Below are 72,089 nucleotides of genomic sequence, written 5' to 3'. Positions count from 1 at the left end.
CGTCATCAAGACGAAACCGAGGGACGCACCGTGAATATGCTTGACACAGGAAACTAGCCGTGCGATAGCCACGCTAGTGGCGATAGCCTTTACTGACGCAATAGCAGCGTTGCAGCGTCATCGGATCGGCTTCACTTTTCCTAATCGAGTCCTGCTCCTGTTCCTGCTGCTGCTGCTGATGCTGCTGCTGCTGGACTGCACTGTTGGGCCGGGTTGAAAGTGTAAGTGAATATTCATCATCCCGTCGGCAGATTTTTTCTCTCCTCTGGTTTTTTTTTTTGGTTTACTGTCAACTGCGCGCCCACATTTTCGTCCTAACTGTTTCGGTAATTAGCTCTCTGGTCGCTTTCTGGGCTGCACCTCATTGGCAAGTCGGTTTATGTAACCACTCGTGCACTCTTGCGATCTACTCTTGTAATAGGTTTCCATTTTCGGATCGGATTGCCCTTAATATACCAAATTTTCGTCTCTGTCGTTGCCTGGACCATACAGGTGTGTTTGGTTTGATTTTGATACCGGAAAATGGAACTGTTTTGTAGCGAATGTGGGGCAGCAGTAGTTTGTGTCCAAACTTTCGTTTGTGCTGCACGTTGGGTGCAACATGCTTTGTGATTTCTAATGACAATCCATGGGGCTACGCAGTACGGCTTTACGTCACCGTCACTTGCCTTAACGGGGGGTGCTTTGGTTAAAATACGGGTCAACAAAAAGGCTCATTTTTGACGATTTATTGTGTACAAACCGTTCAATTTAAGTTTTTCAAGTGAATGCCATTTTAAACTACAACTTTTCAAGAATATTTGGTTCTATTTTGGGGAAGATTTGATCAAAACTACGTTCATGTCATCTAATCTAGAAAGGCAAGTTTGCAAAAATGTACTTTTTGCGGTGCCCATCGTAGCCACGTGCTGGGTCATCAGAAATACTCAAATGAATATTTTTTTGTTAGATTAAAAGTTTATCCAGCTGACCCCGTCGAGTTTTTGTTAAATTTTCCATTTTCCGAATTTTGGCAGATTTTTGAAGTTAAAAAAGTGTTACTTTTTCGATATTGCCTCAAAAAACGACACTTACATAATTAAAAAAATTATTTAAAAAAAAGTATCAACAATTTTTGCAAAATCTCGACGGGGTTACCTGGCAAATAGTGTACAGATTATATGTTTAAAATTTCAAATCGATCGGTCCTGTAGTTTTCATGCTACGATGGGCCGACCGACTTTGAAAACGTTGGTTTTTGGGAAAACGCGATTTAAAGTCGCGAAATGCTTTGAGCCTTGTATGAAAGGCGGATTTTCAAAAATCCATATCTTTGTCAGTTTTGCTTCGATTGATCCCAAAATTTCACACAATACTCTTGAAAGGATAAGCAGTAATAAAAAAATGTAAAAGTAAATGCGAGGATTAAAATTAAATACCGAAGCCCCCCTTAAAGTCGCGAGTTGCTTTGGGCCTTGTATGAAAGGCGGATTTTCAAAAATCAATATCTTTGTCAGTTTGGCTTGGATTGATCCCAAAATTTTACACAGTAATCTTGGAAAGATAAGCAATCGTAAAAAATTGTAAAAAGTAAATGCGAAAAAACGAAATAAAATACCGAAACCCCTCCCCCCATTGAATGCATTCCTTTCGTTCACATGCATCGCTAGCCGGGGACACCACCGTCTATGTACTCATGGAATTTGGGACCTGGGACTCAAGAATCGTCATCGTTTGATATCGTCAACATGTGCGAGCATGGAACTGGTACTGGATGCTTACCCGGGGTGACGGTTTGCATCGTTTACATCACACAGCGAGCCATTTTGCAAAAAGGGCAAAAACAAAACCACAAAACACCAACGGGCAGTGCTTCCGGCTGTGAATGCGTGGAAGCGAAGCGCCACACGCCGACGCGAATTCGACGGCCATTTCGGCCATCGGTTCCGCAGGCCCCAAAATCAGGCACCAAAGGCCCGTCGATTAGGACATTCCATTCGCTCCGCTCTGCTGCTGCTGCCGTTGTTGCATGTCACCTGCTCTCGATGCTAATCAGCCGAAAACGGATTTTTTGGGAACGGAACGGGGAACTCGGTGGGGACGATTTGCGCTGCGCTGCGCTGACGTTATAGGCCGCGAAAGGTGGCATGGATGGTGCAATGAGCACCGCCTGGAGTGGGTTTGGGGTTTGCCCAACACACAGCCAACACAGCCCGAAACGAATTCTCGAATTTGCCGAAAGTAGGTCTCCAAATGGGCCGTCGTTGTGTCGTTAGCGCTGGAACTAAATTGCAGCCTCAGCCCGTAACCAGCGTGAGCCTCCGCGGGGAGGGGGGACACACACCCAGGAGAGTGTCAGTGACTGACCAACGCACACACACACACACGCACACATACGCGAGCGCGCGCGCGCATGTTTAGTTGATGGTTATGATTCGAGCAGCGCCTGCGAGTTGGTGTTTTAATCGTTGGAAGTGATTCGATCGAGCCTGCGCTTGATCCAGCGCTCTAGTTATGAGAATGACTACCCCTCTCCCTCCCCCCTGCTTCAGTTGGATTGGTGAAAGTGGAAAAAAAATCCTGACGAAAGAATATTCTTCTTTATTACATAATATTATCCTTTATTACATGAGAATAATATTATCCTTTAGTACATGAGAACGAAAAGAACTCTCATCTCATCTCATCTCTCACCACACGAGTGAGATGTGATCAGAGATGATGAGAAGACAGATATGGCAGGTGGTGCAAGGTTCCTGGCCCTACTGCCCAGGTTTGCCCCCCGGCTTTCGGGAGCTTTTAAATTCGGGACTTCGGGACTTCGGGACGCGTAATAATAATTAGTTAATGACCCACGCCTTCCACATCTCACCACCGAGATGACGAGGCCACTCCATGGAAACGTCAATCCTTTCGCCTCCGTTTTAAGGTCCCGACATCCCGCTTAATATCTGCGGAGAAGGAGAGGCTGATTGCTTGCGGCCTTGCGGCTATGGTGGAAACGCTGAAATTATCTTGTCACCTCGCATGAATGTAAATCCAGTGAAGTGAGTAGGGCATGAGTGCAGTGGAGGGCGTGCTCACTGCTCACTGTGTGGGCGCGTCCCCCGTCTGAGGCGAAATAATAAAACATGCCTTGTCATGAATAGCGATCGCACGGTGGCCCCACGTCGCCTTTCCAAACGCTTCCACCACCGAAAAAGGATCCGGTGGGCAAGCCTTTCTTTAATCTTTCGGCTGTTCCGGCTCGCAGCGCGCAGCCTCGCAAAAACGCTTGCCGCTTCGGTAACTCAATTACTGGATTGGCGCGAGAAGAAGAAAAAAAAAAGGCTTTTCCTTTCGAGAAGATGCGGAAGGCGGGGGGAGGGAGCCCAGAGAAGCGAGAAGCAGCTGTCAGATGAGGCGTTCGTTCGGCGGACGGCGGGGTTTGTTGATTTTTCGCCACAAATTTCCACCCGCGCAATATTCGCTGGGTGCTGTGTATTTGCGTTCCGTGGCTTTGGCCGGCCTCTATTCCCGCCGGATGACGAGCGCATTTGCGGCGCATTTTGTGTTTCGGTCCGGCGTCCGGCGTCCGGTCTGTTAGCACACGACGATGGTGGTCTTTCACCTTCTTGCAAAGGTAGCATGGCCTTGTCATGGCGGCCGGATCCGGATCTTGGAATGCCGATTTTTTTTTTGCCTACACGCGGCCACGAGGTCGCGTAATTTGGCAAATAGTTTGGCGCCTGGCTTGGACCTGGATCGGAATCTTTGCAGCAGGAAATGGAGGAGAAAAAGGACGAGGACGATGAGGGCACATTTTCCACATTTTCGCCTCACGTCGCGCGCTATTATTATTTGCTCGTATTTCAACCGTGGAGTGCCGTGGATGGAGTGGCTCGCACGATGGCAGTCGCACCCCCTCGCCCCATCGCCCACCCTCACACCCTATTGTTTTTTTTTTTGTGTCCCTTCATAATGACTCTCTAATTATGAAGTTCTTCGCGCGCTCTAGACCGGAGAGTTCTACCGGACGGTTCGCTGTCGGTTCGGTGCCAAGCCAAGCCAAGGGGAACGGGAAAAAAGCAAGGGGAGGGGGATGGAGAAGGGATCCCGGAACCTAGCCCGGGCATTCCATCGCGGCGGGCATTCCCGGGGATAAATCAAAGTGAATTTTAAATTAGTTTTCGCTCGATGGAAATTCGATAACTCGATGGAGATTCGTAATTACCGGAATGTAAGGTGAAAAGGGAAGGGGGGGGGGGAGGGATTAGTGGTGCATGAAGGCGTAAGGAGGCGAGGGACAGCTCAACCAGAAAGATTTTATCCCTTTTATCGGGAGCGTTTTCAGCCTCGCTTTAAATTCCGCTTGCTAGTTTCTTTTACATGACATTCGAGAGAAAGAAAGAGAGAGAGAGAGAAAGAGAGAGAGAGAGAGAGAGAGAGAGAAAGAAAGAGAGAGAGAGAGAGAGGGTCGCGCTATCTTCTGGAAAACGCCAATTAATCGCTGCGTCATAAGTCATCTGTCGATAAGGACACCTATCTTGCTATATGATGCATTCCTGCGCAACTTCTGCTGCAATCCTGGGCGCATCTGCTGCATAGGTGTAAATGTGTGTCGGCGTGTGTGTGTGCCGAGAAAGTCACTGCCAGCACGGAAAGCGAAGCGGGACGGCACGTACGTTGGAAGAAAACTCCACCACAAAGCACCACACCGCACACTGTCAGGTTCTAGAATTTATTTCAGATTTATTTTCCCCGGAACCTGTTAAAGGGGGAGCTTGCTCCTCCCACCACACCACCTCTCACCACTACACCATTACCCAGCGCATACAATCGATTCGAGCTACGCCGGGAAGGCACCTTTCGCTGGAGACGCTAGATAGTACGAAGTATGAAGCAAACAAACCTTACCGGGGATAGAATATGGCGCGTTGACATCGCTGCTGCTGACACTGTTGGCTGCTTTCCCCGTCTTCCCGTCTATTAACGCTTTGTACGTATCGGTGTGTGTGTGTGTGTGCGCACACGTCCGTTTTGTTGGTATCGCGTCGTCAGTAATCAGCCAAATGAGTGCCGTTTGTACCGTTTTCAGATAGCTTCTAAAATGAATTAAACGTTGCGTGCGATTGTGCAACCGACCGGGATGGGAGGGAGGGTGGCATGGACCCACTCCCCCTCCCCCTGGTGGTGCTCTAGATCGAGCGAGCGAGCCCGGCATGGGGCACAAGACGGGGACCATAATTTACCAGTGCGCTCTACCTAAAGATCGTCGTTAATCCATTTTAAGATCCGACGACGTGCCTGCAGAGGAGCGTCAGCAGCGATAACGATCATGCCACCAACACACAACAACAAAGCACGTCCAAAACCACCCTCCTCCCCCCCTGGGGGGCGGTCACCGAACGACACGTACCCGCGGGTACTTCGTGTCCCTCCTCAAAAATCCCCATTTCCCCGTAAATGCCACCGCAAATGGATCTGCTCTCGTGGTTGCCAACCAACATTAGAAAACAGAGAAGAAAGAGAGAGAGAGAGAGGGAGAGAAAAAGAAAGAGAGAGAGAGAAAAAAAGAGTACAAATTGTAGACTAGCAAGAAGAGAAATTAAACGAGATCCCAAAAAAAGGAAAAACCAATTAACCTCCATTCCGGGGCTCTGGACATCTTCTCCTCTGCCGTCGTCCATCTTTGACGAAACAGATGATCACGAAGAAGAAGAAGAAGAAGAAGAAGAAGAAGAAGAAGAAGAAGAAGAAGAAGAAGAAGTAGAAGAAGTAGAAGAAAAAGATGATGATGATGATGAAAAAGAAACAGATGATCACGAAAAAGAAGAAAAACGAGAAGAAAAAGAAGATGATAATGATGATGAAACAGTCAGCGAAAGAGAGGAAAAAAAGGGAAAGTAGAAGCGACATGCGACAGACCTTATATACTGCTAGCATAATTGTGGACACCTTGCCCCCGGGTCCCTTTCCGCGCATAGAGCTGAAGGTCTTTGGCGTCCACAAAACTGGGTTTATCGTTGGAACCCCCCTTCCGTGGCGAGTTGCGAAAGTCAAGGTAAGGGGCCGTCGTCGTCGTCGTCGTCGTCGTCGTCGTCGGTATCATCTCAAATCATACACATCATCGCCGGTACAGCCGGTGCCTGGTGCCAGGTGACGCAAGGTCCGGTCCGGAACCTCCGGATGCCGATTCCGCATACATACATGTGGGCAGCAGTGGGCGAACCTCTTATCGGGAAGCGAGCGCGACTTCCGTGCCAGTGCATCAACGCTGTTGATTGGTGCAGCCCTGCACCGGACGCACACACTTTCGTGTCGAAACGGGGGTCACAGTACACGCACACACCGTTCTCCCCGTCGTGGTGGTGGTGGACAATTAGCCGATTGGCTAGCGGCCCGGTGTGCTGCCGAGCATATTCGGCTGGTGGTCGCCCCCCGGGGCCTAATGAGGAGCACTGCACCGCACCGGACACAGGTCGTAAGCCACCACCGGCATTTACTGCGCGTTATTGCCCCCTGCTACTGCCTCTGTCTCTGCCTCTGGGATTAGATAATGCGGTGCCCCAAAATGTGGGCCACCATCGCGCTCTCGGTGACGATCAGAGGTCAGGTCAGGATCCCGGTCCCCACGACCGTTATGACCGACCATCATCTCGCGGACGATGATGGACCCACCGCCTCGCTCGTCGTTGTCGTCGTCGTCGTCGTCCCGAAATAAAGGACGCGGATGGCAACATGGCAACAAACTTCCTCACCGCCTTCCCCTCTCCTACATTGCGGCAGGGGGCAGTGTGCAAACAGTGCAAATGTGGAGATACATCCCAGCAGCGAAGCATAAATATGCTTTTTTTGTTTTGTTTTCTTCCCTTTTTCGTTTTCAACTTTTGTTTAAACATAACCACAAACGTTTGACAGAGCCGCACAGACAGACTCGCCGGCTCGGTCTGCGCTTATGCTCCCCTTCCCCTCCCCCTTTTCCATGCCGCAACCCCCCGGAGCCGGGCTGTAAAATCTGGTCATCCGCCGGGGCCGGGGTGGTGGTGGAAGGCGGGTTTGAGGGTGAGTTGGACCGTACTACTACACTCCGTCCAGTTACTATAAGACCACCATCAGTTTGTTCCAGAAAATCTTCAAGGATCACAATTTCAAATCGAGACTTTTTATTACTATTCTCTACTCTAAAAATAAATTATTAAACACTAATAGGGATGGATAAAATCACAGGTTGAATTTTGGCGGCAAATTAACAAAAAATGAAGTGTCCAGTTAGTATAAGACCACCTTGATTTATTTTTTTTTCTCAGCGAAAAGAAGTAACCAAATCATCTAAATCCCGAAAATAACTATTCGTTATCAAATCTTAATGGTTTCAAATGTGTAAAACGGGATTTGGCATGCTCTTTATAAACTTTGGTTAATTTTAGAAGCAAAGACTCTCATATGTCTCTCAAAACCGTTAAAATCATCACTTAAAGCTAACGAAACGAAGAATACTGCTTTCCCCCAGCATCCCATTTACTAATTCGAGCTCAGAAGATGTTTTCCAACGGATTTTATGCTATACTGCGAGCAGATATGGCCAACAAATCAATTTTCTGATCTTTATTCGAAGCCGTAATCTTCTTTCTCAAGTTAATAAAAGCATTATTTCACTAATATGTTAACTTTTCCACACACGTTTTTGATCAATAACGATAGCAGAGACTCTCCTTGAAACGTAGATGTGCTTTGTTAAATGGAAAAAATACAATCTTGAGCCTACCGGCTGTATAAAGTTTCACCCAAACTATGCAGGAATTCCCATTAAACCAACAGGTGCTGAAAGAGGCTCTGAAATTCCAAAATCACGACATAAATATATGAATTCGAGAGGAAACATGTTGATTAAACGTCTATTCACCCTTGTAAATAACCAGGAATGGTTAAATAAACCAAAAAACCATTATTTTGCGTCTATTGTTTTATTGGGAATTCCTGCATAGTTTGGGTGAAACTTTATACAGCCGGTAGGCTCAAGATTGTATTTTTTCCATTTAACAAAGCACATCTACGTTTCAAGGAGAATCTCTGCTATCGTTATTGATCAAAAACGGTGTGGAAAAGTTAACATATTAGTGAAATAATGCTTTTATTAACTTGAGAATGAAGATTACGGCTTCGAATAAAGATCAGAAAATTGATTTGTTGGCCATATCTGCTCGCAGTATAGCATAAAATCCGTTGGAAAACATCTTCTGAGCTCGAATTAGTAAATGGGATGCTGGGGGAAAGCAGTATTCTTCGTTTCGTTAGCTTTAAGTGATGATTTTAACGGTTTTGAGAGACATATGAGAGTCTTTGCTTCTAAAATTAACCAAAGTTTATAAAGAGCATGCCAAATCCCGTTTTACACATTTGAAACCATTAAGATTTGATAACGAATAGTTATTTTCGGGATTTAGATGATTTGGTTACTTCTTTTCGCTGAGAAAAAAAAATAAATCAAGGAGGTCTTATACTAACTGGACACTTCATTTTTTGTTAATTTGCCGCCAAAATTCAACCTGTGATTTTATCCATCCCTATTAGTGTTTAATAATTTATTTTTAGAGTAGAGAATAGTAATAAAAAGTCTCGATTTGAAATTGTGATCCTTGAAGATTTTCTGGAACAAACTGATGGTGGTCTTATAGTAACTGGACGGAGTGTACCAGGAGAGATGCGTGTAAATAATGGGGGCGGGGAGGGGGGTTGAAGTAACGAACAAATAAAACTGTTAAAAATCAAGTGTAGGAAAAAAAAAAACAAAGACACATGAAATGGACTCTACAGTGCGTTTCATAATGTTGTGCGTGTACGTTTGGGGTCGTTGTCGATGGATGAGCTGCTGATGGTGGCTCTAATCTACCGCTCGGAATCTCGGAAATGGGAACGCACGAATCCACCCCTCCCTTTTTAAGAAGAGATTTGGTTCTTTTTTTGGGGAAAATTTATTAAAAACTACGTTTATGGCATCCAATCTAGAAAGGCGAGTTCTATCCTTTTGTTAGAACGTTAGTTAGGCGATCGATATTCTTTTGCTAGATTATAAATTTATCCAGGAGGAGTTTTTGTTGATTTTTTCATTTTTTAAAATATTTTTTACATATTTTTGAAGTGTTTTGAAGAGTTTTATATAATTGTTTAAAAGGAAAGTATCAACAATTTTCGTAAAAACTCACCGGGGGGCTACCTGGCAAATAGTTAAGGTAATGCTGATCAATGGGCTAGGTTTGGAGGTTGAGAGGTTGATGCTCTGATGTCAGATAACCGGGAAAAGTTTCAGCCGAGCAATCGTACGTACGGGAAGCTCTACGAATCGAAAAAGCTGAGAACTGAGAACGTCAAACGGAAAGCGATTTTTTTATTTGTATTGCGACTCGACGTAACCGTAGTGTTGCCTTTTTGAGACCGTCTTTTTTTTGCAGGATTCTGCCTCAACCATGAATGAGGTTCCATTTCTATACGAACATGGCTCCCAGAAAAAAGCCAGCAAACACACACACACACACTTTTCATTCCGGGACACGGGCCTCCACCCCGTGCCGGACGGTTGGAACAAGTTGGTGGCCAGAACCGAAGGCACTAAAAGGCGCGGGCGAATTCTGTTTTCTGGTGACCCCCTCACCCTCCACCTCCTCCTCTTCCTCTTCCTCCTCCTCTTCCTCTTCCTCCTCCTCCACCTCATCCTTCAAATGTGTAATGAGTCGAGCGGCGAGTTTTGCGATCGAGTAATCTCGTTAAAAACATTTACTACCTTTGCTCCGGTCTCCCACGGTGATGAGAGGCCCGGGTTTCTGGGGCTCCCGGGCTCTGACAGCCCCGTGGTTAAGGGCGCGATAAAACAGCCGCGATTTGTTTGGTATCGCACATGAGATCGCAGAAAATAATGTCGATGATGATGATGATGATGATGGTGGGATGCGAAGCTTTGCGGAGAGTACTCTTCTCAAGCCTGATCCGGGGCCATTCCGTGGGCTACGGCAGCGGCGGAACAACACCTTCCAGCTTAATCACACACACACACACATACGCAAGTCGATGAGCAGTTTGGCGCAAAATCGAAAAAAAGGTAAAAACACAAACCAACAAAAAACCTGCGAGAAGAAAAAGGAAGAAGCAAAATTTAGAAGATTAGGAGGAGCTCTCTTCGGTGTGTGCGCGGGCTTAAAGCGGGACAGGAGGAAGCGACAGGACGAGGAGACTTCAAAGGACTCCGTCTAGGCCCCTGGTCGATAGCCGTTTGATGAGCCAAGCAATTAAAAACGCTCAACCCCACTACGAGCCACTTAGTGTGCGCGCGCGCGGTTTGCGCGATTAATGAGCACATGTGGGGGCGGAAGGGAGGGTGGGAGGGAGGGAGGGGAGCCGTGTGTGGCCTTGAACTTTCCTGCGGCACGAGGCCGATGCGCACCCTCCGTACAGAAACTGTCCGTCGCTGGCCTCGCCTAGGTCTTAGGAAGGTCCCTGGGTCTGTCTCTTGGTTTCCACCATTCTTCCACCATTGTTTTTGCGCCAGCGCCCTGGTTTTGCGTCACCACACACGTCACGTCGTCACGGGGGCTGGCACAAATTCGTTCCATTCCGTTTTCCTTTTCGTCAGCTTCATCGGTGGCGACAGGCGGCGAGAGTGACGCATTCGACGCACTCTCGATCGCGCACATAACAGAATACGGTGCGCTCTGCTGGCCACGGGGCCTACGACGACGCTTACGACATTCTTCACTCTCTCTCCTTTTTCCTCTGCACAACAGAAGTGATTTGGTCGCCGCCTGTTGCAAACGGGGCGCATCGAATGCGTCCGAATTACTACTCTCACTCTCTGCGTGTGTGTGTGTGTGTCGCGTGGAATTTAAGATCGGAAACCCCCATCACCGTTCAGCGTTGCAGCAGCAGGTTGTTGCACTGTGACAGCCGATTTTATGAGATTTGGCACACTTGGTAGCAAAGGAGGAGGAGGCGCTGTTATAGCTGGTGTAGGTACCGCGCGTAACCGCACGCGTTCCCGTTCGCGACACGCTGGCGCTTTCCTTTGGCTTTCCTTTGAAGTCCCTTTACCGTTTGGTAGCGCTGTGTGTGTGTGCGCGCGTGTGTGTATGTATTTTGATGTAAGCAACTGTGCTTTACACCGGCGTTGTTGTGCTTAATGTTGGTTACTGGAAGCCCTATGTCGGAGCTATAATGTATGTCGGGACCTCGGGCGCAAACATATCATCATCATCATCCCCATCAACAGCGTTTGCTGCTCCGGTAGTGGTAGTCTGCGCTCGCGGTGCGTCTGCGGTTTTCCAATTAAGTGCAACACCCCGTACACAGTACACAGTACACGCTAGCTCGTAGTGCGTGGGATCTCCCTCCGCATTGTGCTCGGTTCTGTAGTTGACATGACAGCGAGCAGGTTGATGCCAGTATTTGGTTGATGCTTATGTAGGTAACATTCAGTGGGTCACGAGGCGTGATTTCTCACACCCCACCAACACAGTAGCTGTCTTTTCTTTTTCTTCTTCTTCGCTTTTTTCTACAATAAGAATCCTAGCTTCCTGGACCCATCGCAAACTAGAGTCTGAGAATATAACCTATATTCTGTCTTACAAACCGACTGCTAAGGCGACTAAGACTTGCTCTAATCTAAGGTTAAGACTTGCTCTAATAAGCTGACTGCAGCGGCAATAGGAACGATCATATTCTGTGTCCAGACTATGAAAATCACTTGAAGCAGAATCTAAAGCAGATAAAAAAAAAATCCCTAAAAACAGTTCTTACAAGACTCCAACAATGCGAGTAACACAGAAATGACTTTTTTCCGCTTTACCGTTCTTACCATCCTACGTGCTACGTATCGTTGTCGTTGTACTGTTTTGAGCTTTGGGCATCTTTAAAATGCATACGAAACCGCCCTCCACGTTGTTATGGCTATATCCACGTCAAAAGGAACTGTAGAAACCTGTTCTAACTGATTCCTTTCGTTTCGTTCGGCGGTTCGGTTTGAACATAATCGGGGCGCAACAGTTCTTATTTCACACTACAACTAACAATTTTCAATAGTGCACAAAATGGCAAGATTCGTTCGCAAAAATTGCAAAATGCGGATATCGCTGATTTTGTACTTCCTTTTTTTTAATCGACCATAGAATCAAATCGAATACTTACGGTGAGCATGCTCTCGAGAAAACGCCGTGCAGAGAGTGGTTTTATGAATTGAAAAACTGGTGATTCGGATGTGAGAAACGAGGAAAAAAAGGTTGAAAAACACCGAATTGCTGGTCGTATTAAGGGGGGGGGGCTTCGGTATTTTATTTGAATTTTTCGCATTTACTTTTTATATTTTTTTATGAGTGCTTATCCTTGCAAGAGTATTGTGTAAAACTTTGGGATCAATCGAAGCAAAACTGACAAAGATATGGATTTTTGAAAATCAACCTTTCATACAAGGCTCAAAGCATCTCGCGACTTTAAGGGGAGGCTTCGGTTTTTAATTTTAATCCTCGCCTTTACTTTTTACATTTTTTCATGAATGCTTATCTTTTCAAGAGTATTGTGTAAAATTTTGGGATCAATCGAAGCCAAACTGACAAAGATATGGATTTTTGAAAAACAAAGTTTCATACAATGCTCAAAGCATTTCCCGACTTTGAATCGCGTTTTCCCAAAAACCTTCGTTTTCAAAGTCGGTGCCCATCGTAGCCTGAAAACTACTGGACTGATCGATTTGAAATTTTGAACATATAATCTGTACACTATTTGCCAGGTAGTCCCGTCGAGATTTTGTTAAAATTGTTGATAGTTTTTTTTAAACAATTTAATTATGTAAAACTTGATTTTTGAGGCAATATCGAAAAAACATCACTTTTTTAACTTAAAAAATTTGCCAAAATTCGGAAAATGGGAAATTTAACAAAAACTCGCCGGGTCTACCTGGATAAACTTATAATCTAACAAAAGAATATTCATTTGTATATTTCTGATGACCAGGCATATTGCTATGATGGGCACCGCAAAAAGTCATTTTTTGCAAACTTGCCTTTCTAGATTGTATGCCATTAACGTAGTTTTGAACAAATCTTCCCCAAAATAGAACCAAATATTCTTGAAAAGTTGTAGTTTTATATGAGATTATTTTGAAAAATGTAAGTTGACTGGTTTCTGCACTAAAAATCGTCAAAAATAAGCCCTTTTTTAACCCGAAATAACCAAAGCCCCCCCTTAAGCGAAACGCTTATGAGCGAGCATTACAAGCAACCATTTCGATCGATTTGGACCGTAAAATGGACGCATAAATACGATCAGAATATCGAAAAAGGATAAAACAGACTGATGATTTTGCTCGATGAAAATGCTTCGTCACAGAACAAAACCTCAAAATGCGAGAAGATACAAAACCTCAAAAATACAGATAGAGAAGATACAAACGCTCAAAATGTAGAGCTACCGATTGCCATTTCTTTGAAGAATAAGAGTCCAGTTGTGCAAGAATAAACGGCGGTTTTAAACAAACAAAAAACTCGTCTTCATCTGCATACAACCAGCGACTGCAATGCTAAATAATGTGCTCAGTTCTGATGATGTCATGTCCGTCAGAACCAACGGGCGTACGGGCCCCCGGCTTGGACGCACTTACGTAATGATCGCCTTCACACAAACGCACACACACGCGCACGCGCACGCGCAAATTGATCGTGATGCGCAATGCAGAGCAACTCGGTCGGTCCGGCAGATTACACAAGGGGGGGTCTCATCGGTCGAGAGCATCCTTTCCATTTGGCTCTACGTCTTGCGATGATGTGGTTTAGCGGAATGGGCCCCTCCTCACTCGGTGTGTGTGTGTGTGTTTGGTAAACTTAGAGCCCACTCCCTCCCGCCGGGCAGTAGTGTGTACTGTGCGATCCTATCGTCGTCTTCTTCGTCGTCGTCGTCGTCGTCCGCGGTTTCATCTGCAAACAAGTACTCACGGAGCACACGCTGAGGAGCTGACGGACTACCCCTTCTCCCCTTCTCACCCCATCCCTCTACACCCCCTCCCTTCCTGCTTCTGGCTGCGGATCGCTTTAGGATGATAATTGCTTTGAGGAGATGAGTTTTTTTTGTTGTTTTTTTTTGTATGTGTGCGCACGCGTGTGTGTGTATGTGCGCACCAATTAACATACGAAGCGACTTTGCGCTCTTCTGCACGGTCATTTGGTTTACCTAATTAGCAATCTCAGTGGCTGCCATTTTAACGGCTGGACCACAGGACGACCACTAGGGAGGCTCGGGGCCTCGGGGACTCCGCGGCACGGCAAGGACAATGAACGGATTATTGCCGATCCGGGCTCTTATCCCGCGCCCCCGAGCGGCACACACCCCTTCGGGTCATTCTCATCCTCCTCGTGCGTTTTTTTTTAATGTGCGTGTTAGATATGAGTCAGCATTTGGGCGACCAGAGGGGTCATTCTGTCAGGGCGGCTCTAGGCTCCTGTCCTTGTCCTGTCCTAAACCCTTCTGCCGAACGATCGGGAGTGCGGGACGCCCCACTCTACATGCCCCCCCGAACGAACCCACGAAGCCATCGAGCCACGAGCCACGGACACCGAACCAAGCCAAGCCAGGGCAGGCAGGCGGATTCGACACGCCACGCGAGCGTCTATAAAGTCTGGTGCTCGGGCCAGGTGTGCAGACAGTCGACGTTCGATAGCCGCTCGCTCGAGTCAGCCAGCCAGCCAGCAGCCCGATCGTACAGCGCACGTTGTGTTGTGTTTTTAAGCTACAAAGAGAGAGAGCGCGAAAGGTGTGAGAAAGAGAGAGAGAGAAAGAGAGAGAGAGAGAAAGAGAGAGAGAGAAAGAGAGAGAGAGAGAGAGAGAGAAGAAAAGCGCCCGGATCAATCATCTGCAATCATCACGTACCTCACCAACGGCCAGATACCAGATACCAGCAGGAGCAGGTCAGTTGTTGCCGGATTGTTGTATTGCATTGTGTGTGTCTGTGTGCGTGCGAGCGTGTGTTTTGTGTTGTGTGTATTTGGGGAGATTGCCGAGAAGAGAGCAACAACACAACAACGAAAACACAAAGAAAGAGGTTGGCCAGCCCCAACCCCTTCCCCCGCCTTCCACCCTCGTCTCGTCTTTCACCTACTTTCCCTTTTTCGATCCCTCCCCTTGGGTTTGGAGTGTGGCGCTATTCGCGAATGTGTTCCGGTTGCGATTCCGGGGTGGAGTGTGTGCCAGCGCGCGTGTGTGTGTGTGTGTGTGTTTGTTATGATCGCGAAAAACTGTCGGGGGGAGGGACAAAAAAAACACACAAAACACAAAAACAAAGGCTTTCAAATTTGAAATCAATTCGAGCATTAGCTTTTAGAAGGTCCCTCCCTCCCGGGCGACCCCTGTAGAAAGGAAGAAGTATACTTCTACTATACACGTGTAGCCCCCTTAACAGTGCTGCAGGAACCGACATATGTCTGCATGTGGTCTGTTGTTGTTGCATAAGACACACACGGGGCAATGCACACGGCGCGGCGCATCGAGCCGATCGAGCACGGTGCGCGTCGTCGCGGCGATGCGCCAACCACTTTCTCTCCCGACCACGCGATAGCCACTTTCTCCCTGACCATAACCCTTTTCTCAATGGCGCCGAGCGAACGATCGAGCCAGCGAGCGCGAAGGTTGAGTAACTCTCGCCAATCGCGCACCGCGGTGAACTTTCGTTTTCTCGCTGTGTCGCGGCACAGTTTGGCGTGACGGTGACGGCGACGGCGACGACGTCGCGCGTCTGACGTAACGCGTACCACCGGTGCACCGGTTCGCGGTCGGTCGATCCTCCTTGGTTTTGCTGGCCTTGGTTGAAATCGGGATCTGCCGGCCGGGCCGCGATGATTTCCGGTATCGATATCAGTCAGTTGATCGGTGCAGCGAATGAGATGAGCCAGCCAGCGCCTCACAGATGAGCAGCAGATGAGCTTTCACCTCACACAGAAACACATACAGTTCACCGTTTCTCGGATTCGTTCGGTGCGTGACGACGTTAGTGGCCATTCATCGTCATTCAACCCCCCCCCCCCTTCCTTTCTTTCCCTTCCCTGGGCGATGACAAACGTCTTTTGCGGGACCGGTGCCGACACCTCGCACATCGCGAGTGGGAGTTTTGGTTGGTTGGTTGGTTGGTTGGTTTTTTCCATTATTTATTTATTTATTTTTAACCGTGTGAAACACGAGGGGAAAGAAAGGTGAAGGAGAGCGTGCAGCGCAGCTGCTGATAGCAGAGATGGGATACATTTTCGCCGGAGAGAAGGAGACATTTTTCCTTTTCCTTTTTGTTTGTTTTTTTTTATTCTTCTTCAGCTACTACTACTACCACTTCTTGCTTCCGATTCCTTATCGCTCTCTTTCTATTCGCCATTTTTTTTTTCATTGCAGAGAGGTCCAAGATCGTTGTGCCGTTCCATCACCACCACCACCACCGTTACGAACTTTCCGTTCCGTCCACACATATCCTGCGATCCTGCGAGTTGATACGGTTCACGTTGCACGTCGCGTGCGATTTTCCCGTGCGTGTGTGTGTGTGAGAGAGAAAGAGAGAGAGAGAGTCCGTGCCGTACTGTGCCTGAGTGCGTGGTCACGTCGGTAATCTGTGTACCCTGCTGCTGGCCGCCGTGATATCAACCGCGGGAAGAAAAAAAAACGCCGGGAATTGATTCCGACTGGCTGCGTCATTGTTTATACGCGCGCGCCCCCGTGTGTGTGTTTGTGTGTTTGTGCATGTGTGACGAGTACTAGTGTGTAACGCTGCTCCGGAACGCCGAAAAATTGCTGCCGCGGAATTGCAAGACCGACGACCGTTTGCCGCCCCAAAATGAAGGTAAATTTTGCTCGGATCAATCTGCGTACAACGCGGGGAGGGTCTGGAGGGGTGTTGTGGCGGTTAGGGTCCGGTTTGGAGATGGCCACACCATCTTCGCTTTCCCTTGTTTACGCCCTACGCCTTCGCACCAAACCTACTCCTCCTCCACTCTCTGGTGCGCGCTCTCCCCCTCCCTTACGAACCTGCACCCCTCTGCAGCCTACTTTCGCGCACTACACCCGCTTATCCAATCCGCCGCAATCCGCCACCAAATGGATGGTTTCGGCTCCAGCGCACCCGAGCGCCAGAGTCGCCATCGGTCCGTTTCTGCAGCCCGGGGGGGATGAAATGAAAAGCGGATGAAACGGGATGGGGTGGAGCTGCCGGTTTACTGATGACAGACAAACCAGCACCATCAGGGGTACATCCGGTGTGTGCGTGCGTGTGTGTGTGTGGCGCCTCGGTGAAACTCGATCGTACATGCCGACGAGCCGGTGATCGATGCCGATGAAACCCGGGGTTGGAACACAGGGAAGGGGGATGGGGGGTGGTAATGAGCGTTTAATACGTAATGCGACCGACAGGGGGTAACGAGCAGTGCGTGTCTATGTGCGTCTGTGTATCTTGCATCATACAGCCACCATCACCACCACCACCACCAAGGCAACCACGTCACCAATCAACCAACCCCAGTTCAATACACCCTCCGAGCGTAGCGAGAGTAGCAGTGTCCACACGTCGTCCTTGCCTCACACCCACACCCTCCCTCATGACCGGCAACTCTCGCAACTTATCATCATCATCATCATCATCATCATCATCATCATCTGCTTCATCTTCATCTTCAACAAATAACAAGCTACACTACAATTGAAGGAGTGAAAGCTGTACTCCTCCTCAGCGCTGTCGTCAGTCTCTCGCTCGCTCGGTCGAGTGTGTGTGTATGTGCGTGCGTGTGTTTCTTGACGAGTAATGCACCCAGGGGCAGAGGGCGCCCGGATCGCCGCAACAGTTATCAACCTAATTGATTCACTGCTTCCCTGCCCTGTCCTCCGCTGCTTCTCATCCAATCGATACGCAGCAGCAGCAGCAGCATCCGTTTTATCCGTAGTAGCAGCAGCAGCACACACTCTCAAAACTCCCACAACCAACGGAAACCGAGGAGAGTAGAGAGGGTGATCCGTGATACGTTGACAAAGTTTCAAATGGAATTCGGAAACTTTTGGCCAGCCAGCCAGCCAGTCTGCGTGATGCTGTTGCTGCTACTTCCAAAAGGGAGTCTCTGACACTGACACTCGTGCGCCACGTGGCGAAGATATCTATATATATTTACACCGTGTCCAATATATTCTCATACAACTTCAATCGTCTATATTTTCCTAAAGGATGGGCCGTTTGTTTTTAATCCGAGCATTTTTTTGTTAAGAAACTTATATTAATTAATTATAAAATATGTTTCGAAATTACTCCGGCCCCAAACTTTTTTTACTAGTTTCAATCGCTTCTCAAACCCATCGCACGCGGCACGGACGTCCTTCATAGGTATTTCATCTCAAATTTTATTTATCGCTGCTTTAGATTGTCTCAAACTGGACCGTTTATGGTCGTTTAATATTAATAGCATGTACGACCAACCGAAAAAGTCCAGTGGGTTAAGATCTGGTGAACTGGGAGACCATTCATTCTTCGCTTCAAATCTGGTTAAATTGTTCCTGCACCAGTGTTAGACAAAATTCGCTGTGTGCGAGGGCGCTCTATCTTGCTGGAACACATAATCATCGTCTCCGTACAATCTTTCCAAGCTAGGTTGCACTACTTTTTTCTAAAACTTCTTTTTTTTAATACATTGAGTTGATTTTTACGCCTTTTCCAATAAAAAGTAGGGGTCACTTACCGCGCTTGCAAATACTTCTCCAAACCATCACACTAGCCGCATTTTGAAGCCGGCTGATGTTCCTTTAGTTATCTTTGACATCCTTGAGGTTTCTGGACCACAATCTATCGTTTTGGTCATTATGACTTTGCTCTAGAACAAATAGTTTTCATTTAACAACACAAAGTCTCGGCCAGCGTGCCGAAATCGATTTTTAAAACACAGGCACGTAATGTTTGCTTCGTTACTAAAATCAGACCACCAACAGAAAACCGACCAATCCAACTCTCAAAATACTAAGTAAACACTGTAGTTTAACAGAAAAATATCGATACTTGAGCTAGGTGCTGTAAATGTACCATAACCCAGCAAAACGTCCAGCAAAAATTTGTATGAGATTATATTGGACACGGTGTATACATTCATAAGTATAGCCAGTATAGTAAGAAGTACAAGTAAGGCACCGGTCAGTGGATTACTGTCGCCAGCTGCACGTTGCTCCAGCGGCCAAACGACACCGAACCTGACCAGCTCGGACGCAGTTAGACGATGGCGAAACGAATTTTTAACTTCCCACCCCCCCGGTTAGCCCCCGGGTAGCGGTAGATGCGGATGATGATGATGATTGGTCAAATTAGACACCCGGGCACCAGCCAGCAAGTGGTTGAGAGCAGCATGCGGTCAGAGCAGCAGCAGCAGCAGCTTCAAACCACGAGCCACGAGCCACAGCTGCACACTGTAGTCCTTGCTTGGTTCGAGACAAGCCAAGTTGCAAGCAGGTTGTGGTTGATTGGCAGATGCTCATGTTTTGTGGCTTTCGGGTGTCTCGGAAGTCGTCCGGTGGTCTGTCTGTGGTCAGTGACTCCTCGGATCCTGCAGATGTATTTCCATGGTTTCAAGTTGTTCGGCGTCAACATCATCATCATCATCATCATCGTTGGAGCTCATCTAAAAACAAACTTGGTGTTCCCGAAGCCCAGGCCGGGCCGGGCAGAAGCGCAACATGCCGTAACAGGTGGCGTCGCAAGGTGAAAGCCGTTCGCCGTCGATAATCGCGCGAACGCCGCATGGATTGCATCCGTGACATTCACACGCCACGGCCGCCAGGTTTTGAGCCGCTTCCGGGCGCGCCAACCGGTTTCGAGAGCCGGGTGCCCGGGTCCACCCAAAAGGATGGACCACTTTCTTCGAGGACACATCGTCGCCGTCGTTATGAGCCTTTTTTGGGAGAAACCTGGACAGGGGGAAGCTGGCTGGCTGGCTTTCTACGGACGGAAACGAAATATGTTAAATCATCGTGTCGGTCCTCTCGGTGGACATGCATTGGCTGCTGCATATGCAGCAGCTTACACACACACACACACACACACATACTCACAGGGAAACCGGACTCGGTTTTTGGTGCGTCCGTCGCGAGAAAGATGTACATTCCCATTTTATGCAATCGGCATCCGCCACGGCATAAGCACCGAGCCCCTGGGCCAAACCGAGGTTTGCGTTAATCCCGTAAGCGGTTTCTCCACCTCCTCCACCACTCTCTCTCTCTCTTTCGAGTTTTCGAGATGGGACGGGAGATGGATTTTGAAGTTGCGGAAGCGATTCAGCCTCTCTCGCCTCCCCCGCCTCCTTTAAGGGGGGGCTTTGGTTAAAATTCGGGTCCAAAAAAGGCTTATTTTTGACGATTTTTAGTGAAAAAGCCATTCCACTTAATTTTTTCAAAATAATCTCATATTAAACCATAACTTTTCAAAAATATTTGGTTCTATTTTGGAGAAGATTTGATCAAAACTACGTTCATGGCATCTACAATCTAGAAAGGCAAGGTTGCAAAAATGTACTTTTTGCGCTGCCAAGCGTAGCCACGTGCTGGGTCATCAGAAATACACAAATGAATATTCATTTGATAGATTATAAGTTTATCCAGGTATCCCCGTCAAGTTTTTGTTAAATTTCCCATTTTTCGATTTTTGGCAGATTTTTGAAGTTGAAAAAGTGATGCTTTATTCGATATTGCCTCAAAAAACGATACTTTACATAATTAAAAAATTATTTAAAAAAAAGTACTAACAATTTTTAAAAAAAACTCGACGGGGCTACCTAGCAAATAGTCTGCAGATTATGTGTTCAAAATTTCAAATCGATCGGTCCAGTAGTTTTCAGGCTACGATGGGCAACGTTTTTGAAAACGTTCGTTTTTGGGAAAACGCGATTTAAAGTCGCGAGTTGCTTTGAGTCTTTTATGAAAGGTTGATTTTCAAACATTCATATCTCTGTCAGTTTTGCTTCGATTGAGCTCAAAATTTTACACAATACTCTTGAAAGGATAAGCAGTAATAAAAAATTGTGAAAAGTAAATGCAAGGATTAAAAACAAAACCGAAGCCTCCCCTTAAAGTCGCGAGATGCTTTGAGCCTTGTATGAAAGACGGATTTTCAAAAATCCATATCTTTGTCAGTTTTGCTTCGATTGATCTCAAAATTTGACACAGTACTCTTGAAAGAATAAGCATGCATTAAAAAATGTAAAAAGTAAATGCGAAGAATTAAAATAAAATACCGAAGCCCCCCCCCTTAAGGGTCCTCCCGATCATCACCAATCGACCGTCATCGACGGCTGCTGCTACTGATGCTGATTCCCGGGGCCCCAGGACCCAGGAACGGCCGAGACGGAGTTGCTGCTAGTGGATTGGCCTGTGTGGATCCCTTACAGTAAATTGAATTTGCCACACACAAACACACACACACACATCCAGGGGGCCCGGCAATACTACCCCGTACCATCGGGGATGACTTTTCCATCTGTCAGTTCGTATCAATCTCATCAACACAACGCTATCGCAGCGCCGCCTGGGAGTCGCCGGAAGACCGCGCGCCGGTAGACAATAGACATTCCCTTCCCGGGCTCGGTTTTCCTTTTTTTTTTCCTTCTTTTTTTTTTTTAATTTGATTGACGTCCCGCTCGTCCCAAGGGGGGCTGTGTGGTGGATGGTGGTGGTTAGAAGGCGAACCGGAACCGATGTTCCGCCGCTCGTTCTGGTTGAAGTTTGACGCGCAGCGCGCACGCCTAGTGATGGTTACTTGCTAGAAGGAGGGAAGAAGGGTGGATGGGTGGGTGTGAGAGGATGGAGAAGGGCGAGCGGATATGTTACGAAATTGGCAATTGGTTTTGCGGACGGCAAAAGGCGGACGGAGGAGTCGCACATCCGGACATCGCACAAGAGGAACCATAACGAGCTGTATGCGTGCGTGTGTGTGTGGCTGCGATTGGTGGCCGAATGCGATGCTTAACGACGTGTCCCGTTCCCGTTCGCGTCGTCGTTGTTGCTTGTTGCTTAGCAAGGCGAAGCGAGCAGCATACATAAAACATAACCCATCCCGAATGGCGCACACACACACACGCGCACACACAGAAACGCAATACCTGTTGCCTAATGTTTCTTTGTAAGGGGCAGTAAGATTTAAGTAAGTCTCTCAGATATTAATCCTGACACTGTACGAGCGTCGCGAGCGCGTCTTCAGATAAGCAGCTCCTGACTGACTGACTGACTGACAGCATGCGTACGTGTGTGTGCGTGTGCGTTATGCCTGTCTCGTTAAGATGGCTCGTTGTTGAGTGTTTTTTTTTTTTGCGTGAGATTATTGTGTCTAACGCTTCCGCTTCTTCGGCTTTTTGGTCACTTTTCAATTGGATTTTCTGCAAAACGCGGCTACGCGGTCGGCAATAAAGCTACCAAGTGGTTACACAAATATAGCCTCTCCGCGCGGCCACACAAACCCCCCGAGCAGCCTAAGCGACCATCGTTTGCGTGGTTTCTGTTTTGCTTTCAATAGGACGGTGCTGCTGCTGCTGCTGCTGCTGCTGCTGCGGCATCGACTACTAGTGCTGGTAGTAATGCGGCAAAACATAAATTCCTTCCCTTTTCCGGCCTCCACACGAACACACACACGCACACGAGACGCGATAGCATAGCGCACACCCTGTCTACACCCAACGTACAACGTGTAGCGCGTTGTTGAGTGCAATCCAATAACAATAAAACGGAAGCACCCGGAAGAAACCGTCACCACCAGCAGCAGCAGCAGCAGCAGCACCCCCAGCCTGATACACCAATAAACACTTGACGCTGTGCCGGGTGTTGTGACGGTGCGCCTTCTCGCTCTCTCTCTCTCTCTTTCTCTCTCTGTTTCTTCCTCAACCGAAGCTCCAACAAAACACGACACGTTTTGCTTCCTGTGTAAACACTTGGCCGGTACCGCGGGGCCATGTACATTACAAACGTGTCCCGTGACCGATTGCGGTGTTTGTGGTGTTTCGTTTCGTTTTTTTTTCCTCAAAAAGTGATGATTCAATCATCGTCTCCATCCTTTTGGAGGTTTTTTGTTTTTCTTCTTCTTCACTTTCACGACGCTACCTGCAACAGCTGTTTGGGCTGTTCCGGTCACGCCACTGGCCACTGGCCAGTGTGTACGTGTAACAACAACCGCACGCGTACACGTTAGAGGCGCGCCGACAGGCTGATAATGATTTGCAGAATTGCAACTCAAATTCATTATGGCACCAAACTTTCTCACTTCATCAGAATTCCGGGTCTCAGCGTCTGGTGCACGATGTTGTACTTTTGTCTTTTGGCACATACACACACACAGACACACACACACAGCACCTTGTAATGGATGGATCGAGTGCGCGCAGATCATTCATCGAACGGTTTTGAACAATCAACACTCAAGGCGGCCAGATCGATCACCACCACTTCTGTCTGCTTCTGTTGATCGACGCTGTGTGTGCGTGTGTGTGTGCTGTTCGGTTGGCCACCCCCTGAAAATCGATATCCCGCCCCAAAACAGCCGGCCGCGGCCATCGGCCATATCATCATTCGGTTGTTTCGGTTGTGGACGACACTAATCATCATCCGGATCCAATAAATCTTCATTAAATCGCACGGAATGCGGCACGAACGATCGCCTGTCGCCTCCTCCTCTTGGGTTGGCGACATTTCGGGGATGGTGGTGTGTATTGGTATATGAAAATATGGGGGTCCCAGGGTCCCGGACGCTGCCGACCGTTGCGGGCTGAATGTGACAGTGTATCTTATTATTGCGTTGCTATTATGCCATCGTCATCCGATGATACACCGCCACGCGAATTCCGAGGCGGCGGACGACCCTTCGAGAACGGCGACAACTGAATTTGCGGCGGGCCGGACCGACCTTGGCAACCGACCAGAGCAACAGGGTAGCTCCTAGGACACCGCAAACGAAGGGAAGAAAAGGGGCTCTATACGTGTGTGTGTGTCTCGTTTGGTGATAAACAAGTCATTCATTTCTGCCGGTGATGGTGGAGATGCTGTTTGCTGCTGGCTTGCCTATTGCCCACCCCCCAACCCACCCCCAGACCCATTCATCATCATCGTAGCTGGCCTATTATATGGTGGTGGCAGCTTGCACACGCACGCACCGAAAACGATATTTGTCTTCATCGCGTCCCGTGATATCGAGTGTGAAAAATGGGGAGCCGTGGAAGGGGGGCCATTCCCCCCCGGTTACCAGCAAAAGGAGGAGGATTCGCACGAATCACGAATCACCATTTCATCGGCGCCGGCAACCATCAATAATCGATGTGAAGTACATGTCTGTGTGTTGCGCGGCGCGTCTGTTGCTGCCGCTCGCTAATTGATTTCAAGAGCGCCAGCGGCAGCAGCTTTATCAATAATCAGCAACCACATGGATTACAGGATGTGCCCAGAAGAGGTTTTCACTACAGGTAAAAGTGGCATTAATTATCAAAACTAATCATCTGTGTCATTTTTTTTTTATTAATTTATCACAACACATTTCGATTTTCAGTTGTGTTGCTTTTTATTGATGAGATGGTGCACGTCGTTGCTTTATGATGCTTGCTATCCACGTAATACTCAGCTCAGAAGCATAAGAAAACAGATAATACTTTGAAGTGCTCTTTCATGGCACACACACACACCTTCCCTCAAAAAAGAGTTTCCGCGTTTTTTACGCCTTTCTGCTTCTGCTTACGTTGGAAAATATCTAAAAAGCGATCCTGGATTCATTCCAATCGTACAATGGATATAAAATCATCACAATCCTTTGTACGAGAACACACTGTCAGTCACAATAACTGGGCAAAAATAGGATGTACTCCGAAACTGTTAGTAACATGATATCAGTAACATCTAGTTTGGAGCAACCGTGTACCTCGCTGTCCGCCTCATGCCTCATGGTTTGGATGCTCCTTAGCGGCGAATCCTTAAGGACGCGATGCAGGGAATGAATGGTTGAAGATGGTCTGGTACGAGTACGAGCTGTATGTCTAATTAATTGCGACCACAAAACAGAAATCGTCTCGAAACACCAAGCCAACCGAACGGCAAACCGAACAGCCTGTTTAGTGCGTTTCTGACGTTTTGTGGCTACCTGCGTCTGCGAGTGCGGTTTGACTCAAATGAGTGAGTGAGTGGAGGTTGTTAATCGTGTTGGGAGTGTTGGAAAATTGAATTTTCCTTTCCTGCCTGGGATCCCGCGGGATTGAAAAACGTGGAATGAAAATGCGGCCTTGAGGCTGGCGTGTGTGTGTGTGAAAGAGGATGCCTTATGTTTCACCAAGAAGCCCCAAAGCACCTCAGGCACATCAGGCGCGAAGAGGGGTTGACGCTGCTTTCAATCAGCCCATAAATGCTCATCATCGACAGCGCCGAGTCCTTCAGCTGTACGCCAGCCAGCCAGCCAGCCAGCCAGCTCTAATGCGTTACATTGTCCTTGGAAAGCTTGTTCGCTAGGTGGGGAAGGTGGGGCGAGCCACCTGCCTGCAAAGTATTCGGGAACACTTCTTACGTACAAGCCGCTTACATCGAAATGCTCGAGCCACGAGCGAGTGTGTGTTTTATGTTTTCCCCCCCCGCCCAAAAACCGGTACACCCCCTAGGGGTGTGCATAGGGGTGGCAGGCGGGGGTTTTACTTCATCTTCTCCGATCTTCGGCTTTCTAGCCGCTGAAGCTGAATTGAAGATTTGGAAGCGTTAATTTACTGTCGCTGCTGCTGCTGCTGCTGCACAAGATCAAAGTGTCCTGCTGAGCGTGCCTCCTACCACTCGCTTATTCTCCGCCTGCGCCATCTCCCCGGGCAGACATTTGGCCGCCGTGCGGCTTTCAGTCCCGGACTCGGGAGGGACTGAAACCTGAAAGGGCGAAAAATTAACGGAAAATCCGGTCCAAAAGCAACCAACCATAGCTCTGACACACACTAGCACACATAGACACACACAGACACACCCTCCTGGTTCCTGTGTGCTGGGTATGAGCCCCGGCGCCCTGTGTGTATGGTAATGTGGCAATCCGATTTTCGGTCGCGGCTAAATACCGTGCTAAAATCACTGCTTTGTCTACTGCATAATAGCCAGTGGGCCCGGTGAAAGCGACGATTTAATTGAGGACAACGCGCCTAGAGACACACACACACACACAAACGAACACACGAACACACGAACACACGAACCTAAAACAGCAACAGTAACCGTAGCGAAAGGGCAAGCGGTGGTGATGACGGTGGAAAACAATTATCTTCTCGAACACCTCGGCAAACAGGTGTGTAGCAGGGTGTGGGGTAGGGTGCGGCATTAGTTGCTGTTTTTGCACCAGGAGCACTCCGCCAGCCAGCCAGCCAACCAGTCCGGTGGTACGCTTTCTTTGCTCCATTTCCTCGTCCTCGTAGTCGCCTGATGCAGGAGTGTCCTGTTAGTGAACGCTAAGATTAGTTTACCCTTCCGGTGTGTGTGAGTGTGTGTGTTTTTCTTTCTTTTCTCTAGACCAGACCACGCTATTCTGCTTCTGCCTCCCTGGTAGCCATGAGCCACCGGTGTTAAGGGGGTCCACACACGCTCAATTTTGAAACAAAAATAATCCGTTTTTCCAGCTGAAGCTGAAATATCATAACAACCCCGATTCAAAATGACGCTGTGACAGACGGTGTCAATTTTTCGGGGCTCATTAGTATATTTTCAGCTGTTTTTTTTTGTTCTGAAATTCTATATAATTTAATAATTTGGTTATTTCTATAATTTGGTTATTTCGGGAAACAACAAGGCTTATTTTTGATAACTTTTAGTGAAGAAACCGTCCAATCATTTTTTTTCAAAATAATCTTATGTTAAACAACAACTTTTCAAGAATGTTTGGTTTTTTTTTGGGGAAGATTTGTTCATAACTACGTTCATGGCATCCAATTTGGAAAGGCAAGTTTGCAAAAATCTACTTTTTGCGGTGCCTAGCGTAGCCACGTGCTGGGTCATCAGAAATATACAAATCAATATTCTTTTGTTAGATTATAAGTTTATTCAGGTAGCCCCGTCAAGTTTTTGTTGAATTTCTCATTTTTCAATTTTTGGCAGATTTTTTAAGTTAAAAAAGTGATTCTTTTTTCGATATTGCCTCAAAAAACGACACTTACACAATTGAAAAAATTATTTAAAAAAAAGTATCAACAATTTTTATAAAAACTCGACCGGGCTACCTAGCAAATAGTCTGCAGATTATGTGTTCAAAATTTCAAATCGATCGGTCCATTAGTTTTCAGGCTACGATGGGCAACGTCTTTGAAAACGTTGGTTTTTGGGAAAACGCGATTCAAAGTCGCGAGTTGCTTTGAGCCTTGTATGAAAGGTTGATTTTCAAAAATTCATATCTTTGTCAGTTTTGCTTCGATTGAGCTCAAAATTTTACACAATACTCTTGAAAGGATAAGCAATGATAAAAAATTGTAAAAAGTAAATGCAAGGATTAAAAAAAAAACCGAAGCCTCCCCTTAAAGTCGCGAGATGCATTGAGCTTTGTATGAAAGGCGGATTTTCAAAAATCCATATCTTTGTCAGTTTTGCTTCGATTGAGCTCAAAATTTCACACAATACTCTTGAAAGGATAAGCAATGATAAAAAATGTAAAAATTAAATGCGAAGAATTAAAAAAAAATACCGAAGCCCCCCCTTAATTGAGCGATGCTTATTTTAATTGACAATCAGTGCCTACACACGATCAATAAAGAGCCGTCAATCAATTTGTAAGGCAAAGTATTGGCAAATAAAAGTTGAGCGTGTGTGGGGGGGTGTGCCGTTTAGTGCGGCACGGTGCCAATGTAACTTAATATATGGTGTATGGATGCGATACAAACAGCAGCTGTTGCGGCAGCAAAACAAAAAAATTGAAGGCACTGCAATGTAATTTGCATCCTGGAAGCCTGTCAGCCAACCGAAGGTCTGTCAACGTGATAGTTTCCGACAGATTTTGCTTCACGGAGTTTTCTTCCATTTTTGTGTTTAGGTTTCGTGTTTTGTTTCTTTTATTTTTGTTATTGTCTGGCAGTTGCCGTACACGTCATCACACATCACAGGCCACCGCCGTGCCATTTCCTACTTAGGACTGGCGAATATCTATCCAGGGCCTTTGATGGTGTGTTTGCCGGCCCTCTTCGCTGCTCTTCGAATGCTGTTTGCTCATTCATGGCGCGATCCTTTAGACACATCGCGCGACAACTAATCAGTAAAAAGACATCAGGAGCTAGCTCTCTCGTCGGCGGGCAGGGGATTCGATTCCACATCAAACGAGCTCCCCAAGTGGTGTGCTCGTGTGCTCGTGTGTGTGTGTCTAAAGAGTGTGGCCTGGTGCTTACAGCAGGAGGGTTTTGGCCGTGTATTTGCGCGCGCTAGCGTTTGCACACGTGCAGCCAAACAGCGAGAAGAGGAGGATCATTACATCAAGAGACAGATTCAGATCTGTGTTCTGACGATCGGTGGCGTCGGTGGCGTGTCGTGTCGTCGATGTACACTTGGGCCTTTTGCCCGGTTTCACTGTGAACTGCGCTCGTCGCGTCGCACACCAAACACACTCCCGGTTCGCTCGCCGGTTTCGATTAAACATCCGGCGTGACGACGACAACGACGACGACGACGACAAACTCGCTGTTTCTGTTCGAGACGAGAGAGCAAAACAAATTTCAATTAAACTACGGCACGGAAGTAATAGTTGGATGCCTGCTTTTTTTTCTTCTTCTCGCTTCGAACGGTATCTCCGCTCCGTATCGCTCCATTTTGCTCCATTTACACCATCGACTTTCCATCCGATCGCAGTGTGGGTGGATTTGGTGGAAAGTGAGCAGCATTTTCCACGCTAAAAATCCTGCCAGAACCACCGGAAGACACACCGAGTGGTGGTGCTGGTGGTGTTGGAAATCGCGGACGTAAAACCAATGCCACACACGGACACACCGGGACCGGACACAGATACTGTCATAGTACCCGGTAGGCAGAAGGGAAACACAAATAATGGCTTCTGCTGCCACCAGACGAGCCACGATTTATGGGTCCCGGCAGGCAGGCCTCCTTTTTGGAGGTCCCCTTTTTGGTCGCGAGGTGACCTACCGACCGCACGTGTGCGTCTGTGTGTGTGTGTGTGTGTGTGTGTGTACGTGATTGTTGGTGTGATTGTCTTTCATCCTTGGGCCCGGAAGCAAAACAATACCAAATCCAACGCAGATAACGATAGGGAGAGAGACAGAGAGGGAGAGAGAGCAAGAGAGAGAGGAGGGAGAGAAGGGAGAGAGTGAGAAATTGAAGGAAGAAAGCGGAAAACTCCTTGACATCGACGCCGACGACAACGATGATGATGACGACGACGACGACGATGAGGAGGCTGTTAGCTACTACTACAACCCCCCGGTACTTATCAGCCCCGGAGCCCGGAGCGAGCAGAAGAAGGATGGTAACAGTCACCGCACACCACCACCATCACCACCACCACCACTGTTGTCATCCATTTTGGCCAATCAGTCAGGGGCTGTGGAGTAGTAGGGCTACCGGCTTACCGGCAGCGTGGGCCGACCTCACCCCCCCCCCCCCCCCCCGGGGAGGGGCAGCAAAATGGAGCCGTCCAGATCGAATTTCCAACCCCCACCAGCCGCCACCGCCCCCGACGTTCGGGCGACCGTTCCCCGAAAGTGATGGTCCGGTATATATATATCGGTCTAGGCTGGGCTGGACCTTTTTTTTCTTCTCTTCTTCTGGGGCTACAGAATTGCCTCTATCGGGCCTGCAAGTGGCAAATACACACACAGAGAGAGAGAGAGAGAGAGAGAGCTAGCTTGGTCGCTCGGGGGTAGTAGAACAACCATAGGCGTCGATGACTACGTCGGGTACACATTCCGTTACACTCGATTCGATACTTCTCGCAGCAGCAGCAGCTCGTCGACGTGGCGTCTCATATTCGGTGCCACTGCCCCTCACTGGCACTACTGGTTAGCTAGGTAGTACGGGGTGTGGTGTACGTGCGAAGGAGTGTGTGTGAAACAGTAGAGTCAATATTGTGCCTCCAAACACAATCCCGACGACGACAGCGACAGCGACAGCCGAGGGCCGAGGGCCGACGAGGGGGGGACCTGTAACACCCGGAAGCGCCAATGAATACACAGAAGAGGAGTGGGGGTAAGGTCTGCCCCCGAGCGAGCAAATCAAATTCACCAATGGGACGGGACGGGATGAAGTGGACACACCGGTGCCGCGTGTTTGGCCGGACGGACTGGAGTGCTTTACTGGCTGGCCCCTTGAAGGCGACCGCCTGGATGATGGGCGCTGTGAGACAGAGACTCGCCGACGACAGAGAGAGAGAGAGAGGCTACTACTTTCACACACCGTTCGGCACGTTTGCGTCCGGGCAATTGGGCAGGCGACTACGACTTCCGAGGCGACGACACGACACGACTCGACAGCAGCAGCAGCAGCAGCGTCAGTTCAGTACACACACACACACACACCGTGGCGTCCCATGATCGATACTCTTTGCTGCCCCACACACTTCAGTATCCAGTATTTTGTCCACCCAGGGCCCAGGCAGCAGGCAGCAGGCAGCAGGCAGTAATGCCTACTAAAGCGGCTGCTAAGCCCGGAAGAGAACATCAAACACACACACACACACACACACACACACACACACACACACACACACACACAGAAACATGTGCGCACAGAGCACACCTCAGCCACAAGCTGGACACAAGCTGGAAGCTTGATCGGTGAAGGTGCGCCGTTTGGACAGAGGACAGAGAAGCGCACGCACACACACACACCGGCGCACTCCACTGAGGGGTTTTACCTGGGAATACAAATTGGATTCGGGCGTGATTGAGCAGGCTTTTGCCAGGCGCCCAGTACGAGGAGCAGCAGCAGCAGCAGCAGCATCTTCGATGAAGCCGGGGTCGAGGTACACCTTCTGTGTGTGTGTGTCTGTGTGTGCAGTTAGTGGGAAACAGGCAAGGGGACAAGCGACAGCGACTGCAGGAGCGCACGCGGACCAGTGTTTTGGGGGAGTCGATTTTACGGAATACATTAGCGTGGATTTACTGCGAGAAGCAGCACAGATGGACGGTGAAGGAGGGCAGAGAACGCAGAGCAGACGGAGCAGAAACAAGCAACAAGCTGCCGCTGGACAGGCGACGCCTCAGCGCGCTGTGTGTGTGCTGTGCTGTGCGAGCGCGATAGCCAAATGTTTGCACAGCTGGTGAGGATTTGACAAGGAAAATGCCATCGATGACAGGCGATGGCCCGGTGCTGCTGCTGCTGCTGCTGCTGCTACTGCTGCTTCCGTCATCGATGTAATCCCCATAAATTTGCACAAAATCAATGGCCCCGGTTTGTGTGTGTCTGTGTGCGCGTGCTAGTCCGGATTGCAATTCCGAGACACTGACGGCCGACCGGTTCTCATCTCTTATCGCCTAGCTTGGCGTGTGAATTCTATGGCTGTGTGGCTGTGTGTGTGTGTGTGTGTGTTTGTTGGTTGGATGCCATTGGGTGTGCCACTTCATTTGTTATCTCTTTTATTTGATCTGCAGAAGGTAGCTGCTGCTCTTACTGCTCCTGCTACTGCTGCTGCTACTGCTGCTGCTACTGCTGCTGCTGCTGATTACATTACTTGGAAACCGTACTGGTTGCTGGTGGCCACGCCATTGTTCCGTACCGGGTCTTTCTGTACCAACACGGCACCAATGGGGGGACAGGCTCCTCCTCACAATTCGTCCTCCTTCGACCATTTTCCTGCAGGAGACCACCGACGTCAATCGGACAACAACAATGGCTTCGCCTTCTAAATGCCGCCCCCAAAAAGTTTACCTACCTAGAGGGAGGGGAGGGCGTGTTCAAGATGGCGGCGGCAACGAAAAGGGCGCACACACCGGTGAGACGTCACACAATTTGCAAATCTCCAGCTGGGACAACCGAACAGCAGCAGCAGCTTAGCTTCGATAGGAATGGATTTTGCTTCGATTTTTGCTCGTTTCGTTGCTCCCCATTGCAACCCCCACCTGCACCCTTGTTCTTGTCCTGTAATGGACCAGCAATGGAGCCGTTCTCTGCAGTGGATGGACTGCAAGTCCTGCAATCCACTAGCAGTAGTGCATCTCCACTGGAGCCACTGCTGCTGCTGCTGCTGTGTATGTGCTAGTGTCGTCGACGATAAATCCCCATCAAACGACACGGGCACGGACACTGCACCGGAATACCGGTCCAAAACCCGACGCCCGACGAAAGGATAATAATGCTTCGCCTCGTTCATCCCGGGCACATCCTAATGCACATTTGCTATTGGTATCGCGTTCCGTTTTTAATGCGCGCACACCATGCAAAGTGCTGCAGGTTCCGTGCCTGTGTGGGATGACACTTATATACCCTCCCATGGGAGGGGGAGCGGGGTCCCCTTTGGTCGCTGTCATCGTCGTTGTCGTGTCGTGTGTCATGACTCGGATAAGAAGAAGGCGCCCTCGGGCGGCACTTCTTGGGTCCTCTGCCTTTTTATGCATTCTCCTGGATCTGGATCTGGAGCAGCAGCAGCAGCTGGAGAGTAAGCTGTTGCAATTGGTGTGTGTTCTCCCTGCGCGTACAATGTAGAAGCTTCCTAAAATAATGACGTCGTCGATGACCCGGTGTGTAAGGACGAGCATTCCAATTTCCGTCCCCTCACCCTTCATCTACCGATTCCGATCGGCGAGCCGTGTTTCCTGCAGGGTGCAGTATGCCCACACACATACACACCGACACACACACTGACATGCACGCGCGTGCATCGTGGTTTTCCGTGTATCGTAAGTGAAACCTCATTGTGTGATGTACAGACCATTTGTTACGTGCCCTGCCTCCCTCCCCCAGGGTGTGCTGGCAACATGATCCTCGGGATAGCATGCAGCAGTAGCAGAGGACTGCAGTAGTAGCATGGATGGCACTCCCGGAGTAGTAGTAGTAAGTGCTACCCACACGTCTCCACATAATCTCCACACCGGGACCCCGGGCAGGACGGGAAAAACCCATAACCGGATTTCTCGCCCATTTCGAAGTCGGTACGCCATCCGCACGTCTGCCTGGTGGTGGCCATCATCCTTCCCCACCCTCCACTCTCCGCTTCGGCCCCTCTTAATGTCTTTGATGCACTGAATTGGGTTTTTAATCAAATCCTCGGAACCATCCCGGACATTTTTATATGTTTCCCTCTCTCTTTTCTTCTTTTCTCCATCTCTCTCACTCACTCTCTCTCTTTCTCTGCCTTTGACAACCCCTTTGGTCCTTCTCGAGAGGGGTTGCAGTTCCGTTCCGAGTGGTCCAACGACCGTAACGGTAATGATCATGATCCCGGGGAGGGGGGGATACGGCGTACTTTTGGCATCGATGTCGATATCCGATAGCATCGGTGCACTCCCAACTACTCCCCCAACAAAAAAAAAAACTTCCTCCCCCGGGGGGATGCAACAACGCATTTTCATAACCTTTGCGCACGACCTTTGAGGTGAATGGAGTTCTCCAGAAAGTTGGTCCTTTCCAGCTGGTCGGTCCCTGAAGTTCCCCTCCTCCCCTGTGGAAAAGTTTTTGCGGAAAATGCGGCCCATGAGTGGCCGCAGCGCAGCAAGTAGCAGTTTTTTTTGGGGGGCGAGTTTTTTTTTCTACATTTCGGCAGAGACAGCTACTGCTACATGTTCTTCTGTGCACCTGTGTGTGCGTGTGTGTGTGTGTGTTTGTCGGTCTACCGGGGGGTTTTTTTTTTGGGGGGGGATTTTGTGTTCAATTTTGGGACCCACTCGAGAAAGCTGGAAGCCGGGTATGATGACTGATTGCGGTACCCCGGCCGGGGTCCGGCTTGTGAACGAAGGGTATGTGGTATGCGTTGGGGGGAGGGGGAAGGGGGAGTTGTGACTTTCCATTTTTCTTTCCTACTTCTAAGTATTTTAGCTGAGTGATGACAGCGGTACGACGGTGAAGCCGGAGCTTACTGTTTTTCTTCCGGCCACACACACACACGTGTGTGTGTGTGTGTGTGTGTGTGTGTGTGTGTGTGCGTGAGTAGCTTCGGTTTTTTGGGTCATATGAGGAGATGAAAAAGGGGAGATGGGAGTGCAGCTCCAGCTCGATCGATCGGTTCTTCTGTGGTTCTTCCTGATGTCACCGAACGGCTCTCGGTGAGTGCGTCGTGACAGGACACCATTTATCATTCCCCAGGACAACATGCCGACACAACGACACACACTCTCTCTCTCTCTCTCTCTCTCTCTCGCTTCTTTTCTCTCTCTCTCTCTCTCTCTTTCTCTCTTTTTGTGCGTGCTAATTGAACACGCAGACACTATTACTGTAAATCGGAAAAGCGGATGATGTGGAATACCCTTCCAGGAGAAGCAAAAGAAAATTCACCAAGCTAGAGGGCAAAGTGGCGGGCAAAAGGAACTGGGAGGGGAGCAGCCACTCGTCTTGTCAATCTCGCTGCTGCTGCTGCTGCTGTCTGGGGATGAAAGTGAAAAACGGTTTCACGCACCAAAAAGGCTGTTACGGGGAACCGTAACGATGCCATTACGGCGTTGATCGGCACCCACACCAACCCCAGTGGAAAAGGGACCCTTTTGCACCCTCTCCCATAACCGAAACCCTGCCCCCAAAATAAAACAACAGCACAGCAGCAGCAGCAGCAGCAGCAACAGCAACAGCGGCAGCGAGTCTCGAGGTTGATTTTGGAATTAATTAACGCGATGATTGACACTTTGGACACTTTGGTGCGCGCTCCGCCATCACCGCCACGACACCACCACCACCACCTTCGCGTTCCAGTTCCAGCGCACCTTGTCTTGTATTCTGTGGGTGGCTGGCTGGCTGGCTGGCTTGTGGCCCGCAGCACGATGCAATCACAATCACCGTCTGCTAGTCCACTATGAAAGCGTGTGGTTGTGTGTGTGTGTGTGTCTGTGTGTGTGAGTGTGGCAGAGATGTTGTCAATCAATTTCGTTGTATCGATCAACAAAACGCGATAATGCGGGCAGTTCATGCAACGTTGCGAACACACGCCGGCTGGGGCGGGGGTGAAGGTTAAAAGCATATCAGGGAACCTCTGAAGCACCGGATCACCCAAGAAGCAACAGTGCATTGATACAACCTGTGTTTTGGGTATGCAAAGATTATCTACGAGGTTAGTAGAATATTTTGCAGTGCTCTTTATGGTTTAAAAGTATAGCAATAGTTACAGTTTTTAAACAAAAATGACACTTCTCAAAATCATATGAAAAAGAGAAAAATTCAAGCTTAGTTTTCTCAAAAACTCGGCTCGCCAGAAATTCAGGTAGCAATGGAAAAAACAAGGTCTCTAAAATATTAAACCAGTCGAAAATTATTCCTCGTGGTTCTTCTTTACCGATTTTTCGATGTTTTTTTAATGAAATATTGAGGATTTCTCCATTTTTCATCTAATTTCTGTATTTACATTAATTCTCAACGCTGTTTCTAAACAACACTTGTGTTAATGACTTAAAATAATACCCCAAGAAGGTTTTGCGACGGCAAACTTCAATATGTGGAGGAGAAATACTCGCACTATTTTAGAAGTGATATATAAGCGAAATAAAGAAAGAACAGATGTATGACAAAAATTAGTTTTTGTTCGCATGTGTTGGAATTCGCTGTTTTACATCGATTAGTAATCATATTCATTCTTTTTCGCCTATTTTACGATCGATTAGCATATCATATTCATAACGAACGAACGAGCATTATGGGGGCTTTTGGCCCCTGCTCTTGGCTCAAATACTCCTTTGTAGAGCGGTCCTTTGTAGAGAATTAGCGTCGAACGCTGCATCCTTGATCTTGGGTAGCTATTGACAACGAAGAACCAACTGCGCGCGGCTGCGGATCACACACTTTGAGGTTAGGCTTTGTCATCTCTCAAAAGGGTTTCTTCATTTGGCAAATTAAAGGCCGCTCCGCTGGCTAAGCTCTCTTCGGTAGGTGGTTGTTTTGTGGTGTGGTGCGGTGTGGTGTGGTGTGGTGTGGTGTGTGTGTTTTTCTATTAACCAAAGGAAGGCGCCGCGAGGTGACGAGGTGACAAACATACTTTCGAAAATGAGGTCCCATCCACTGCACGAGCAGAGAAGAAACAGAACGTTAGCCTCGAGCGGGAATTATAAACAATATAATCAGAGTCAGAGAGATAGAGAGAGGTATGTGTGTGTGTGTGTGTGTGTGTGTGAAAGACACTTTCCTGATTGACAATCGAGCGAGCGAGCGTACGCGCGCATCACATCTAATTGCATGCATCCCACCCCACAGGGGGCTCCCCGTTTCCCTCCCCTTCCCCAGGCACAATGCTCAATGACCGCTCGTCGACCCTTAATTTGCATTCTTTTCTGGCGCGTCCTTGCCTTCAAGGATTATGCTTCTCGAAAGCATTTGAGTGATGCGCAAGGGGCAGAGCCCTGCAGAGCGAATCGCCGGTTGTAGTGATGGAAAGTGGATTGTTTTTGTCATTTTCCCCTACCGTGTGATGTGTGTCCGTATGTGTGTCCGTGTGTGCAGCAGCTCCCAGGCCACTGCCAGGCTGCTTTGTCAGGTGCTGCTAGTGCTGCCAATTGGTTCAGACTGGTTCTCATCCCCCAACCCCCCTTTGACTCACCTCTTTTTCCGCCTCCTGGTTTCGCAGTTGGGATGCAGCAGGTGGGAGTCCGCTGGCTGGCACTTCTTTGGCGCGTTCCCGAATCTCTGCTGGCATTTCCTTTCGCTGCAATCGTTCCTAGATCACCCCCACTCCCCTTCGTCATCCCCCATCCCCCTGCGATTGCTATTGCAGACTGGAAATCGGAATGAAGGAGAAGGATTGCGATTGCGATTGCTCCGGCATCGGCTAACACAGCCAGCATCACACGACACACGAGCACACACACACACACACACACAGTCCCTGGGCCCTGGGTGCAAAAGCAATTTTGCACTTAAACCTGCATCACCCGGAGAGACGCACATACACACAAACACAAACGAAACAGTTTGGCGGCTCGAGACCGACCGATCCACAAACGGCATCCGGTTTACGTGTGTGTGTGTGTGTGTGTGTGTGTGTGTCAGCTCGAGCGTGTAAGCCGTCGCGAAGTGATTTGTTTGTGCTTGTGTACCAACCTTGTTCTTTTTCCTTTTCGTACGTACATCGTGGAAAAAGGGGATGCTGGAAATCCTTCCGCCGAAATGTCGTGTCAGCAGCGCCACACACTGTGTGTGTGTGTGTGCACGTGTGTGTGTGCTCCTTCCCAATTGAGCCAATATATTGGCGCGAGGGCGAGTCAAATTCCTGGTGCGATTGCGAGGGGGATGAGAAGAAGGGTGAGGGTGGGGGGATGGGATTTTCAATCGTTTCAACGTTCGTGCTCGTCGTCGTCGTCGTCGTCGTGCACCCCGTGCACCCGGTTCTCGGGTGATGCTCAGCGACCGGTTTGTTTGAGGATCGCTCGATTGGCAAAAAGGACTCAAAGAAGAAAGGGTGTTCCTTGTTTCTTTTTTTGTTTTTTTTTTATTACGGCAAATGCGCCCTTCTAAGCGTATCCGTTGTTATATCTGTGAGTGTGTGTGTATGTGCGTGTGTGTGTAGCAGTGATGATACGCAGTGGCTTCACATATCGCAGTGAGCCGTAATTGATCGCAAATCGCAAGCGCTTACCGCTCTCGAGCGCCTTTCGACAGCTCCAGTCAAAGGATGCTGCATTAGACATGAATGTCACGCAATACGCTCCCTCTCTCCCTTCACCCCTTCAACCTAAAATGCCATGAAGCCAGGCGCTGGAGCGCCCAAAACCGGACCGAGTGGTACGGCTGATCATTACCGTGGTATGGGGTGTGGGGCCTCAGGGGGAGGGTGCACTGACTTTCCAAAAGACCAGATCCCCTTGGCGCGCGTGCATTGTTGGTAGAAAGTGTTTCCAGGCCATTCGGGAGTCATGCTCGCTTCCCACCCCATTTCAGGATCGCAAAAGATTTCTAAAGAAGAAAGGGGGTGAAGTGAGGGGAGGAACCTATAGGGATGGATCCAGGCCGATTACGTCGATTACGTAACTCGATCATGACTGCCAGCATGACTGCGATGCTCCCTCCCTCCATTCAACCAGACAATGAGGGGCGCTAGGGTGCAGCAACCCCCCCGAGTGCGGCTGTGAAAGGCTTTTGTTGCAAAGCACATCACCAGTCCAGTTCACCGATCGTCATGATCGTTCCATCATACCATAAATCGCTTTAATATGCTTTCGACGATCGGCAAGATCTCGATCGGTCCCTCTCTTTCTCTCTCTCTCTCTTTCACTCTTCTGTTTGGATGGGGTTGCGGTTTGTTTTTTTTTGTTCGGTTTGTTGTTGTGCTGGGCGACCGCAAAGGCGAAAGGAACCTGGTACACACACACAGTGGCATTACGCAACACTCGCAGCAACGCGAGAGTGCAATACACCAAATTGCAGAGGGGTGAAAGGCGCATGTACCCAGCAATAGCAGCAGCAGCAGCAGCAGCGAAATGAGGCACGTGCCTCGTGACGTCTTTCACTTTGCTGATCGAGAAACGCAACGCAACGCAAAAATCTGGCCGCAACTCGCAAATCACCAACCCACCGCATGTTGTCATTGATAATGATCTCGATGGTGATGATGATGATGATGATTACTGTTGCCGCCTTTTGTTGGAGTGTACTGGCTGCTGGCTGGATGGTGCATCCATTTGGATGTGTTTTCTGCGAATGCGAATTACGGTGGCGCGTCACGCGGGGAGCAATTAACATTACGGCGAAACCCTTGGCCAGAAGTAGTCCTTGTGGGGTGCACCGGTTTGGTTCAAACATAGCCAATGGGAACGTACAGTATTGGTCGATAAGGTAGCAGCGCTAGTGCGTTATGCAAACTTACGTTCCCGTGTTTGCTCCAATTTGTTTTTAATCCAACTTTAATGCATGGTCCGATGGAGCATTCGAGCGTGGAGAACGCAGTTTTGGTTGCCTATTGCTTTGATTTTACAAATACGCCCATTGGTTGGTCATACCGGGCTCGATTAGGTTGGTCGATACAATAGTAGCGCTGATAAACGATTTTTTAAAAAGAAATATGATCTTTTAAGGTGTGGCTTCGGCATTTTATGAAAAAAAATTCGCATTTTTTTTTACATTTTTTTATGAGTGCTTATTCTTTCAAGAGTATTGTGTGAAATTTTGGGACCAATCGGAGCAAAACTGACAAAGATATGGATTTTTAAACATCCGCCTTTCATCCAAGGTACAAAGGAACTCGCGACTTTAAATCGCGTTATCCCAAAAACCAACGTTTTGAAAGACGTTGCCCATCGTAGCATGAAAACTACTGGACCGATCGATTTGAAATTTTAAACATATCATCTGCACACTATTTTCTAGGTAGCCCCGTCGAGATTTTGTAAAAATTGTTGATATTTTTTTTTTTGATAATTTTTTTAATTATGTAAGTGTCGTTTTTTTAGACAATATCGAAAAAGTAACACTTTTTTAACTTCAAAAATCTGCCAAAAATCGAAAAATGGGAAATTTAACAAAAACTCGACGGGGCTACCTGGATAAACTTATAACCTAGCAAAAGAATATTCATTTGTATATTTCTGATGACCCAGCACGTGGCTACGATGGGCACCGCGCAAAAAGAACATTTTTGCAAACTTACCTTTCTAGATCGGATGTCATGAACGTAGTTTTGAACAAATCTTCCCCAAAATAGAACCAAATATTCTTGAACAGTTGTAGTTTAATATGAGATTATTTTGAAAAATCAAAGTTGACTGGTTTCTTCACTAAAAATCGTCAAAAATAATCTGATATAAGATTTGTTTGTGTCCATTGTTCTAAAGTAGAAATACGATTGAGAATGGCTTTAAAAGCGGCAAAAATATCTCTAAAACTGACGCGCATCGAATGGCACCTTAATCGCTCACTCATTCAGGGCCCCAAACAGGGGCCCCAGTCTCTATTGCAACCAAACGATCGATCAATTATGCAAAGCGTGTGCCCCGTGCGCGGTTGCGGTTTGTGCAATCAATCCCCCCGGGAACAACAAAGACAGCGAACGAACCGATTCGATGGAACTGCAAGGGTGGGGTGAAAAACAATAAAAATTCGCGTTTCGCGATCCGCGCGCATCGAGAAGGTTGCTCCTCCTTCTCCTCGAGCAAGAAAATCTGGAAAGCACGACGGGCAAGGCGCGCTATTTCGCTCGATCGTTGAGGGTTGGGCGGAAGCACTGCATTTCCTCGGTGCACGGGGGTACGATTTGCATTCCCAAGAGGATGCAACCGACGGTCCGTTGTCATCGTCGTCGTTGATGTCGTCGATGTCAGCCTCTGCACATCTGCAAGAGGGATGGTTTAAGGAGGAGGAGGAGGGGGATGGTACAGGAAATGACGGATAGGGGAAGCAAATTGAATTTAAAATTCCTCCAAAATCCTCAACGTTCCAATGCACACACACAGACAGCACACACAGCACACAGCACACACACACTTCTGTTTGTCTGGCCATCTATTGGTTTCGGTTCGGATCGAGTGGATGTAAGGGGCACTGCGCCTGTGTTTGCCTGTTGCAACTTCAAAGGAGGATATGAAAGCTTTAGTTTACCGATTTAGCTCCCTGTCGTAGTAGTAGTGTCAGGCATGCGCTCGAATTTGCGCTGCGCCAAACGCCGCCCGTCACAATCCCGCTAGCTCAGCAGACCGTTACAACCGGGGTGAAAGGGAGGGGGTGGAAGATGAGACTGGGCGCACAAATGGATCTGGGTCACTAGAGCCTTCCCCCCGGTTTGTGTGCAATAAATCCAACCGTAGAAGAGCGAGAAGGGCGAGCGCTTTGGGGGATGAAACCGATTAATTGCACCCTCATACCTCCCTCCCTGTAGCGGCTTGCATCCATCCCAAAAACACATATGGCCGAAGCCGAAGTTCTTTTTGGTTGACATCCGCACCGCCTCTCTCTCTCACACATCCACACACGCATACACATTGCTAACGCTGCATATGGAGCTTGCAGAAAGAAAACAGTGTTGGTGTTTGGGGGAAGGATAATAACGGGCGAGATCGATGGGCCCCACCGGGAGATGTCCGGCGCCGGCCAGCCAGCACACTCTCGCACTTCGGAATACCTTCGAATCAGCAATTATCACTCCCTCCAAGCGACTGTCTCATTAGAGACAGCATTAGAGCGTCGAAGGGGGAGGGGGCCCATTGATGTATCACACCACGGACTCCTCTCCCCCCGAGGGGGTGGGGTGCAAGACGCATGAGCCCTCCTTGCGTCCACTTTGCGAGTGTTTGTGTTCCGGCAGCCCTCATTTCACCAGAAGATTAATTAGCAGACAAGCCGCCTACTGCTACTACTGCTACTGTTGCACCACAACGAGCGCGCGTGTGTGTGTGTTGTTTTGTGCCACTAATACACACCCCTGCTCAGCCCCGTCGTCACGCACGGCGCAGGGTGCGTATAAATCGCAATCCGCCAATCGAGAATCCAATTGTTGCAAGGCGTGGACGATGCACGACGATGCCAAGGAGTTGGGTACGGGTCCCAGGGGTCCCCGTTTGGCCTTGGAAGTAAATCTGCGATTTGCTATCATTAAGACGATAGCCGGTCCTGCCGAGGAGGAGAACCTCAGACACTCCTCAGACACTCCTCAGACACCTCTTCCGAACAGGGCGACCGAGACCGGAACAAAAAAAAAAAGAAAGAAAATGTGAAAGGATGGCAGGGAGGGAGGTGGTGAAGGGGGAATAAAAGGAGTGGAAAAGGAAGAGTGTATCGGTTGTGCCCCGAGGCGGGCGAACGTGCCTAGGCGCGATCAAAAAGAGAGCGAGAAAGAGAGATAAGCCGTCTCGTACGTCTTTGGTAGGGGTGTAGCGTAGTGGTGGTGGTAGTTAAGGGAGGAAGGGAGTAAAAGTATTTAAAAGTTTTGCTCTCGTTTTGCTTCGTTTCTGCCCATATCCTTCCATCCGCCCACCCATCCATCGTGATCAATCAAGCGCTGGGCGCGCTGGCAACAGCAATTACAGCAAATCGGAATGTTCATTTCCTTCGACTCCTCCTCCTCCTCTTCTTTCTCCTCCTTCTCCTCTTTCTCCTTCACGAGGCCAGTAGATCGCGACGATTTCGCAGAAGGTGAGATTGTGATCAGAGAAAAACAATTTCCCGCGATCCCGCGCCGGGGGGGGGGGGGGGGTGGGAGCCAGGATGGGAAGTTGGCACCCCGTCAGTGAAACCGTCAACGTCGGGGGAGTCCTCGAGAGCTAGTCCAGGAGCTCCCTCGGTGTGGTACCCAAAAAGGTTAAAGCTCTGCTTTCTTTCCCGCGATCCCAATTCAAATGCCAACGAGCAATGCAATGTGTTTCGAGGCGTGTGTGTGTGTGTGGTCGTGGATGTTCCAAAGGGGGGAGAAGCGGACCGAAGCCTGAGCATAAATTAAGATAAGCAGTGGCAGTGGCAGTCCGTCCGTGCGCAGGCGATTTATCCCTTTGGACAACGGCATATCTCGCCGTCTGTAGTGGTGGTGGTGGTGTTGGTGTGTCCAATCCGCAGTACCGGAACACTCAAGCACCGATTGCCCCGATTAGGTGCCAGCCAGCCAGCCAGCCAGCTAGGACATACCCGGACGAACGATTCCTTCCGAACTTCGCGTGGCCTGGCCGTTGGAATGCAATATCGTTATTTCATCCACCCTCGGAGGGGAAGGTGGGTGGAGGGAAAGCAGCGACAATGCGACAAGGAACCGACAGAGGCTGGCTCTACTGCTACAGCCACTACTACTACAGCCAGGTTGCTGCGAAGCTGCTTGTGCTGCGCAAAGTTCCGGCAGCCCATCAGTCGTGATATGTGTTGCTCCGACAATCACACACACATGCCGTGCTGTGCTGTGCGTGTGTACTGTGTGTACTATCAAAACTGGAGGAAAAAGCACCTTACCACCACCTTCCAGGGGCCGCCCGTGTATGGGGGGTCGTCTGCAGAAGAAGGAACTGTTTAACTATTTTCTTACACCCGCCCGATACCACCGTACCACCGTACCCCACCGCGCGCGCTGGTCTGGTGCATTAATCTTCACTTTCAGGCGTTGGCGTTGAATGGCGTCCCCTTTTGCCTCCTCGGTGGATGTTTTGTCGCTTCTGTTTTGCACAACAAACTAGCACTACTTCTAGTACTACCATTACTACTACAACTACTTCTCCGGCCGCGTCTCTTGCGCTGCAGCACGCGCGCTAGCAGCAGAAGAAGAAGTAGAAGAAGAAGTAGTAGAAGAAGAAGCGCAGCGAAGTTGTCATTAGCGGGGCGTGCTCGTTCACGCGTAGAAGCGAAGCATCGTCGTCGTCGTGTTTGCAATGTGCAGGATGCATATCTGGGCAAAAGTTTTGCAGCGCGATTGCAGAGGACTATATAGTGTCCTATGCACTCCGAACGGTGTGTGTGTTCATTGTGTACGCCGTACGGCCAAACGTGGTTTGCAGTCTTTTGCTTGCTTGCTTGGGATTTGCCTCCAAGAGCGGTGGGCTCCTTACGGGCTTTGTTTACTGCAGTCTAATCCTTCCAGGCAGGCAGCTGGTGCCCGGCGTGTGTTCCGTATAGTCCGTGATCTCCCCTCCCCTCCACGTTCCGCGTTCGTCGGGACAAATTCGTCGAAACGTCATCCCGCGGATGGGCGTTGTTGTCAAGCACCTTCCACGATAGACTTCCGGCGACATAATAAAGTCGTCTTCCATTTCCATTTCCCTTTCCATTCCATTCCATTTCGTCCCCGATATCGGTGGTGGAATTGTTATAACGATTCCTTATAACGCTCTCGAGGCCGGGGGCTCCAAGAATCCGATTTCGATCGATCCGTTCGCAGTAGTAACCGTACTGCCTGCTGCTGCTGCTACTACTGCTGCTAATAGAGTGCAATTGCCCCAAACTAGGGGGGGGAACTGAGGACCTCTTACTCGTGACCCGGGATATGGTAATGGCTGCTACCCCAAAAAAACAACCCCTCTTATAGCCGGGATTGACGATGAACTCGCTGTTACGCAGAAAAGAAGGAAAAGAAGGAAGGCAGAAGGTCACACCGAGGTCGAAGAAAGATTTCCCCCCACCCACCCCGCGGCACGCAGACACAGTCCCTTCTTCCTGCGCTTCTTACCTTACTCGACAGCAATAAAACCTAATATTCGATCCCCATCGCCCATGGACAACGGGGTGGGTGGGGTGGCTGAGGAGGGTGCGATTTTAACGAACCGCCATTCTCGTCCGCGAAATGCTGCCGAAACGGTCCCGAGACGATGACAACGGAACGGATCACACGGAGACACACGGAGACACACACACATACACATAAGCCACGGTCAATCAGTTTTTGTTTCTTTCTTTTCGCGAAATTCTTCGCTTTTCGCCATCTTTTCGAGCGGCCGGTTATGGGTTGCTACTGTTGCTACTGTTGTTGTTGTTGTTGTTGTTGTTGTTGTTGTTGTTGTTGTTGGGTCCATTTGCCTTTTATTTCGGCCGTTGTCCGGTCCTTCCGGTGTTCCGGTGTTTCGTATTTCGGGTTGCCGGGTTACCCAGTGCCAGTGCCAGGGCATTATGTGTATGTATATGTGTGTGTGTGTGTGTGCGTGTGTTTGCTGTGTATTTTCCCTCCCTGCCTTGTACTACTATTATTTTTTTTTGTTTCGTTTTTTTTGTTTTGTTTTGCATCACGGAACATAAAAACGGGGGTGGCAAAATAAAATCGGCCGTTCACCCGGAAAAGCATAAATAGTAGCCCGTCCGATAATTGTTTCGTTTTCGATCGGTTTTTCGACGCGGGGGTGGGTCGAAGGTGGTCGGTGGTGAATTTATCGTTCCTACTGCTACTCGGTCTGCTGTTCTGTCCGATCGAACCCCCTTCCACCCGTTTTTCGCGGCGCGCGGTTCGGCGATTCGGAAAAACTACCGACGACCGAAGACTCCAGGACAGGACATCCAGGGCTACCGGAGCCCCTGGTACCACCAGAGGCTGGCCTGGTCGGATGGAAAAAACAAACGTCGTATCCATCAAAAGCCCCTCCCGGATTCCCGGGAGCCCGGGGGCCACCTAGACGACCGGGAAGGGTAATCGGTTTCGAACGAGAACCGCGTATGCGAACGAGTGCACCATCGACGTGTGCCCGCGCACACCGCTGCATCGGCATTAAATCGGTAATGGATGGCCAGTGCGGGCGGCGTGCGATTCAATGATCCGCGAGCGAACGCCCATTCCGTGCGCGCCGTGGCTGGCACGGTGCCGGCACGGCTCTACAGGTGCTCTCCGGGCAGCTAAACGGTAACAGGGCTGCGGGGAAGAGGCGAACGGACGGTCGCATAAATCACCGCCATCGACCATCGGAGTCTGCTCCCTTTTGTGCCGCTCGTAAAAAGCATCTTCTGTCCGTCCGTCCGTCCGGGCGTCTGGTGCACCGGAAGGTCCAGCTTGTAGTGTGTACGGGCAGGTCTCGGGCTTCCGGTTTCCGGTGCTCACACTTGGCCGACGTGGCCCCGATCGAAATCATCTTTCCTGTAAAGGAGCGCAAGAGAAACAAACAATGAAGGAGTGCGATAAAGAGAGACGATGTTCTTGCGATACGGTGACTGCAGTGTGTAGCGCGAGCGATTGGTGCACGCCGGTTTGCAGCTGCCGCTTTTACTGGCAGATACTGCACTGGTCTGCGATACCTCAGCCCCTTGGCACTCGCTTAATGAATGTCGCAAACTTTGGACTTTTCGACCACATCCGGACTCCGGTCACATCGAAACCACCGTCGTCGGTTGCCGGACATTTAATTTGCCTCGCACCATGCACACACACACACATACACGCACGCAGTAGCAGCTGCCCACTGGTCCGTGAAATCAATCAACCTAGACCATAGGACGGACACACATACAGTGCAGGACAGGGCCATCGCTCTAATCGCACACACTCACCGCGCTCACAATGTGCGGCTGCTTGCTCTCGTTACCCACACACACACACACACACACACACACACACACACACACACATGCGCGCGTCGTGTGGCCCCAAAATCGAAGTAATTAAATTTCTATTTGAACTTTGACAGTTTGCTAGTTTGTGATGATGGCAGATGATGCTGCTGATGATAATGATGATGATGTAGCGGTTAATTGTATAGGTGGATTTTGGTGTGGCAGGAGGTGGTACAGTAGTGGCCAACCAACCAACCCGAATCCCGTTGATGTGTACCCGTTAGAGGTTGCGGTTTGCCAGCGTTGCGGTTCTAATATGTGCGGAGCAAGACGTGAGATCGACGCTCGATAAGGGGGGCAGGTGAAGCAGGATGCGACCGACCGAGCGAGCGACACACACGCACGAGCAGCAGGTCGAGCAGAAGCTATATACGGCCTACGGAGAGTTTGGGTGTCGTTGTGAGCGGTGATTAGACTCATTACTCGCACCCAAAAGTAGAGTGCGACTGCTGCTGCTGCTGCTGCTTTACGGCGCATCTAGCCGGTGTAGCAACCGGCAGAATGGGGAATAGAGAATTGAAAATTGAGAGCTATCAGTCAAAGTATCTGTGAAATAATTCAGTATGCGTTTCTTCACGTTGGCTACAGTCGCGTTAAGGGGGGGCTTCGGTATTTTATTTTAATTCATCGCATTTACTTTTTACATTTTTTAATGAGTGCTTATTCTTTCAAGAGTATAGTGTAAAATTTTGGGATCAATCCAAGCCAAACTGACAAAGATATTGATTTTTGAACATCCGCTTTTCATATAAGGCTCAATGCATCTAGCAACTTTGAATCACGATTCCCAAAACCTGCGGTTTCAAAGTCGGTGCCCATCGTAGCATGAAAACTACTGGACCGATTGATTTGAAATTTTGAACACTTAATCTGCATACTATTTGCCAGGTAGCCCCGTCGAGATTTTGCAAAAATTGTAGATACTTTTTTTTAAATAATTTTTTTAATTATATAAGTGTCGTTTTTTGAAGCAATATCGAAAAAACGGCACTTTTTCAACTTCAAAAATCTGCCAAAAATCGAAAAATGGGAAATTTCACAAAAACTCAACGGAGCTACCTGGATAAACTTTAATCTAACAAAATATTATTGATTTGTGAATTTCTAATGACCCGGCACGTGGCTACGATGGGCACCGCGCAAAAAGTACATTTTGGCAAACTTGCCTTTCTAGATTGGATGCCATGAACGTAGTTTTGATCAAATTTTCCCCAAAATAGAACCAAATATTCTTGAAAAGTGGTAGTTGAATATGACATTATTTTGAAAACATAAAGTTGGATAGTTTCTTCACTAAAAATCATCAGAAATAAGCCTATTTTTGACACGAAATAACCAAAGCCCCCCCTTAAGGCCAACAAGAGATGCCTTTTGGTATCGTTTGACAGCATTCCAGCGCAGCAGCAGCAGTACAGAGAATACACTCAATTTCCAAGAAGGAGAATTGCTCAATTCACTAACAGTTTTGGCAAACATTCTCGCCTTTCTCATTCTCAAAAAGGTATCATCATTAATTCGATTCGTTTCCGTTCGATTCTCTCGTTCCAGATCGTTCCCGTGATGCTGGTGGTGGTGTTGCTAGCGCTGGCGGTGGTGGCCCGTGCCCGACCCTCGGCGACCGTTGGTGGTACGCTCGATCCGTCCGATCTCGCCGATATCGCGCTGGTGGAGGAGGACGTGGCGCGCATCAAGCGCTCCGGGCTCGGCTCCGGTAGCGGTTCCTTCGATCTGCTCGGTGGTCTCAAGAAGGTATACAGGAGCCCGCGATGAAGTGCGCTGCGTTTTCGCTAATGTCTTTTTTCCGTTTTTCCGCGTTTTGCAGACCATTCTGTCCGGCATTGGGTCCGCCTCGGCTTCACTGGTTGCCGGCAGCAGCAGCTCGTCGCTGTCATCCGGCTCAGGACACAGCAGCAGCAGCAGCGGTGGCAGTTCCGGACACAGCTCAGGCTACGGTTCGTCCGGCCACTCGTACGAGAAGCCACACGTAAGCCACACACCTAGACACCGTCGTCCGCTTCATCGAACCGAGCGAACCGCAGCGCGTCAGCGGTCAGCAGAGCACTTACGGGGATTACAGTCTGTTCCCGGGGCGTGAAAGCAGTGCAGTGCAGTGCCGACAAAGTGTGGCGCTTTGCTTTATTCTGATTTGTTATCCAATTCACCCGTCCGGGCCTCCGCGAGGGGGGGGGGGGGTGCGGTTTTCCGGTGGTGCGAGTAAAAAGGGTGTAAAGGACCAGGACCGGACCCCGGCAACCCCGGCAGGTTAATCATAACTTGGACCATATTTCACATTTACCCTACCTGCTGGACCGTGGACCGTTAACTGCACAAGACTCGCAGACGTCGCCGTTACCGACCGACCGTTCGTTCGTCCGTTCGTCGTTCGTGTGCCTTTCCTATCCCTCACCTTCCCGCCCTTGCAACCGCTCTATGGCAGCGAAGCGTGTTTGGTCACTTGCTAATGCTACTATGACCGTGCTGTGCAGTGCGCCGAGCAGAGCAGAGCGCCGAGAATGGACTGTAACGGTGCAAAAGAAGCAGGACAGCCGTGCAAGGCCTGGTGGTGGTGGTTGAATGGCACCAGCAGCCAGCCGAGGTTTTTACTACCATGATCAAAAAATAACCGGAATTTATTTATTTTTAAAAAAAGTTCATGTTTATTCTTCACAATTCCAGTTGTCCCCCTCGAAGTAGTTCCCGTCGGGTATGATGCACTTGTGTACCAAACGCTGGCCACCCCTGGAAACTTTTCTGGAAGTCGGTTTTTGGTGTAGCCATTATAGTGTCTCCAGCCTCCGATTTTCCACGCTCTCAAAATGAGTTCCTCGTAGTGGGTTTTTCGAGTCAATCGAATAGGGAAAAGTCACATGATGCCAGATCAGGTGAAAGGCACTTAATTTTCATTTTTGCTGCAAGCAAATGTAGCAAAGTAGTTTTGTTAAAACTTAAAGCGTAAACAACTCACTACTACAAATGTAAGGAAACAGCTGGCAAGCTGAATCTAGTGGCATATGGCGTCTGTAATAGTGCTGCCAACGTAACACAACAAAAAAAAACAGAATTCAAACACGATAAGCCCGCGATTTATAGATAAAAAAAATGCCGGTTACTGTTTTTGATCATGGTAATATAGTTGCTGACCAAACCTGGGCGACCAAACCGGACCGGTGTAGACCGGGGGCCTAATCGTATACGGTGCAAGGAACCCCACCGAGACCCACCCCACCGACAGTGAATCGTCGCCGGTCGAAAGGTAGATTGGTAGTCGCTACACGCAACGGCGGTCGTTTCTGGATTCCGGATTCGGATTTAATCGATTGCAGCGCTGCGAACCGTTAACCGTGGTCGCGGTCAGCCCACCGTATCTGGTGCGTGTTTATGCGTGAGGGTCGCAATACAGAACGCACACACGCGCACACACGCGCAGTTTCCATTATTAATCGCGTCGCGTCCCGTCCTGGAATGCGCGCAGGTCCAGCTGCTGCATCTGGAACATTCTGGTCTGTTCAATTAGCGAACAGGAATGATAGCTCCCACGCTCCCCAACCCAACTCCATATGGTACGCGGGATTGTGTGTATTAAAAAAGCAATGCCCAGCAGACGGTGTGTTGGTAATGCTTCGATGGCACGCAGCAGCAGCAGCACTGTCTGCTGCTAAACCGCGCGGTAAACCTATTTTAAAAGCCCGATCATGTGCCGTGGCTGGCCGGGTGTTGTGTTTTGTTTGCTCGCAACGGACAACAGAAACAACAACCAGAGCAACACCATTATCGTTAAGCCGATACACGCGATACACAAGCCTCTAATTTCTCTTTTTTTTCTCTTTCTCTCTCTCTCTCTACCACTCGCAGGAAGAGTCCCACTTTGATGGTTGGTCGCTGAAGAAATCGATCCTGAACACGCTGTTCCAGGCGGTGAAGGCCATCACGGGCGGCGTAACCGCCATCAAGGGTCAGCTGATCAAGGGTTCCGGCTACCTGGTCAGCGGTGCCGGCAAGCTGATCGCAACCGGTGGTGACGCCGTCACCGGTGTCGGCAAAAAGATCGCCCTGTCCGCCCACCTCATCCCGCCGAAGCACGGTTCCTCCTCCTCGTCATCGTCGCACCCCTTCACCAAGCTGCTGTCATCCTCGTCATCCGGCCTGACCGCCACCCTCTCGCACTCGTCCTCACCCTCCTCCGGGCATCACTCCGGCGAACAGCATCACTCCGGTGAAAGTAAGTATCGGGAGGGGGGGGAGGCAGTGAAGGAGCAGCGCACCACCACCACCATCACGGGGTCGATAGTAATCGATCGCGGTTCGGTTCGCGGCCCCCCAAAAACAATGGCCGCACCGCGCTGGAAGGACACTCCTCTCGACCACCTCTCCTTCCTCCATTCTGCTCTTGCCCCCTTTTTTTCGCTCCTTTTTTAGAAGAAGAAGAGAAGAAGGAAATTGTTTCAATTTCCGAACCCACCGCACTCCCTGGCCTCGTGTCTCCCCCCATCCGCCCCGGATGCTACGCAACAGTGGCCTTAACAGCGACACTCATCGAACGCCTCCCTTCGGGGTGGGAGGGAAATTTATGTTTATCCGGCCAGCAGCCAGTAGCCAGTGATTTTCCATCATGCTCCGGATAAGAATCGATGTTTGCGCTGGGAGTGCGTGCGAGCGAGCGGGCGCCTATATTTAGCCTCGCCAGCCTTAATTCCGAACGTGTGCGAGTGGATAGATGGTTTCCATTCACTTCCTCCCCCTCCCCCTCCACCTTCCACCCCCATTTCCGGTGGCGGCCCTTCGGGGGGGGATGACTTTTTATGGGAGAGAAATCAAAAATCGCGAGCAGCGCACTGCGAGGGGCAAGGGGGTGGGTACGTCATCACCAAGCGCCACGCGGATTTGAATGTGTGTAACGGAACGCCTGGAACACACACACACACACTTACGAGCTGCAGCTGTAGATACAAAATGTAGTCCTCTCTGTCTCGCTATCTCTGTCTGTGTCTTCTGCGTCTCGGTCCCTGCGGTGGTGCTGCAGCGAACGTGCCCGTAATCGATGATTTGTTGAGGTTAGGGAGACCCTCGAGGGCCATACGTGTGCCCCCTTCGCACCCGGAGTTGCTGCTCCTCCCCAGCCGTATCCTCGCTAATTAATTAACCTCACTAATTGGCAAACGGAAATCGAATCGACTCCTCACCTCTCGCTCCCCGTCTCATGAGTCTCGTTCAAGTTCAAGCACTAGCGTTCAAGCGTCCTTTACCGGACCGGACTAACTCAATCCAGGCAGCAGCCATCCAGCGAGGCATCCATTAATCTTCTGTTACACACACAGACACAAAGCAGCGCCGCCCCAATTCCAGTGGCAGTGAGGCAACAAACAAACAAACAAACAAACAAAAAACCGACATCCAAAGAAAGAGCAAAGAGCGCGGTGTTAGTGGTCCCCACCTCCCCCACCCCCTCCCCTACCATCCCTTGTGGTCATTGCTTTTGTGTGGAAGGAAGGAAGGAAGGAAAAAATCCAATTCCGATACATGCCCTTCCGGCTACAAGTTTTCCGGCTCCGGCTCCGGCTCCGGCTCCGGCAGATGGATGGCCCCAGATGTGCTGGGGCCAGGGTCCCCGCCGAATCGCCGAGCCGAAGCCGAGAAGGGAATCGCTATATTTAGCATGCCTTTGCCGCCGACCCACGATTTCCTGAGAAGGTTTTAAATCGCATTTCCCCCCTTCGCTGGCTACCTTCCGCTGGTGCCACGCCACGCCGCTAAATGCCACTCAACCACAAAACGGGCCCTTAGACACACGCGCACACGAAAAAGAAGAAGAAGAAGAATAAGAAGTGCCACACCCTAGATGAAGACGCTTAATGGATGGAAGCCGACGAGAGAAAGCAACACAAACACGAACACAGGCAAAAAGGCAAAACAGAGAGCCTTGCGTCGCGTCCCCGTAAGATGTCATCGTTCGCCCCCTGCCCTTCAGGAAGGGTGAAAAAAATCAAATCAACGCGGGAAGGGAGGGAGGCGGGTTGGCGAACTATCGGCGGCGCAAGATAAACAGAAAACGATTTCTTCCGTACACCGACCCTCCCCCCATCCCCTTACCCCATCACCCTCTTCCGTGGCTGCTGCTGCGTGCCTGCGTGTTGGTTTGTGGTTTTGTGAATGGGAAAATGTCAACCCCCCCGAAAGGGGGGGGGGGGGCTGAAGGGATGAACCGGTCAGCCAGCCAGCCGGAAGTTGGGTCCAGCCATCTTGACTAGATTTGTCACCACACCAACCCCGGCGGTGGGGGGAGGGAATCTTCCCCCATTTTCCCCTTCACACACACACGGTGGGGCGGGGTTGGACTATCGGCACAGCGCACGAAAGCTAATACCCGGGTCCGGGTATCCCGCTCCGGAGCGACCGGAGTGGAAACCGGATATATCAAACTAGCTTACCGACCGACCGGCCGACGGACCGACCCGTCCATTGGCACCATTATTTGTATTTGTCCGTGGGCATGATACATCCACGTGCCGGGGGTGGAGGAAGGGGGAAGGGACGTACCATCCGGTAGCTGTCAGCTGGGAAAAGGGAGGGGAGTGGGGGGTAGCCCATAATCTGTTGCGTGCCATCATCCGCTCCGGCCGTTCGGTATGTGTCGTCTGTGACCTGAAAATCCCTTTCTGCGATTGGAAGAAAAAAAAATCATCGAAGAGAGCAGAGAGCAGAGAGAGAGAGAGAGAGAGAGAGATAGAGAGAGAAAACAGAGAGAGAGAGAGACGCCTTCCGTGGTTGACCGTTTTTCGATTAGTTGCTCCACTCATAAATCCGGACAATCGTTCGTCCGGACAATCGTTCGACCACCAGCTAGATAATGAAATCGATTGCTTCCTGGGGTGTTGTTTGTATAACGCGTGGCAACCGCGTGCGCGCGTGTATGTGCTGCAGAAGGATTGTAAAAAGAACAGCAGCAGGAGCAATGAAGGATTCTAATATTAATGATCATTCGATTCTTTTCGGCACTTTTTTTATCATCTTCTTCTTCTTCTCCGCAGGTTACACCAGCTACGAGGGTCCGAGCGGTTACGGGCACGATTCGCACGGTTCCAGTGGCCCATCCGGCCCGTCCTACATCCCGCCCGCCAAGAGCTCCCACAAACCGTCCTCCTCGCTCAACTCGTACGGTGCCGAGCTGGAGCACCACGGCGGTGGTGGTTACGGTGGTGGCAAGTACGGTGGTCACTCGTCCGATGGTAAGCACTCCAAGCAAGGGCAACGGGAGGGGGGAATACCACCCCCTCTCCCCTCCCTCCACCATTACCAACCTTTAGGAGGTGTACGATTTTGGTGTAATTGAATATGACAACCGTTCCGCTGGAGCGATAATGTTATTGCATTATCGGTGGATCGGGGGGGGGGTTGCAACCACCCCCACCCCCCTCGAAGGGTGGCCAACGAGTCACCACTGCCCACGAGGACACCGCATCCCCGGGGGCCGGCTACCGGCGTATGCCTGATAACGTTTCATCCCCCACCCTCATTTAGCAACCACCCCCGCTGTCCAACGGTAACTACGGCGTGTGTGTGCGTGTGTGCGTGTGTGCGTGTGGTGAGCGTGATAGTGGTCGAAATAACATTATTTACGCGCCATTTGCTCACTCCACTTAGCATAGTCGATAGCAGATGAAAATAGCAAAAAAACAAAAAAAAAACGCGCGAGCGCCGGCGGCGGCGGTGAAAACATTAAACCCCTCCCCGCGCGCCGTGCCACCCGCCGTTCCTCCTTCTTGGCATATTGTAAAAGGTGTGGTGTTCAGCCGCGGGTGACATCGCTGCGCACCAGCACCTCATAATTCAATCAGAGGACGCCAGCATGACAGCATCAAATGTGTGTGCGAGTGTGCGTGTGTGTGTCAACAAAAAAAACACATCAACCCCGGGGCATAAAAAACCGCGAAAAATGCCTGCCCGATGGACCGTACCACGCGCACGCCATACCTCAATTAGGCAAATCAATCATTAACCTCGCAAACGTGAATGGCGTAATCGGTTGTTAAGTCGATTTTAATGAAAACCCATTTTATCCACCAGAACACCGTGGTGGTGGTGGAACAGGGGGATGGTACAAGGCTGGCTGGCTGGCTATAGCGACAACAACACCGAACTGTTAGAGAACCGACTGATTTTACAGAACTGACTGATGGTGTTTTTTGTGTTTGTGTTCGTTTCGATCCGGACTATCGACAGTTTAAGACGTCGACGCCGATGCCGACGCTCTGGCCAACCATTGGCACCGGTGTTCGATCGCCAGCATCTGTCGCAAATGATCCGATCCGGTGACCCGATGGTCGGCGATGGAGCATGGAACATGGAGCAACACTCCTTCGTCGCTCTTACCGCGGGGTTTTTCTCTCGACACGGTTCAGTAATCTCTGAAGCCGGGGGAAGGGGATGAAAGGGGGGGGCGCACGAGTTTCACGAGTTCACGGCGGCACGGGAACACCTTGAGGCCTATAATTAGACGGAGACGTTTCGTTTCGTTTCGTTGACGCTTAACGGGCTCCGTCCCGGGCTCCAGGCACCGATGGATGATGGATGTGATGGGCAGCCTTTGGTCCAAGTCAACGGTGCGCCACTCTGGTGCGTCAATCACTAGTTCGGTCCCTCCACCGTTGTGTATCAATTGATTGCCGCCGAAGGAGCAACTTTTCGTCAACCGTTCGTTGGTGGCGGATTGATGACGCGGCAATGACAACCGGACTGGACCGCGGACTCCTGCTGTTCGCGTCAGCCTGTTGCAATCGTGTCTGGACTAATTGGACCTTGGACCGATTATTGCTCAATCGTCCCGCCAACGGCCTGTATTAGTGTACAGATTGGTACAGATACACTACAGACACACTAGACACTGGGGGCCTTGGTGGACAGCTTGCAAATGGGAATGATAAAGCTGCATTGCTCGATCGCTGTCCAAAAAATAAGGTGACATTAGATTTATTTTGAAAGTTGCTTAATTTTTCTTTCAAATCCATTTTTTTGCCTTCAAAATGTAATTGGCGGACATTTTTGATATGTCAATAGCATCCGCATAGTCTCTTGTCAGCAAAGGCCTTCGGTACCATTCTCATTGCTGTATTCGCAGCAGAAACAATTAAAAACATTGTTTCTCGCAAATGCTTTGCTTAAGGGGGGGCTTTGGTTATTTCGGGTAAAAAAAAGGCTTATTTTTGACGATTTATTGTGAAGAAACCGTTTTACTTTGTTTTTTCAAGTGAATGTCATATTAAACTATAACTTTTCAAGAATATTTGGTTGGATTTTGGGGAAGATTTATTCTAAACTATGTTCATGACATCCAATCTAGAAAGGCAAGTTTGCAAAAATGAACAATTAGCGCGGTGCCCATCGTAGCCACGTGCCGGGTCATCAGAAATATACAAATGAATTTTCTTTTGATAGATTATAAGTTTATCCAGGTAGCCCCACCGAGTTTTTGTGAAATTTTCCATTTTTCGATTTTTGGCAGATTTTTGAAGATGAAAAAGTGATGCTTTTTCACGATATTGCCTCAAACAATGAGCTTTATACAATTTAAAAAATTATCTAAAAAAAAGTATCAACATTTTTTATAAAATCTCGACGGGACTTCCTGGCAAATAGTGTACAGATTATATGTTTAAAATTTCAAATCGATCGGTCCAGTAGTTTTCATGCTACGATGGGCACCGTCTTTGAAAACGTTCGTTTTTGGGAAAACGCGATTCAAAGTCGCGAGTTGCTTTGAGCCTTGTATGAAAGGTTGATTTTCAAAAATTCATATCTTTGTCAGTTTTGCTCCGATTGATCCCAAATTTTTACACAATACTCTTGAAAGGATAAGCAATGATAAAAAAATGTAAAAAGTGTATGCGAGGATTAAAATAAAATACCGAAGCCCCCCTTAAAGTCGCGAGATGCTTTGAGCCTTATATGAAAGGCGGATTTTCAAAAATCCATATCTTTGTCAGTTTTGCTTCGATTGGTCCCAAAATTTCACACAATACTCTTGAAAGGATAAGCACTTATAAAAAATTGTGAAAAGAAATTCGAAGAAATAAAATAAAATACCGAAGCCACCCCTTAAAAACTTGCGACTTGACAGAAAACAAAGAATTCACTCTTCACCGTTTACAAAATAATACGTATCTCAAATATTCCACTGAACATTTTGACGTAAAACTTACGAAAAACCTACAAAACATACAAAAACTAAAGCTATTCCTCTCCAGTCAACCTTACTTTCTGGACACAGTAGTAGGACCCAATACTGACCGTCTCTCCAAACTGTCTTCTTAGCAGCACACCACCACCACTACGCATCGTACGAGCACGAGCACCCCGGTGGCCACTCGTCACCGGTGGAAGCGTCCGATGTGCTGCGGCAGATACTGAACCAGAAAATACCGAGCCACGGGCACGGTGGCCCGACGAAAGTGATCGCCCAGTACGAGATACCGTCCGACTCGCACCCACCACCATTCAAACCGATGAAGCACGGTTACCTACCGCCATCCCACTCGGTCACCCACTCGATCACCACCTCGTTCGGTGGGGAACCGGCGGCGGCGGCGGAACCGGCCTTCCCGAGCTCGTACGACATCTATCGCTCGATGAGCCTGAAGCATGGACACGGTCACGGTGATGGTTCGTATCCGAGTCCACGCTCCAAACTGCAGGCGTCGGTGTCGTACGAGCTGGTGCCACCGCACCGCCCGGCAGGACCGTCGAGCCACGAGCTGGTGGGGCTGAGCGAGCTGACCAAACACCTGGGCAACGGCATCGAGGTGCAGAAGTCGCTGACGTACGAGATCTCGGCGGACCCATCGACGCCACACCTACACCACAAGCGACACTCCGACGACCACACGAACGACTCGGCTGCCTCCTCCTCCTCCTCCGAGGGCGTTGTGGCGACCGTTACCACCACCAACGAGACCAGCACCACCACCGTGACGTAAAACCGACTGCGAAGACAACGATCAGACCCCCCAGATGTTTGCCACCACGACGCCATCGTAGTCAATCAGGCATCTACTACTTAGACGTGTAGACTACTACTACTACTACTGTGTGTACCTTTCCCCATCCGTAGTGTCCTTTTTCCCCCATCGTCGTCATATCGGCCTCCCCTACCCTTTCCTCCAACCCAACCGACGACCTTGCACGACCACATGCGATCTGTCCGACAGAAAAAAAACAACAGGTAACCACCACCATGACGCATGACTCACATGACAACTCGCTACCCACTAGTACTACTGCTACTGCTACTACTACTAGCTAACTAACCTGCTCACTACAGAGATCTCTCTCTCTGTCTCTCTTTCTCGATGTAGAGAGTTCTTCCAAATTATTTTTTATCATCCACAGCTTGTAGCTCACTCATCACTCCTCATCACGATCACTAATGTCCTCTCTCTCTTTCCTGTTCCTTCCTTCCCAGAATCCGATTACAGCAAGATCGTCGTGGGCTAGACGCGTAGATATGCTAGCTGAGGATGCTTTCTACCTAAAATACGTCCTCCGTCGCACAGACTATCCAGCCCTCGCTATACCCGCTCCACATCTTCATCGATGATCCTCGGTTTTTTTTTTTGCTCAAGTTCTACGTGTCCAGCAGAAGAAGTAGCAGTAGAAGTAGAAGTAGAAGTAGAAGAAGAAGAAGGAGAATACTCACGAACACGCGGCGCTCGTGCTGCAGCAAGGATTTCATTGCTCCATTACTACCAGTAGGCATATACCAGTGTATACGGCATGCATACAGGCGGCAGCGACTGCAGCAGCAGCAGCAGTAGGGTGCTACTAGGTTTACGGGCCAACATTGCATTAGCGGATCCCAAGCCTTCCGATGGCGCGGGGTCAGCTTTCAGTTCATCCTAGCTCTTAAGACATTCTCACCAAGATGGTCAGGTTGTTGGGTACTTGGGACACGCGGGTCAACTCCTCCGTCCGTCCGTCTGTCCGTCCGTCTCTCTCTCTCTCTCTCTGCCTCTCTCGCCCCGTTTTTCGGGTCTTTTGTATATTTATTCACATTCAAACCTCCCTCTTCCCTCATTGAAGACCGTGTCCGTCCGTCCGTTTGGTAGTTCTTTAGAGCGGTTAGATTAGTAAGCAATAAAGAGAGAGAGAGAGAGAGAGAGAGAGAGAGAGAGAGAGAGAGAGAGAGAGAGAGAGATAGAGAAAGGGAGAGGGGAGGGGGCGAATAATAAAAGTATTTCAATGGAAAGCACTGAACGTGTTGCAATCGAATTCGATAGGGAATATTGAGAACCGAATCAAGAGTCCAGAGGACGCTTCGTAGAAGCTTCGGAATTCGGAAGATTTAATATGGGAGCCCTCTATCGAATGCTACCTAATGTATGCTTAGTATGCTAGCTTACCGGGAAGCTCCAGGCGTGCTTGAGAATCACTTATAGCAGCAGCAGCCGCGAGGTGCCAGCGGTGTTGCTGCGACGCAACCTGTACGCTTTGAGGCGTTTGATGAGCTTTCTGGCATCTGAGACGCGCTGCTGCTGCTGCTGCTCTCATGTAGCACCGTGCTCTCTCAACACACACACACACACACACACACACACACACACACACACACACACACACACACACACACACACACACACACACACACATACACACATACACATACCGAAAATTGTCCTTGCCATACTGAAACCTTTCAAATCGCAGCAGAAAAGTTCATAATAAAATATAGCAAGGATTTTAGCAAGGATTTTTACTGTTATACAGCAGCTCACACAGCAGCTAGCACTCGTGTGTGTGTATGTGTGTGTATATCACGCTCTACATTGAAATGTTTCCGCTTTCGCCTGGAGTAAGGATATCCGCGAGTCCTTGAGAGTCCCACTGCTGCTGCTGCTGCTGCTGCCGAAATGAACGCTTGCGCCAGGGACTGGTACTACGCACTACAGCGCCCTCTGTGGTCGGGACACTGAATCCGCAAAAAAAGGATATTCAAGGACTCTGCGTGGAAGAATATCCTTTTTCGCCCTAGAGGATACGGTGTGTGTCCTGGCTTAATCGAGCAAGAGCTCGCCAAAACCAGTTTCTCTCTGCTTTCTCTCTCTCTCTCTCGTTTTTTTATCTCTCTAGGACACTTCTCCTTCGATGCAAGGAAGAGAGCGGCAACGATTGAGAAAGAGAGAGAGAGAGAGCGCGCGCGGGAGAGTGTTCGTGTGAGCCGAAACCGGAAGGCGAGCTCGAGCGATCGTCCTCGTCGTCGTCCTAGTCGTCGTCGTCGGTGAATCCGGTCGTTTCTTGTCGTCTTGCCATTTGCCATCATCACCGGACAGTCTCGATGCGGCCTGCGATTCGTGTCGTGCCGTGGGATCCACACCGCGAGGGTCCATCCGCTCGCATCCGTTCCTATCCCCCGCTCCCAACACACAAACACACACTGCCTTCCAGGTGCGGTGCCCGGTCCGCCGAGAAAAAAGGGCGACAAGCAGGAGATTGGCATGGATTCCGTTTCAGATCTGATCCCTCTGCTACCGTGGCAGAGGAAGTGCCGGGGCGGAGTGCAATTTCCCACCAGCCAGCCAGCCAGCCAGCCAACACCACCACCACCACCACCACCACAAAGGAAAGGGAAGAAGCGGTACTTTGCTCTTAAACCCATTGGCAGACAGAGACGCCGCTCGTCGTGTCGCTAAACACAGAATCCGGTTCAACTTTAAAGCAGCAGCGCCAAGCAGCAGCAGCAGCAGCAGCAGCAACAACCCCCTTGGAGCAGAAGGTTGGGAAGGGTGCGAAAGGGGAAGGGCAAGGAGGAGGAGAACTTTTCCTGTCCCTTGGGGGAGATGCGAAATTTCCCGTTTTTCTTTTCTGCCTCGTCGCTTTTTTCCTCCTTTTCCTGGAAGCTCGGCACCAAACGGATTCAAACGCAGCCAACAGGAACGGGTCGGTACAATAGAGCGTCAGCCGGCCGTAGCCGTGGCTCTCGGGCCCCCTCGCGCTACCCTTCTTCTTTTTCTTCTTCTCCTGCACACGCACACACACACACACGCGCGCGCACACACACATACAGGGAGCTGTCCCATTTTTACCACCTACCTTCAACTCCAACAAGCGAAACAATGAGCCCAGGAGTAAAAAGGGCAGAAGGGGGGGTGGGAAATTGGGGGTTGGAGGGTGCGCCACCATGGTCCGCGAGGGGTTGGTTTGGCCAAATGGATGAGCGGCTTCATCTCAGCACAACAACAACGACAACAAGACGCGCGGACAAAGGATCGCGGCGCGCGGTAGGGGAGAAATGCAAGCGACGTGTAATGGCACCACCAAATACAGACGCACGCTCCGGACGCACACACACATCCACACACACACACGCGCACACACACACGCACACAACACGACGGGCATGGGCACGACGGCGAAGCGGTGAAAATGAATGAAAGCGAAAATCCGTAACAACAGCTTTCCAATGTCGCCTACCACTACCACCCCCTACTCCCGCTCCCCCTCCCCTTTTTCGCTTCTTGTCCCTCGGGGCGGTTTTGTGCGCGGCAAAAGTTTTCCCCAAACCTCCCCCCCCCCACTACCACTCCGCTCCTGCTTTAACGCGGGCCTCTTCATCCCTTCAACCACCATCATCCGTCGCAATGAGGTAGCTGAAGGATTGTTGGGGAAGGGAGCCTCGGTGATGGTACTAGTGGAAAAGGGGGGTGGGTGGTGTACAGGAGAAATAGGAGGGCCAGTAGTAGTAAGGAGCATTAGGTTCGAGGATCTTCAATCTGTGGTACGGCGACAACGGGGTGAAATTTGCGCTCGTTTGGTGCGTGTTCACGGCTCGCCTCATCGTCTTCTTCTTCTTCTTCTTCTTCTTCTTCTTCTTCTTCTTCTTCTTCTTCTTCTTCTTCTTCTTCTTCTTCTTCTTCTTCTTCTTCTTCTTCTTCTTCTTCTTCTTCTTCTTCTTCTTCTTCTTCTTCTTCTTCTTCTTCTTCTTCTTCTTCTTCTTCTTCTTCTTCTTCTTCTTCTTCTTCTTCTTCTTCTTCTTCTTCTTCTTCTTCTTCTTCTTCTTCTTCTTCCTTCTTCTTCTTCTTCTTCTGCTTCTTCAGCTTCTTTCTTCATTTTTCCTTCTTTCGGTTCTTTCCAGCTCGTTGGAGCTTCTTTCGCTTTTGCCGCTTTTGATGACGATTTTCCATCCCTCAAATGCTGGTTGCTTTGGCATTTCCGGTAGGCCCTGCACCCCTGCACACACACACACACACACACTCACCACGAAACACACATACCGCGACCAACGCGTAACAAGACACGAATTAGTAGTCGTAGTAGAAGAAAAAAACACTAATATTCCTCCTCTTCGAAAGCAGCAGACCGGAAGACGGTGTGAAGGCTGTTTTCGACGCAAAAAGTGTTTCCCTTCTTTTGCCGTGATCCATGCCCCCCTCCCCTCTCGAGTCCAACTGTCCGTTTTATTATTCTCGCAATGTTCGCGTGGCACTGTTGTCCCTTTCAGCGCTGGTCGTTCCCACAACTCAGTTGCGATGTTTGCGGGGAAAATGGAAAAAAGGGGAATGGGGCAAGGGGCCGGGTTCACAAAAGTAATTGCGGGACCGGGAACCGGGAACCGGGTGGATGGCCCTGATGATGATGATGATGATGGCTACCTGATGGGATGCCTGCTGCTGCCTATGGGGCACGGCCTATGCTATTGTCCTGGGCACGATCCCGAACCCTGGCCTGGCGATCGAATCGAAGGCCCAAGGAATGTGTCCCCGGTCCCGGATTGTGCCGGAATTGGGGGGTGGGGGAAACCGGAACAAAAAGGGAGCAAAAGGTCCGGTCGGTCAGTCAAAGGTTAAAAGTTTTCTGAAACAATTCTCTCCACTCTCGCCTCGCCCGCCATCATTTCGTCCCGTCCCGCACCTCGTCCAGGACCAAGGTTGTCATCCCCGAAACCTAGGACCTATAGGCCGGCCGCCACGAAGGTATGGAAGGTAAAGGATGGAGCGGGGAAAAAGGGGGGGAGAGCAAAAAGAGAGAGATAAGGAAAGGCAGGGCAGGTTGAAATGAAAAATCAACCTTTGCCCTCCCTCCCTCTTGGTGTCTCTCTCTCTCGTTTTCACTCTTGTCTCAAACCCCGCATAGAACCGATCCGCACGATAGACGATGACGTATTTCCGCCTTTTACCGGAACACCGGAACACCTCCGGTCGCGCGCCCACAAACAAAGGTCTGCGCTTTGACTGTGACTGTGACTGTGACTGTTGGCTCTGTGCAACTGGTTGGCTCGTGATTATAAAGCCCTCGACAGGTTACAGCGACAGAAAGGGTGAAATCATGGAACTCGCTTGGAATTGGACTTTGCGAACCATAAGCTAGTGTGCTCCAGGGAGCAAAAGAGAGAGAAAGAGAGAGAGAGAGAGAGAGAGAGAGAGAGAGAGCTACTAAGGCTTCTTGGAAACCACGCCAGTGTCCTGCTTAATCCCCCATTCGCCTCTTGATGCCATTCTTATCAACCATCCAGTCCAGTTACCACTTGACTGTCACGCGACATTTTAAAGGCGAGAGAGAGAGAGAGAGAGAGTCTCTCGAGACCGAGGGAGAGATTTCCAGTGTCAAAGAAGCTGCTAATCTGTTGATGCTGCTGTTGCTGCTACCTTTACCTTTCCCAATCAGCCGGAGCGAGCACACAAGAACAATGGCAAAATGCTTGGAATGGATCAGAAGCAGCTGCTTGCTGCTTGCAGCTGCTACTCCCACTGGTTGTCTGGTTATGCGAATCAATCGATCATTGTTAAGAACGGGGGGAGTGGGAGATAGTAAGAGAAGTGCCCAAGGGGTGTGGTAAGAGAAAAAAAATGCGAAAACAAACCACAACCGTACTAGGATGATTGGTTTGGCTATCGTACACACACACACACATCCACACATGCACACATGCACACACGCACACAGTGATTTGGGCCGGTAAACACACCCTTAGATAGTCCCGTGTTTGTCTTGTTTTTTTTTTTTGGGGTAGGGGCGAGGTTTTTGGAACCGAAATGGGAATGGGGACGTGGGTGCGGGTGTTTGCAGTCGGTCGGTCGGTTCGGTGTGTTGTTCCGTGGTTTGACATTCGACCGGCAACACGGCACACGGGCAAACAGGATGGCACCCCCTACCCCCACCCCCAGCCCTTGAGGGAGCATCCAGAGGAGAAAAACAAGGCCATGACAGGGCGGATCCAGCAAAGGGATAGAAGGGAATATGGAAATCCCGTTTCCCGGACGTTCACTGGACTGACACACACACCCCCTGTCCCTCTCACCCCAAAAACACACGCTCACCCACTGGGCAGGGGGGGTGGATCCATTTGCAGACCCGATAGTTAATATTTGCTGCTGCTGCTGCTGCTGCTGGCACGCACCATTGATCCTTTGTATGTGTTTGTGTGTGTGTGTGTGTTTCGGTGGAGCAGAGGGAGGCTGCAAAATACCTCCGGCAACATCCCGACTACTGGCGTGGTCGTGGGACTGCGTGAAAAATCGATTCCCACTCCCGATCCGAGCCCCCCACTACCAGCACACGAGCCTAGAACTCATCTCCTTCCCCCCGACGTCACCATTCCAGCATCGTTTCGTCTGCCTTGTCCTGCCACGTCGATTACGGTGATATCGATCGATCGGAGGGCGTCCATCCGTACGACCTGTCGACCGTGTCGTACGGGGGGGGGGGGGGGGGGGGGGGGGGCAAAAAGGGGGGATGATGATGATGGGGATGATGGGGATGATGTTGTTTGATGTTCGATGAGCGAAAGCAGCACGCACGCAGAGTGTGCAGAGAGAGAGAGAGAGAGAGAGCGCCGAACGAATGGACGATCGAACGAACGAAGAACAACAAATTGTTCCACCAACGGGGGGCGGGGGGAGTAGTAGTGGTGGGACAGCTGGTGGTGGTGGTGGTGGTGGTCATCCGGCAGTAAGGGTGCAGCCGGCCTGCTACAACAATTGAAGGAATGGAACAGAAGCTCGCACAAACACACACACGCACACATACGGTCGTAAGCAGGCAGGAACATGTTGAGAACAATGGCGGTGGTCCTGCTGCCCGCTAAAGTCACCCCCCCTCCCCCTCTTCCGCCCCTCCCCCTCTGCTCTGCGCGGTCAGCCAGAGCGAATAGGTTAGGTAATGTTTATTTCTCATTAATGTGCCAGTCCGGTGCCCGAAAGACCGAAGAAATGTCCTCCCCCCCCCCCCTTCCTTCTCTTCCTCTTCCTTCTTTCTTTGTGTGTGTGCGTTGTGTGTGTGGGTGTTGCTCGTTCGCTCGGTTCGATAGAAACAATATTTCGATAAGGGACCCGTTCAACCCTTCACGTCAACGTCAACGTCATCGCCGCCGCTTCGTTGGTTGGTTGGTTGGTTTTTTTTTCCACGGCTCTTTCTAGCCCTCCCTTCTCCTCCACCAACACTAACACATCATCATTCGTAGCCATTTCTTGGTCATCGTCCCCTTTGGGCGGATGGCGAGCTTTACTAGCGTGCCCGGTGTCCCAAACAGATCCGGAAACCGCACTAAAAGGACAGCGCATCAGCGCGCGCACACACACACACACACACACGCGAAGACTCGTGTTACAGCACACAGCCAGCACGCGACGTGGTGTGAGTCGTGAGATGAGTGATTAAGCGGCCAAAAAAAAAACGGACGCCTTACCTGGCCCGTAGCCGGTAGCTTGAGACGGGGGATTGCGAACAGGGTGGGTGTGTGTGTGTGCGAGTGAGTGAGAATCGCGGACGCGAAAAACGTGTCCGCAGGGCAGGGGCATTGGATTAGCGCACGGCACGCGCACCGCACGCCCTGGTGAGGGTCTAAAAGGGACAAACAATAGGGTGAAGGTGAAGAGAGAGTGGCGGGGTGGTGGTGAAAGAATTAAAAGGGATTATACCGGTGATTAGGCGAAGTCACGCGCGTCTCGCGTCGTCGTCCTGCAAGCTGGCAATGGAGGCGCCTGGTGCCGTCTCCCGGCACACACACACACACAGACACGCGTGTGCGGTGTTGCACACAGCATCCAGGCAGCCTTGCACGCTGGCAGCAATCCAAGCAGCCAGCATGCAAGCAGTTCCCTCACTTTCGCCTCGCTTCAGCAGCGCCTAATGATGCATACGGCGAGCGTTCGCTGTGGTTGCCTGACACACGCACACACACATACACATCTTCGGCGTGTTTGTCGGCAAGCCGAAAGAGAAACGTCGGCCAATTTCACCATCGATTTCATCGTCAAGCGTTGAGCGCAGCGTTTAAGCGGGTAGGGAAATCGAACGAAGACGAACACATGAGGTCCACGGGGGGAAGGGGAAAGGGGAGGGGGGCACGGGCACGCGACGAAACGAGATGGGCCCATCTGCCGGGCAGCATGCGGCGTAACATGAACCCACCCAAGGGGATGCCTTACCAACCACCTTCTTCCCTCTCTCTCTCTCTCTCTCTCTCTCTCTCTTTCATTCTCTCTCTGCAAAACATTTGCTTGTTTCGTCCGTTTTTAATGGAACTTAGGATTAGGGGTGGTGGAAGGTTTTGCAGGGGAAAGGGGGGGTAGGGGGTAGGTTGAAACCCTGCGGGGGCAGTGGATGAACACAAAAGAGCTGGCCGACGGTTGTTGCTGCTGCTGCTGCTGCTGCTGAAAACCAGGGGTGGGAATTGTTATGCAAAATCATAACGATCTTCTTCACCCCTTTTCATCCCTTTCACCGGCTTTATCCCCAAACTGGTACTGTCAGTGTTGCTGGCTGGCTGGCAGCAAACCAACAACCACAACCGTTTGCAGGCGCTGTTTGCTTGCTGCTGCTGCTGTTGGTGCGCCGGTAAAGGTTAGGCTCAATGGGCTAGTAGAAAAAGCTGGCTGGCGAGCATAAGCAAACAATACCACCACCGCACAACAATAGAGAACGGGACACACACACACGCATGCAAATGGCGGAAGACTTTGCAAACATGGTGCTGACTGTATGTGTATGTGCAAAAACTGGTTCGGCCATCAGGAGCCTCGCTTTTTCGCTTGCAGGATGTAGCGTACACTGGGGGGGGCTTGGTGGTTCTGTGCTGAAGACAAAAAGAGAGAGAGAAAGAGAGAGAAAGAGAGGGAGAGACGTTTGTGGTTTTTCGGTTGGCGATAGCCATTTTTCGGGGGTGCGCTGGTAAACGAGCAGCAGGAGCAGTAGCAGTAGCATGCTGGATTAGCATAAACATCCGGCTCTCTCTCTCTCTCTTTCCTCTCTAGGCTCCACGCTTTTATGCTTTATGGCTTAATGCTGGCAATCGGAACAAGGTTGTAAAGCCGTTGCTGTTGGTGGAGACATGGATGGAGATGGCGAGCGTCCCTTAGCCTTTTCGACGCACACGAACCCATTCAGGAGAGGGGGGTGTTGGTCAAATCTTTTCAATTGCTGGTTGGTCGCATCATCATCATCATCATCATCATCATTCGTTCGCAATCGGCATCATATTGACAACAACAAATGACGGGCATTGGTTTTTAGAAACCAATTTATGAACCTGAATGTCCGGTCCGTTTGCCAGTTCATCTGCTCTGATCTGTCCCATTAGTCCTGCGCTAGGCCGTCTCTCCTCACAAGGACTTGCTCCTCATTCCAATGAGCACCTTCTTCTTAGCTAATTATGAGCCACACAGAAAACACTTGTTCCCAACTCGGAGCAGCCTGTTTCTCGTTCCAACATGGGGTCTAGCGAGCCAAAGCTGACCCCAGCTGGCCCGGGTCCTGGACTGAGCTCATCAATCCCCGTCCCAAAAGCGTCTCTAAAGCCAGATCGGAAGTCCATCGTCAGTCCTCCTGAAGTGTAGTGCCTCGAATGCGCATCCCTCTTGAGCATGGAGCACATCGGACGAAAGCATTGCATTCCGGACACAGATCATCCCCTTTCTCCCCCACCCCCGGGCCCCAGACAGCAGCTAAAGGTTAGTGCAATCGCTGTTCGCAATTCGCAGAAAGTTTTTCCGTCCGATTTTCCCCGGCTCTCCATCCAACCATCCATCCATCCATACCAGAACCATCCATTGCCGGCCTCGTAATCGGATCAGACAACCAATGCCAAACGATCCATCAATCACGCGACGAGACGCGTTCCGGACAGTGCGAACTCCCCAAAACCTGCAGGGAAGCCTGCTAAATCCTCTCGCGCGCTCGCTCTCTCTCTCTCTCTCTCTCGTACGGGCGTACGGGTGGTACCGGATAACCGAGTCCGGAGCGTGTAATTCAATCATAGACAGGGCCGCGGGTGGTGCCGATTTCCGATGTCGAAGTGTCGGACACAATGATTACACTGATTGGACACCATTTGTCGTCCCGCTGCAGCCCCTAGACCCGGAGGGTAGCGAGGGTTGCGATGAAGGACTTGACTTGGCTTGATTCTGACGTTACTGTTCGTTGCGTTCGGTTCGGTTCGTGCAACGTGCCGACGTGTGGTGCAGTGACACACGGCTCATCGCGATGCACCGCGTGATGATCAACTCTCCACCCACTCCGGGGGGTGTTAGCAACCCTTCAAAACCCCAATCGAAATTTCACCCTCATTGTTTCATCCCCTTTTTGTGATTGTTTCGTTTGCTACTTTTCGTCCTTTAATTTTCATATTCTAGAAGAAGTGAAAGAGAGAGTGAAAGAGAGAGAGAAAGAGAAAGAGAGAGAAAGAGAGACAGAGAGAGAGAGAAAGATATAAGTAAAAATTAAGAGAGAAAGGATAGCATGATTGTGTAGCTTCTCCAAATTGTTTCTCCATTTCAATTTGCACCCCCAACGTCGTCGTCAACGCCAGATAATGGTGGAGTCACTTCACCCTTCCCCCTATCCCCCTATCCCCTGCACGTCACTGGGCACGGTCTACCGGCCCCCGTGACCGGTCTACCGCCGGTCTCTGAAAACCGTGAACAGCTTATTTGAAATTATTGCGAGCCGCGAGATATTTGCGAGAGGGTCGTAGGCGTAGGAGAGGAGTAAGGGTGGCACCCTGCGGCTGACTATAGGCCGCGCCCATCGTCGCGCGTCCTAGTTTTCCCGCGTTCCCGTTTCCATTTTCCCAAATTTCCAATTTCATAACACGTGGTGCGGTGTCCTTCCCCTCTGTGCCCCATGCGCCTGCGGAAATCTATACTCCCCTGGCAAGGGTGCCAGTAGTCCTATCCTCCGGTCTAGGTCTGGCAACAGACTGGCTGGCACAGTAGCAGTAGCACAACAACCTGGATGCTGGGCACGATGCAGAACGAACGACGCGTTGGGGTTGGGAGCACGGCACGGTACTCAGTGCTTTTTTGCTCGATACAACCACCAGCACCAGCACCAGCACCTGGCTTCATCGCCCTTCTCTTCCTCTACCCCCACCCCCACCACCCCCGCTTGCTGTTGCGCCTCAGGGCTGCAAAACAAATGTTTATTTTGTTACTTATCTGCATGAATAATGCGACAATATATTCATTCGGGTTTTTGCACTGACACCACCCCTCCTCCCTAGTGCCTGGCGTACTCGCGCAGACTACTACCACCAGCCCAGACCAACACCGATTCACCACACGACCGACACACGACCGGATCCTAGGCGCTCGGGATAATCTGGGAGCTTCAATGCAAACAGTGAGATCCCTGAAAGGCTGCGGGTGTACCACGAATGTGTGTGTGTGTTGCTTAGAGAGTGGAAGGGCGATTAACTCCTCTGGTTTCCTTCCCCTGGTTGTGTGTGTCCCGGGGGTTTCTCACGAGCAGTAGCGTCGCACCAGCAGCCGCTCGGTGCCACTCCTGAAGTGCCGCCGGATATGCCACGATACCCGGTAAGAGTGTGTGTGTGTGTGTGTGTGTGTGTGTGCATGTATATTTGCCATACCATTACCACCTTGGCACTGCGCGATTGTATAGCGCGACCTGTACCATGTCCGCCCCATTTCAATAGCAAAAAAGGGGAAGTAATGAGAAGAGAACAGGGAAAAGAAGAAGATAGAGAAGAATAAAAAGAAGTAAAAGAAGAAGAATAAAAAGGAGAAGCAGAAGACGAAACAGAAATAGGGAAACAAAACGAAAAACAAGACGAAAAACTAGAAAAAAAGGAATACAAAGGAACAGAAGAATAGGAGAAAGCAAAGCAAACGGGGAAAAAACGCGAAATGTTAAGCCCCTCGCCGTTCGGCGATTCGATTCGCGCTAATCAGACAACCCAATGCCTGACGCAGAGCATTTAAAGCTAAAGCCTTCCCTCCCCGTTCACCCGTTTCCACACTGCCACGCTAGACTGCGGATGCAATCGTCGTGATAAATTAGTTAGTTAGTGCGAAGCGCGGTTTTACGGTGAGTGAAGAACTTGGTGGGGAAAGGGGAAAAAGAGGAACACACGCACAATGGCACGCACTCGCATTTGAAAAGAGGTTTTTCGGGCGGATTGTTTCCCTTTTTTTTTTATTTCAAAGAACCCCTCAAAAGAACGAAGCCCATCCAGTGGAAAGAAGAGAGAGAGAGAGTGTGTGTGTGTGTGGATGGGAGCCACGTACAGTACAGAAATTGAGCGATTGCCAGCGGTGGCCACCAGGCGCCTCCATCGGGCGTGAAAGCATGGTATGGGCGTGCGTGCGATGCGATGCGACGATGTTTAAATTACTTTAAATGCTTAGGGGTGGAGGGGTGAGCGTAGCGTACGCTGAGTAATAAAGTACGAGAGATGAAAACGATGGGTAGAGAGGGGATGGGGATGGTGTGGTGGAGGACATTGCGAAATGGCGTACCATACCAGGGCACACATCATAGCTGACAGCATTGTTTGGAGATAGGGGGGATTGCAGAGTGCTCTCCTTCTCACTCTCTTGATACAGCATCCTTTTACGCTCCCCCCCCCCCCTCCTCCCCCATTCCCTGCTCACGCTAAGAACGCGAGGCTTGAAGCCGGCGGCAGTAGCCGGGCAGGCAGACCAGTGTTGCCTTTGTCGAGTACGCCGGGCCCACCGACATACGCCGGTCGTTTGCTGCTGCTCTACACACACACGCACACACAAGCACACAAACATACGCGTACGCGTATTGTGAAATCCATCAAACGCGGCTTGCGAACGGAAACAGAGTGGAGAACGGAGGAGCAGCGGGAAGAAAGGGATGGTGGTATGTATGGCGCGGTTGGCCCACATCCAAAGGCTCATGCAAGAGGAGGGGTTGCGGAGAGGACGCACGGCAGGCGGAGGCATGTGGCGGTGGAGGGATACACATACGATACGAGGCTCCGGCATGTTTAGTATTGAATTAAATTTTCAAAGAAAAAAGCCTCAACCACCTTCGGTCGGGAGGAGCAGGGGAGGAGGGAGGGGGTTGTCCTGCTCCTCCTTCTTCTCCTCCTCCTCCTTCCCTTCCACAACCAACTTTGTGTTGTGTGTGTGGGGTGGAACTTCAGAGTTATTACCTATCGCTATCCTTTTCTCTCTCTATTTGTCTATCTTTCTCTCGCTCTCTCTCTATTTCTCTCTCTCGCTCTCTCTCTCTCTCTCTCTCTCTCTCTCTCACTCTCTCGCTCACGCTCACGCTGCTCGCTTCTCGGCACAATGGAGCTTGCAGGGCTTACATGCTTGCATACTTTCACGCACACATACACACACGCACATACACACGCACACACATAGGCAGATGGTGAGCCAAAGCCGATGGATTCCTTGCCCAAAACTGGCTGGCTAGCTCGCTGGCAGGCTCTTGGTGCCGTAAGAGGAGAGGGCAAAGAACGAAAGATAAACCACCATCCACCGCCACACCGCCTACCCTTCCGCCTACCCTTCCGCCTGCCTTTTCGACACATAAGGGTTGAGTCTTTAGAGGGAGGGGAGGGGGTAAGCGTCAGCAGCAGCAGCAGCAGCAGCACCCATCAGCGACAGTGAGAAGAGCTTTGGAGGAGCGTTTAACGCAGCCGGTTGTAGCCTCCTAACCACTTTGCATACTGCCTCCCAGTGTGTGTGTGTGTGTGTGTGCCCTTATCACCTGCCCTCACCGGCAGCAGCAGCAACAGCAACGACTACCCTTATCTCTTCTACAACAGCTTTGACGAAGCCCTTCAGCGCGGCTACCGAAGTGAACAATGGGGATGTAGGGATGAAATAAGAGACACACGGACACACAGAGGCACACGGACACACCTGAACCGGCCATCGTCGAGTCTTGATTTTGTTGAGGCGTGAGGCGAGATCGCCAGATCGACCGAAGATGCTTCTGCTGCTGCTGCTGCTGCTGCTGCTGCTACTGCATCTCTCATTATTTATGTGCAATTGCACCCCCTCCCCCCATGGGGCTGTGATGGGTCCATTGAATTGCCCGAAGCGACTCAACGGACGTCCGCATCACGTTCTTCGTTTCACTGCTGGCTGGCACCCGGCCAACCTGGCATCGGGCCGATAACGACTCCCTGTGTGAGGTGTGTCTGTGTAAGAGACAGAGGGAGAGAACGAGTGAGAGAGAGAGCGAACGAAGCGTTGAAATCCACAAAAGACCATCCACCATGGCAATGGCAATGGTCTGGCCTCCGGGCCATTTGCCGGGGCTGATCCTCTCAACGGCTCGAAGGAAGGTGATGCAATTTCCCCCTTCCCTTCCTCACTACCTCACCGCTCCTCTTACCACTCCAGTACCACCGCTACCTTCTCGCCCACCCGACCGACCACCATTTTGTGCCTTCGCAATTCGCATTTCTGTTGTTTTCTCTAAAAAAAAAGGGCATCGCACTATAGATTAGAAAACAACCGAGCAGCCTCCATTCCATTTAGCATATGTAAGGCCGGACGAGCAATATGTTTAGCTTCGTTGATTATATCAGGTGTACATCCTTAAATTAGCTGTTTTTTATTGTCGATAAAAAAAACACATTATTTAAAATAGAAAGCAAAAAATCAATCAATTATTTTATTTTTTTCAAAGAATTATTATCTTAACGTATCTTTGCTCATAACACGACCTTTTTCAATGCAAAGCACGGTGCAATTTGATTAGTTGCTGATGCCTGCGATGCTCATTAACAGTTTCTTTGGCATTCAACACCTCGTAGATCCCACCAAACGCACTGATAACGTTTTTGTTTTGGTTTTTTTTGCTTT

At 49.9% G+C, this 72,089-nt stretch overlaps 1 protein-coding gene across 1 annotated transcript; it reads left to right on the top strand.

The window, feature by feature from the left end:
- The first annotated feature begins 16,758 nt into the window (after positions 1 to 16,758).
- Positions 16,759 to 57,546, top strand: LOC125955940 (putative lysozyme-like protein). Its single transcript, XM_049687305.1, has 6 exons — positions 16,759 to 16,810; positions 47,566 to 47,766; positions 47,840 to 48,001; positions 49,870 to 50,236; positions 53,043 to 53,240; positions 57,470 to 57,546. Exons 1-6 carry the CDS (start codon positions 16,805 to 16,807, stop codon positions 57,499 to 57,501), a joined length of 966 nt encoding a protein of 321 aa, XP_049543262.1. The 5' UTR covers positions 16,759 to 16,804; the 3' UTR covers positions 57,502 to 57,546.
- Positions 57,547 to 72,089: the final 14,543 nt, after the last annotated feature.

This window comes from Anopheles darlingi, chromosome X, assembly GCF_943734745.1.
Source record: "Anopheles darlingi chromosome X, idAnoDarlMG_H_01, whole genome shotgun sequence".
NCBI lineage: Eukaryota > Metazoa > Arthropoda > Insecta > Diptera > Culicidae > Anopheles > Anopheles darlingi.
The sequence above is the reverse complement of the archived record's forward strand: the minus strand, read 5'-3'. Positions and strand labels throughout refer to the sequence as shown.

Coding starts and splice junctions, on each gene's coding strand:
- LOC125955940 (XM_049687305.1), top strand. Junction 47,767..47,839: donor TGCTCGGTGGTCTCAAGAAG/GTATACAGGAGC, acceptor CGCGTTTTGCAG/ACCATTCTGTCCGGCATTGG. Junction 53,241..57,469: donor CGGTGGTCACTCGTCCGATG/GTAAGCACTCCA, acceptor CTTCCTTCCCAG/AATCCGATTACAGCAAGATC.